The sequence below is a fragment of the Vulpes lagopus genome, chromosome 6, assembly GCF_018345385.1.
Source record: "Vulpes lagopus strain Blue_001 chromosome 6, ASM1834538v1, whole genome shotgun sequence".
NCBI classification, from domain to species: Eukaryota; Metazoa; Chordata; class Mammalia; order Carnivora; family Canidae; genus Vulpes; species Vulpes lagopus.
The window spans coordinates 119,973,833-120,045,921 of NC_054829.1; positions in this window are offsets into that span (position 1 = coordinate 119,973,833).

Sequence of the window (72,089 nt, forward strand, 5' to 3'; positions counted from 1 at the left end):
TGGACGTATGTATTTGACTATACTTCATCTTACTCAATCTTCTCATGTCATTTAAAATATGTAATTATAGACCTGTGTCTTTGAACAGTCATGTATCCAACTTCTATAATTTTTAGTGCAACAAATGGTTTATGTTTAACCTATTTAAAGTTCAGTGAGAAAGTAAATATAGTAAATACACATTTTCTTTATTGAATATTTTTAAGAATGTTTGTAAAAATTATGACTCTTTAAATTGCTCTAGGAACACATATTTCAAAAGCCTTTGTAAATAATTTTTATGTTTTTATTTTAAATTCTAATTTCTATTATGCTGTATTACCTTGGAGGGTTTTTAGAGTTCTGAAGATGATTTAATAGTAAAAATTATTTGGGGAGTGGTTTTTTTTTCAAATTAAATTATATTTTGGGGGATCTAATATTTCCTATAATAGACATACTTGCATAGCATTCAGTAGCTTTTGTATTAAGACATTATTGTTTAACTTTTTGATATTAATGTTACATGAAAATGTTTTACCATTTAAATGCATAGAATATTTATGTAACAAACTTTGCTTAAAATCTATTCTGCAAGTAACTCAATAATTCCATAATCTTAGAAAAAAATGAAGCTTAGAAATTTTAAAAATATTGTTCAACTGGGCTACATTTTTGTTTTTACCATAAGAAACATATTTAACCATATTCTTGCCTAAGAAAGCTAACAATTAATTTTACAATCACTTTATTATTATATTTTTATGAATTAGAAGTCATAGTCAATATAAAGTAAGATTTTCTTTGCTAGGTGTGTCAAGGAGACATAAATCTCCTCGAGGAGAGAGACATAAATCTCTCTTTATGAACTTCAAAACTCTACAATTAGGGCAACTGGGTGGCTCAGTGATTGAGTGTCTGCCTTTGGCTCAGGTTGTGATACCAGGTCCTAGGATTGAGTGCAGCATCAGGCTCCCCACAGGGAGCCTACTTCTTCCACTGCCTTATGTCTCTGCCTCTCTATGTCTCTCATGAATAAATAAATAAAATATTTAAAAAAAAAACCCTCTACAATTACACTCATCAAATTTTAAAATAATTTGAAAATTAAAAGATAAGTTAGAGTCAGTGGTATATATAGATCAGAAAAGCAGTTTCTTCATTTAATATTTATTTTGTAATGAATTAAGTCAAACTGGTTTATGTAGAGGTCCACTTCAAAAGTATCAAACAGATAGTGTTGCCTTTTAATCAATACCAAATCCTTTTATTATAATCCTTTTTTTTCTTTTTTTTGCTTCACATAACATTCTTAAATAGGGAGCACATAGGTGGTTCAGTCAGTTAAGCATCTGCCTTTGGTTCAGGTCATGATCCTGGAGTTCTGGGATTGAACCCCAGGTCGGTCTCCCTGCTCAGTGGGGAACCTGGGTCTCCCACTCCCTCTGCTCCTCCCCCTGCTCCTTCTCTATAACTCTCTCACTCTCTCTCTCTCACAAATAAATAAATAAAACCTTAAAAAAAAGTTGTTAAATTTTAACCTGCATAGTAATGTAATATATGCCTCCATATACCCTTGCCTCACTAATTTATAATTTGAAATATACAATTGGTTATCATCTTAGCACTATCCAGGATGTACTTAATATTTATTCAATTAACTGATATAATCTTGATATATGGAAAAGTTAGATGCTCATTAAAACAAAAACTAATATTCACAAATTGTTGGCAATTGCCCGTTGTTTTAAAAGTTCCCACGACAGAGGCACCTGGGTGGTTCAGTTGGTTAAGTGTCTGCCTTCAGCTCAGATCATGACCCCAGGGTCCTGGGATCAAACCCCTCATTGGGCTCCCTGCTCAGAAGGAAGCCTGCTTCTCCCTCTTCTTCCCACTTGTGCTAGCTCTGTTGCTATCTCCGTCTCTCTTTAAAATAGAGAAATAAGATGTTTTTTAAAAAAAGTACCCACAACAAACTTAAGATAGACAAACAGATAGCTACATCATAGATAGATCTCTCTTCATTTTACAAATGAGGAACATACATTACCACAAAACTGTTAATAAAGGTTACCCTCTGTCCCTCTGTTTGCTAAGTTTTATTAAAGCCTAAGAATTCTCTCAAAGGCTAGCACTTTATTGAATATTGTCAACTTATGATATAAATTTTCCATTTGAGACTCCAATATTTTGAGACGTTAAACCTGTAATCATCTGAAGTATAGATTAGTTAAATATACTTATCAGTTTATCAAGTAATCACTTTGATAAGATGTAGAAGACAAGAATATATATTAGCAATTATCCATTCAGACCCTCCCTAAACTTTGAGTAAAAATGGATGTTTATAAATGAATTATTAAAGATTTTTAAATCAAATAACAAACTATCAGTTAATTCAATATTTTACCATAAAAATACGCCTTCACAAGAACCTGAAAGACCAGGATGAATTTAAAGTTCCTATACTCCTCAGATGTCTTTGAATGTGTTGGCCAAGGAGGAGCCAGACCCAAGCCCCATTATCTTCAGCCCACAGCCTTCTCCCATTGTCTGCTAATCCCTGATCTCTTCTCATTCCTGGAGTAAGTTCATGCTCACAAGTGTGAACACCTCAGCTCTTTCTTTTAGGATACATCCAAACAGCTTCTCTAAAGAGCTTCCTCTTGGCCATTTCTTAGGCCTAGCAGCAAGTGCACAACGGTATCCTCCCCTAAGCAGGACAGTCTCAAAGTAGAGACTTATGTAGAAACTGGAACTATGGCTCTGGGTCATTTAGGCAAGGCCTCCTAAATTCCTGAAAACCTAGAACATAGGCCAGAATAAGAACCTGTGGGCTCAGGCCTTAAAGGCTCCTCCTAGTGATAGGTAATACGGAGGGCATTTGTTGTGATGAGCACTGGGTGTTATATGTAAGTGATGAATCACTAAATTCTACTCCTGAAACTAATACTACACCGTATGTTAACTAACTGGAATTTAAATAAAAACTTGAAGAAAAAAAATAAATAAAGACTCCTCCCAGATCATGGCCCCTTGGTATATAGATGGTAATGTCTACACTATATATTAAATATAATGATATTTCCTTATTCTATTTGCTGGCATAGCTCTAAATCTCAGCTAACATAAACAAGCGATTAGATAAATGGATCATCATCATCATCATCATCATCATCACCATCTTTCTAGTAACTAATTTGGTCTCAGGAACACAAACTCATGCATTTTACAGGACTGACTATCCTCCGTTTAGCCATCACAATATAAAGGAGCTGTTTTGTTTTCGTTTTTTGCTACAGATATAAGAATGGACACATAATCCATCATGATACAGGATTATTTGTGCTAAACCCAAGTAAAGAGAACAGGCTTCCTTGTAGGAGAGAAACTTTGAAGTATGTGATAGGAAGGAGCTACCTGGGAAGCTATTATTTTCAACCATCTGGACAAAAATCTAAAAAAATGATGAGAGTATCCAGAAGTAGGCAGAGAAGGGAGCTAGTAAGTCCCAAACAATGTCCCCGGTCCTGTTAGGACTGAGCCAAGCTTCAACACAGCACTTTTCTCCAGGGTATGTGGACCTTATAATGTATTCTCTTTGAGCTTTCAAGACCTAAATTACTTGGATATTATCAGAAAGGTATGAAAACTGCAGAAATAGGCATCAGCTTTTTGAAGATAACTGTTTCTCTTCACTTTATCTGAGAATATCATTTATTTTGCACTAGTTTGAGAGCAGCTTGCTTCTTAATACTGTGACAGATTTTTAATCTCTAACCCGTGAGTGCAGGGGATCCCTGTGAGTGCTAGAGACCATATGGTGCTTCTCTGCAGTCATATGGAAAACCAGCTGGGCTGCCTAAAGATTTATGATCAATTATCTATGCTCAAAGGCCATAAACCCATTGAACAATGGCCCTTTCTGAGGTTCTATGAGAGGGAAATAACCAGCTATTGCAGAATTGCTTTGTCAAAAGAAGAAGTTATTAACTCAAATTACAAAACTTTATTCTTCAAATGGGCTCTGTAGTTGATAATAAAATTAATAAGTGTTTTGACAGAAGTTTTAGTCTTCTGATAATAAACCTATCCACAAACAAAACATACACAGAAAATACACTCACATCCACATAAACAAACACTATCAAACTTTCCAGTATGATTTAAGTAAACAGTGCTCTGGGACTTCTATATGAAAATCACTATTTTTTAATTGTTTTCCTCCTATATTTTCATGATCATTTTATTCTAAGAGGGGCAAACTTTGAAAATATTTCATGAATCTAATTCTCATTTGTGAGTCTTGTATTAACCAACCATCTATTGCCCTCTCTAACTTGATGGCTAACTGCTTTGGGGAAAGCACTGCATTCTTTTCAGGTTCTCCTTCATGTAAAAATTATTCCATTTATTGGGATTTTTTTTTTGCATGTTTACTATGTCTATTGGCATGTGCACATGTATTATATTCATCTTGTTAAGGAAGAATTTGAGAAAGAATCTCTATAAACTACTTTTACTAGTTTGAGTAGAGTCTTATTTATTAGTACTTAATTTCCAATATTGGTATTCTGAAGAGAGTTTTCCCTTTATAAGAAAAATGGAATATAGTTATTTCCAACTTGGTTGCACAAAAGAAAAGAACAGAGAACTATGGAAAGACTTAAAACAGACTGAATTACAAATGTGGCCATTAATTTCTCTAATTTAATTTCTTTAAGGTAAATATCTGAAATTGGGGGGGGGAATGTTACATTGTATCAAATGTTACATTTCAATTATTTACGTCCAAAAGTTTTGTATATTACAATGAACTCTGCTATAAGCTATATTTATGTATCTGATATTTTTATCATGAATTTACGACATATAGTCATTTAATATAATAATGTGAATATATTGCATAAATGCCTGGTGGTTGTTTTTATACTTTAAATAAAGTTTTGCTTTTAACTTTTTAAAATGAATTTGTACAAAGATCTTTAATTGTAATTAATTGTAAAAGCTCAGATGAATCACAATATGGATGAGATTTTTTTGAAAAAATTTCAATAAAAAATTATTTATGCTCTGCCCACTTTATCAAAAGATAATTCAGACTAATATTCCCACAATCTTTACTTGCTTTTTATGTACAGGTCTCCATACCACTATAAAGAAAATTAAAAGATATTTTCTGAGTATTTAAAAAATCTATTTACTATCAAAACAAAAATTAATAAACTTGAATCTTGACAATTTCTTTTTTTAATTAATAGAAGTTTTTGGTGATATATTCCAAAGTACATGTTTCAAGTTTATAAAATTATATCCAATCCATTATAGTAACACATAATTTATTAGAATGCCATTAATATACAAAAAATCATTCAAATACAGCCAAAGCAAATATTATTTTCACAAAATTAATTTATAAAATAATTAATTTCAGCAGAATATTAGCTGTTTGCTTTCTATAAGATGCAAAAATACTGAGAGGAGAATTTTTTTAAATATGTACACTGATGTTCAACATTATCACTAATATTAATGTTATCAAGTTTATAAATACATTAGAAAGTTCAATGAGTTTTTTAATAAACAGTTACTTAACATTCTTAATGATTCATTTTCAAGTGACTCTCAGCTTTACATAAGGAAAATATTTGTTTCTGAAAATAGACAGTGGGCATGGATTTGACTCAGGAAAAAAAACTGAGACAAAATTGCAGAGTTTCCTCCAGTGCTGTAAGATTTATTTATTCTTTTATTTTTTGTGGATTGTTATATGCAGGAGATTGTTAAGTCAGGAAGAGAGGAAAAATGTAAACAAAATTTCCAGAAAATTACTGATAGAATTATTCATCTGTAAGGACATGTATGCCCTTTATCAAGTCCCTGAGCTTCCCTAACTGCATCTTCTATGACAAAAAGAACCCCTTAGCTGTAGAAAGTCTACACTATGTGGAATCCTAATGGTATAATTCTTCTCTCAAAAAACATATGGTCAGTGTGACAAAATAAATTTAGTGAGTAAATAGTGAACTTGTTCTCTAGACAAAATTTATCATAATATACCAATGTGTACACCATAATACCATATGCAAGTGGGAATTATGAACACAGATTAAGATCTATAAAATATTTTTAGATTAATCATTATCTTATTTAATTAGAACATATAATTCTGTTTGCTTTAAAATTTTTAGAGTACTAAAAATATTTTATGTATGCTTGTAAGACTTAGAAAAGCTTTAGTGTTCATTCTCACTGCTATTCAGTCTACCTTATTGCCACTGTTAAATCAATGAAACATTGAAAAATTAATTCAGACTTTGAGACATAGCAGTGTTATAAAAATAATGCCTGAAACTATGATTAAGGATATCCATTTGTAAAACTCCAAAATATAATTAGGAAAGATGAAAATGATATCTGAAGCTCATATCTGTTTGCACTGCCTCAGTAAAATCAGACATAATGAGCTCCCTGTAGTCATTAAAAATTATGAGAGGTGATTTAATTGTTTTGGGGGCTCCCAACCTGATGCTTATCCCAGAACTAGAGCTCAGACAAAGCATATTTATCATGTACCATAACAAGTGAACCTATAAAATCTATAGAGCAAAGTGTTATAAATCACCAGGCAGTAAATAGTCACTGGACCTCTGGACTTTTGGAATTCCCACTTCTTCAATGAAGCAATATGGACTCTGTAATAATGGTAGAAGAAAATTTTAATGATCTAGAATAGAGATGAAAAACTGGTGGATTAAGGAAGTAAATATTTACTGGACTTACGGGGCTTAAAAAATTCTCATTTCTTTAATGAAGCAAATGAATTTTTTATATGGTTGAAAAAAATATAAGGATGATCTATCAAAGGGGTTTGCACACTAGTGACCTGAGGGATTTAACCTAAGAATGTGTTGCGTTTTCATTGAATTGAGTAGGTAGGCGATGTTTATTCCAAATTGAACTCAGCTGTCAACGTTTAAAAATCTTTGGTTTTCCTATAAAAATCCATTTTCTAATTTACGTTAAAATTGAGAGAGTCAGGTAGTAGGGAACTTCATTAACACAATAACAATCCATTAAATCTGTGTAGCAGCTATATTTTAGGATGCCTGTTTTAGCTTTAATTGGGATTTGAACCTCTCTGAGTCATGAAGGTTAGATTTCACATAGAACTGACTGAAAGCCTTCCCTGACCATCCACCCACTTTATCCCTATCCCACTTCTCTTCACTATTTTCATGGCAATTATCACAATTGAAAATTTCTTCTTTGTTTACTTCCTAATGATTAGTCAAATTTTTCTGGAACATAAGCAACCCAACTGTAGAGATGTTGGCTAATTCCTTAGCTATTGCCCAAAACCTAGAATACAGCCTGATATACATAAGATTCTATATAATATTTATTAAATGAATACCATATGGCTGTCATTTTTTTTAAGATTTAATTTATTTATTTGTCAGAGAGGGAGAGATAGAGAGAGTGAGTGCACAAGCAGGGGGAGCAGCAGGCAGAGGAAGAAGCAAGCTCCTCCTAGACCAGGGAGCCCAATGTGGGATTCTATTCTAGGACTCTGGGATCATGACCTGCTGAAAGCAGACGATTAACCTAATGAGCCACTCAGGTGTCCCTGTCAGTGTTATTTATTTGCATAATACTTCTGTTATTTTGCTCAGATTGAATAAAAAATATCATTTCCTCCTTTTTTAAAAAGATTTTACTTATTTATTCATGAAAGACACAGGCAAAGGGAGAAGCAGGCTCCTTCTGGGGAGCCTGATGTGGGACTCAATCCCAGGACTCCAGGACCACGCCCTGAGCCTAAGGCAGATGCTCAACCCCTGAGCCACCCAGGCATCCCTCAGAAAACTCCATCATAGGGAAACCTTGATGGCTCAGTGGTTGAGCATCTGCCTTTGGCTCTGGTCTTGATCCCAGGGTCCTGGGATCCAGTCCCTGCATCTGGCTTCCTGTGGGGAGCCTGTTTCTCCTTCAGCCTATGTCTCTGCTTCTCTCTGTGTCTCTCATGAATAAATAAATATTCATGAGAGATAGAGAGGGAGAGAGAAAGAGAGGCAGAGACACAGGCAGAGGGAGAAGCAGGCTCCATGCAGGGAGCCCGACATGGGACTTGATCCCGGGTCTCTAGGATCAGGCCCTGGGCTGAAGGCGGCGCTAAATCGCTGAGCCACCAGGGCTGCCCGATAAATAAAATCTTTAAAAAAAAATCACTCCATCATAAGTAGGAAATACAAGGTTAACAAAGAAGCCTGTATCTTATTTCTATTTTACTTGTTTCACATTTTCTTATCTTCTTTTTGGGAATTTTCTTAGGATTATTTTGGTTAAAGTGAACAATTATACCATTGCCTTTAATCATGTGATCTTTCCATTTCTTGTTGATTTGTAAGTCTGTTTATCATATATTACTCTTCAGAAAAAATACTGTATATTCAATTTTCACACTCTTTTAACAGCACTATTTATAATTTATCATAGCTTTATTATATACTATTTTATATAAAGGGGTATTTATGGCATTTTGTGTAGGATGATTAAATATAAGAAATTATGTTATTATATTATGACATCTAGTTCCAGTGTATTATTGACTTTTTTCTAAAACCAAGGTATATGTGCATAATTGAAATCAATCTACACAACAAATTACTTGATATGTTTTTCAAAAAGCTGCAAATGACTTCGAAAGTATGTTTCTTTCTTGTATCGTCTATTTTTAATTATTTAATTATGAATAATATACCAAATAAAAAATGGATAAAAATCTAATTTTAATTTTTAGTTCTGGCCAAGGTGGAATTTTTTTCAGGATCTCACTTTTACAACTAAAATATCCCGGTTATAACACAATCATAAGAAGTTTAACACAAATCCTGGATTGAAAGAAGCATAGGAAGATTCTGAAAGGTGAAAAGAAGAAAGTAAACTGCCTAGAGACTTCAGGACTTGAGGAACAACCACAGCAGTGAGTTCCTAGGGTTCCCTATGGCTTCCCATATAGCCTGAAAAAGTGCTCCAGAAACTCCCAACCTGAAACTGCCAATAGGCACAGATAAAAGCTTTAAGGGAAGCCTGGTTCCCTGGGTAAAGGTCTGGGAAAAGGGTGGTCTGGCAATACTCCGCCTCAGCCTAATATCAGCGGGAACTCTTCACTCCACTCTGCACCACCCTCGTGATTTCAATGGTTAGGGAGCAGAGAAAACTGATCTTCCATCCCCCTCCTACTGGAGGCAGGTCCTGCTCTAGTTATTCTACCAGGGCAATGTCATAAGTGTCTAATAGTAAGGTAAGTCTTGATGTACACCCTGAAGCAAAGACCATGACAATGCAGTTTGATGTGGGTCTAGTCATCATTATGCTTCATTTCCCCATCCCTACTCCAAGTATCGGTGGGTCCTAGGGAGGAGTGGACCCTCTGCCCTGCCCTGCATTAATTAGACTAACTGAGGCATTGTGAATTGAGACATAGCAATACTCTACTTTCTCCTTACCTTGCTGACAACTGGACCCAAATTGGAACCTAGGAACCTGAATTTTGACATATAACCAGCAGCTGAATAAGGTAGGTGATAGGAAGCAGAGTGAATTGGCACTTCACTGCCTCCAGTATCAGTTGGCCCCCATAGGACTTTATAAATAACTCAATACAGAATCCAAAAAAAAGAAAATGTTCAAGTACTCCAAGGAAAATAAGAAATTTTACACAAAGGGACAAGACACTAAGAAAACAAACAGAAAACAAAATAATGAAATATTAGAGTCATAAAATATCAATAATTATTTTAAATGTAAATGGTATAAATATACCAGTTGAAAGACAGCAATGGGCAGAAAGGATTTTTAAAAATAGAGCTACCTGTGTACTGTTTACCAGAAATTAACTGCAAGTCAAAGACAAGGTAAAATGTGTGAAAAATATGGAGAAAGAAATACCATGCAAACACTATTTAAAAAAAAAAAAAAGCAAGAATGGCTTTGTCATATTGGATAAAATAAACTTCAGAACAAAGATGAAGAGATGAAGAGGAACATACCTAATAATATTAGTATTAATCTATCTAAAAGGCATAATGAATCTATATGTTTATGCCCCAAGGAATAGAGCTTTAGAACATATAAAGCAAAAATAGGTACAACAGAAAGGAGAAATAATACCAGCAGCATTTTTTTCACAGAGCTAGAACAAATAATGCTAATATTTGTTTGGAACCACAAAAGACTGCCTAGCCAAAGAAATCTTGGAAAAGCAAAGCAAAGCTGGAGACCTCACAATCCTGTACTTCAAGTTATATTACAAAGGTATAGTAATCAAAACAGTAGGGCCCTGGTACAAAAATAGACATACAGATCCATAGAACAGAATAGAAAACTCAAAAGGAACCCACAACTATATGGTCAATTAATTTTTGACGAAGCGGGAAAGAATATCCAATGGGAAAAAAAGAATGTTTCTTCAACAAACAGTGTTGAAAAAGACAGAAAAGCAACATGCAAAAGAATGAAACTGGACCATTTTCCAACACCACACACAAAAATAAATTCAACATGGATGACCATAAAAATCCTAGAGAAGCAAATAGGCAGTATTCTCTTTGACATCAGCTATAGCAATTTCCTTCTAAGTATGTCTCTTGAGTCAAGGGAAACAAAGTAAAAATAAACTATTAGGACTACATCAAAACAAACAAACAAAAAAACAAACAAACAAACAAAAAAAAACGCCTGCACAACAAAGGAAACAATCAACAAAACTAAAAGGCAGCCTACAGGATAGGAGAAGATATTGCAAATGACATATCTGATAAAGGGTAAGTATCCAAAACATATAAATAACTTATACAACTCAACACACACAAAACAAAGTGTGATTCAATTTAAAAATGGGCAAAAGACATGAATAGACATTTTTCTAAAGAATACATACAGATGGCCAACAGACATGGAAAAGAGCTCAACATCACCCATCAGGGAACTATAAATCAAAACTAAACCGAGATAACACCTCACAATTACCAGAATGGCTAAAATCAACAACACAAGAAATAACAGATGTTGGCAAGGCTGGGGGAAAAGGAACTCTCTTGCACTGTTCATGGGAATTCAAACTGGTGCAGCCACTGTGGAAAATAGTATGGAGCTTCCTCAAAAAATTAAAAATAGAACTTCTCTACAATCCAGCAATTGGACTACTTAGTATTTTCCTAAATAATAGAAAAATGCAAATTCAAAGGGATACATGCCTCTCAATGTTTATATCAGTATTACCTACAATAGCCAAATTATGGAAACAGCCTAAGTGTCCATCAATTAATGAATGGATAGAGAAGAGTGGTATATACAATGCAATATTACTCACTATAAAAATAGAATGAAATCTTGCCATTTGCAAACAACGTAGATGGAGGAAGAGTATTATATAAGTGAAATAAGTCAGTCAGAGAAAGACAAATGCTATACTTCATTCATATGTGGAATTTCAGAAACAAAACAAATAAGCAGAGGGAGAAAAGAGAGAGGGGGGGTAAACCAAAAAAATAGATTCTTTACTATAGAGAACAAACTGATGGTTACCAGAGGGATGGGTGAAATAGATGATGAGATTAAGGAGTGTACTTGTGATGAGCACCGGGTATTGCATGGAAGTGTTGGATCACTAAATTGTACACTTGAAGCTAATATTATACTGTATGAATTTAAATAAAAACTTAAAAAATAAAATAAACATATGAACTGGAACAAAACAGACATATAGACCAATAGAACAGAATAGAGACTTGAGAAATAAACCCACATTTTTATGGTCTATTAATCTATAACAAAGAAGGCAAGAAGATCCCATGGGAAAAAGGCAATCTTTTCAACAATGGTGCTGGGCAAATTTGACAGCTACATGTAAAAGAATAAAACTGGACTATTTTCTACACCATACGCAAAAATAAACTCAAAATGGATTAAAAACCTAAATGTGAGATCTGAAACCATAAAAATCTTAGAAGACAACACAGGTAGTAATTTTTCTAACATTGACTATAGTAATAATTTTCTGCATCTGTCTCCTAAGGCAATAGAAATAAAAGCAAAAGTAAGCTATTGGGACTATATAAAAATAAAAAGCTTTTGCACAGCAAGAAAAATCATCAACAAAACAAAAAGCCATTGAACAGAAGACACTGCAAGTGATGTATCTGATAAAGGGTTTATATACAAAATATATTAAAAACTCAAACAATGCAGTACCAAAACAAACAATCCAACTAAAATATAGACAGAAGACCTGAATAGAAATTTTTCCAAATTAGACATACAGATGGCCAACAGACACATGAAAAGATGTCCAACATCACTGGTTATAAGAGAAACATGAATCAAAACCAAAGTGAGGGACACCTGGTTGATCCAGTTGGTTGAGCATCAAGACTCTTAGTTTTGGCACAGGTCATGGTCTTAGGGTTCTGGGTTTGAGCCCTGAATCATGCTAAGCAGGAAGTCTGCTTGGGATTCTCCCTCTCTGCCCCTTCCCCTGTTTGTTCTCTCTCTCAAATAAATAAATATATATTTAAAAAAAAAAGAACACGCAGTGAGATACCACCTCACACCTATTAGAATGACTAAAATCCAAAAGACAAGAAACAGGGATGCCTGGGTGGCTCAGTGCTTGAGCATCTGCCTTTGGCTCAGGTCATGATCCTGGGGTCATGGGAATGAGTTCCATATTGGGCTTCCCACGGGGAGCCTGATTCTCCTTCTCCCTATGTCTCTGACTGTATGTGTCTCTCATAAATACATACATATATACATACATACATAAAAGAAACAGTGTTGGAATGGATGTAGAGAAAAAGGAACCCTTGTGCATTGCTGGCAGAAATGTAAATTGGTACAGCCACTGTGAAAAACAGTATTAAAAATTAAAATAGAGGGATCCCTGGGTGGCGCAGCGGTTTGGCGCCTGCCTTTGGCCCAGGGCGCGATCCTGGAGACCTAGGATCGAATCCCACGTCGGGCTCCAGGTGCATGGAGCCTGCTTCTCCCTCTGCCTATGTCTCTGCTTCTCTCTCTCTCTCTCTGTGACTGTCATAAATAAAAAAAAATTAAAATAGAAATCTCATATGACCCAATAATACTCTATTATTATTAAATTATACTTTAAGGCATATATCCAGGGAAAACACTAACTCAAAAAGATATATGCACCTCTATTTAATGCAGCATTATTTACAATAGTCAAAACATGAAAATAAGTGTCCACCAATAGACAAATGGATGAAGAAAAGTGGTATGTATGCATGTATGTATACACACACACACACACACACACACACACACACACAATGGGATAGTAAATAGTAATTAAAAATGATGAGATGGCGCCATTTGAGAAAACATGGATGGGCCCTAGAGAGTATTATGCGCAGTGAAGTACATCAGACTTTGAATGCCAAATACCAGATGATTCCACTTATAAAAGGAGTCTAAAAAAAGAAAAAAACAAACAAAAAGAAGAATTAAAACTATAAATACAGAGAACTGATGGTTGCCAAAGGGTAGAGAGGTCAGGAGTTGGGCTAAAGCGGGGAAAGATAAGAAGATACAGACCCTCAATACGGAATGAGAAAGTCATAGGAATAAAAAACAGAGTATAAAGAATAAAGTCAATGATATTATATTGACAGTGATGCTTGTTAGGCACAGATGGCAGTTATGCTTGTGGTAGACATAGCTGAATGTATAAACTTGTCAAATCACTAAGTTGTACATCTGAAACTAATGTAACATTGTGTGTCAACTATACTCAAATAAAACAAAAATTCTAAAAAAATACCAAATGGTCATAAAATAAATTTTAAAAGACCCAGTAAATTGAAAATCATGTCATGTTTACATATTGGAAGACTCAACATAGTGAAAATGCCAATTATCCTCAAATTGATACACAGAATTAACTTAATTCCTACTAAAAAAAAAGGAAAGATTTTTTGTAGACACATATAAGCATATTCTAAAGTTATTTAGAAAGAAACAGGTCCTAGAACAACTAATACAATCTTCAAAAAGAAGAAGGAAAGAGGAATTACTCTACTATCAAATCCTAGCTATAGTATATTGTAATATAGCTATAGTAATATATATATAGTAATCAGCTATACTAATCAATGATGTTGGTGCAACAACAGACACATATCAATGGAGCAGAATAGAAAACCCCAAAATAGACCATACTACTATCACTAACTAATTTTTACAAAGGTGCAACAAACAATTTAATGGAGAAAATAGAGTATTTTTAACAAATGGTGCTAGAACTAGAGCAACTGGAAATCCATAGGCAAAAACAAAACAAAACAACAAAAAAACAAGAACATTAACTATCAATCTATGTTTCACATCCTATAGAAACACTAACTCAACTTGGGTCATAGACAATATAAAATGTAAAACTACAAAAACTTGCAGAAAAAAAAGACATTAGAGAAAACTGAGATCTAGGGCTAGACAATGTTCTTAGACGTGACACCAAAAGCATGTCCCATAAATATAAATACTGGTGAATTGCACCTCAACAAATTTAAAAACTCTTACTCTACAAAAACCCATTGAAGAAGATGAAAAGATAAACTATCATAGGGGAGAAACTATAAACCCCATAGCCAACAAAGAAATTGTATCTGGAATATATAAATAACTCTTTAAGCTCAACTTTTTAAAAACATCCAATTTGGAAATGGATAAAAATCATGAATGGATATTTCACTGAAAAGTACATACAGATGGCATATGAGGACATGAAAAGAAGTTCAGTATATTTAGCCATTTAGAAAACAAATTAAAACCACAAGGAGATATAGTGATATCTATACAGCTATCAGAATGGCTAAAATAAAAAAAAAAATAGTGAAAACTCAAATGCTAGTGAGAATGCAGAAAATGTATGGGTATCTCATGCATTTCTGGTGAGAATATAACACAATACATCTGCTGGTAGCTGCTTACAAAACTAAAGTTACACTTATACGTGGACCAACAATTACACTCTGGGACATTATTCCAGAAAAATGAAAATTTATATTCACAAAATTGTACACAAATGTTTGTAGAAATTGTCTTCATAATAATCCCAACCTTGACACAATCCAAATATCTTCCGACTGGCTAATGGTTGGAGAAACTGTGGCACATCCACAGTTGTGGTGCTCAGCAAAAGAATACTCAATAGTAAAAAGAACAAGCTACTGATAACATGCGACAAGTTAGATGGATCTCAGTAGACTTGTACCAAGGGAAAAGCCAAGCCCAAAAGTCACAAACTGTTTTATTCCATGTATGTAAAATTCTTGACATCACAAAATTATATAAGAGAAGAACAGGTTTAGTGGTTGCCAGGCTTTGGAGGGAGCGTAGAGGAAAGTTGCTGTGGCAATAAAGGAGGGCACAAGGGATCTTTGTCGTGGAAGTGTGGTGTATTTTGACTGTGGTGGTGGTCACCAATTTACAGATGTGATAATATGCATAGAACTAAATACATATGCATACATGTGCCCCCAACACACAAAAATGAGTGTAGTAAAACTGGAAGAATCCACATAATGTCCAGGAACTGTATCAATTCACTTTCATGGTTAAGATATTATAATATGGTTATTTATAATGTTACTATTGGGATTAATTGGGTGAATGGTACACAGGTTATCTCTGTATTATTTTTCTGTTGTATGTGAATCCACAATAATTTCAAAATAAGAATGTTAAAAATGGGGATCCCTGGGTGGCGCAGCGGTTTGGCGCCTGCCTTTGGCCCAGGGCACGATCCTGGAGACTCGGGATCGAATCCCACGTCGGGCTCCCGGTGCATGGAGCCTGCTTCTCCCTCTGCCTATGTCTCTGCCTCTCTCTCTCTCACTGTGTGCCTATCATAAATAAATAAAATTAAATTAAAAAAAAAAGAATGTTAAAAATGAATCTAATCCCTGGAAGAATCGTTGTCTCAGTGTAAGAATTCAAATGTCTTTGCTAAATAAATAAATAAATTGGTAACTTTTAACTTTTCTTTTTTTTCTTCTTCTTCTTTTTTTTTTTTTTTTTTTTTTGTTGTTGTTAGAATGCAAGGGCAAGGGAGAAGGAGGGAGAGAGTAGGGACAGAGGAAGAGCAATACAATCGTAAGCAGACTTTGCACTGAGTGGAAGCCCTAGGCAGGGGTCAATCTCACAACCCAAGAGCGTAACCTGAGCCAAAATCCAGTCGGACACTTAACTGACTGAGCCACCGAGGTGCCCCTCTTCTATTTCATTAAAATAAGTCAAAATAAGTCTAACTCTAACATGCTACGTTGATGGATAATCAACAATCATCTTATGTGGGATGAAGCCCACATAAGAACAATTTTGTGTGTTTTTTGGTAAAACATCATTTCCCTGGCCTCTATATGATTCCATTTGCCAGAACTCAAAAGGGACTCATAGTTCCACAAGGTCCTCATAAATTCTCCTCATGGTTTGCCAACATTCCCTGCTTTAGCATAATCTATCTAGGAGACTAATCCCTGAAAGAATGCTTACGATTAGAACATTTAAACCATCTCTCCACAGAGTAAAGCAGAAATAGTCTAATTAGGACTTAACATCCCTATTTACCTCAGCCACACTCAGCCACAGTAAGTCAAGACACAGGCTGTCCCTCATCCCTAATTCTTTCTCAATCTCACACTCCTCTCTGACCTCAAAAACTCTTACTGTGCTCTTGAGAACTCCCTATCAATAATCAGAAAACTCCCCTATAGAATAACCATCTGGAATTATAGGTCACTTCCTTATACAGTTTGAGGATTTTATCATCTAAATTCACCACCTTTTCTTAAAGAATTTGTTATCATTTCAGTATCAACACGCCAGATTCTTGTGGTATCCTAGTCTTCTATTACTTTGGCTTCTTTTCTGTATTACATCTCAGCTATTCAATTTTATGATGAAATTTTTTTATATTTTTTATGATGAAATTTGAAAAACATATTTCTAGTTAAGTGCACTCTCACCATTATCCCTATTTAAAGACCACTCTGTATCACAGCCATGTTTCTGTTCAATATCTGCCCTCAATATCCCAATTCTCATAACTTTCAAATATAATAGAACCTAAAATTTATTAAATATTTTCATTTTTCATCCTTTAACTTCAGCTCACTCTTTTCTTATGTGACTTTTAGAAGTTCTTCCCTGGGGCACCTGGATGGTTCAGTCAATTAAGCAGCAGACATTTGATTTTGGCTCAGGTCATGATCACAAGGTAGCAAGCCTATGTGGGGCTCTGTGCATGTGGGGAGCCCCATGTGGGTCTCTGTATGGGGCTCTGCGAGCATCATGGAATCTGTTTGTCCCTCTCCTTCTCATCATTCACACACTCTCTCTAAAATAAATAAGTAAATATCTTTTTAAAAATAAACTAAGCTTTAAAATTAATAAATTTTAAAAAATAATTTGGGGGACCTGGGTGGCTCAGTCATTGAGCATCTGCCTTTGGCTCAGGTCATGATCCTGGGGTCTTAGGACGGAGTCCCACATTACACTCCCCACACGGAGCCTACTTTTTCCTCTGCCTACGTCTCTGCCTCTCTCTCTCTGTGTCTCTCATGAATACATAAATAAAATCTTAAATAAATAAATGACAATTTTTTTTTTAAAAAAAGTAAGTTCTTTGCTGCCTACATCTTCAATCATTGTGTACTAGAGCCAGCCTCCCAAGAGTCATGTGTGTGCTCTTCCCAAACTGATAGTTTAAATATTTATACCACACAGTCAGTAAATATTTTTCTAGTACACGACTGTCTTCTAAGCCCTTATGCTCACACTCACTCACATTTTCCTGACAATAATGTGTCTATGATTATAGATCTGGCTTTATTTTCTCTGCACTTTAATCTCTATCTCTGTATCTCTCGTCATATATACTATGCCTCTTCTTTTCTTGATAATCCGACTCTCCACATTTCATAAATATTTATTCAGTTATGTAAATCTACTTCCTCCTATGAAAACAACCTCTATAGGAGAAGAGATTCTTTTTTCAGTTCTGCCCCTTCTGCTGTCTGAAAAATAATCTAGAATAGTTCTTGGCACATTACTATCAATAATGAATATCAACAAATTTTATTGAATTAATTTTGAATAAATGATATTAATAGTTTTGAAAGTCTCTCTAATTATTTAACATACATGCTATTCCTAACTTTAGTGCAGTATTTGTAATACATAATCATAAATCATAATAATAAAATGAACTCCCATAAAATACCTGTATTCTAAAACTACATCAGTACCAACCCAAAGTTTTTTCTCATCTATCTCATTCCCTTTGTTCCTCTCAGTGGTAACAATTAAATTAAGGTGGGATTTATTTTTTTTAATTTTTTTTAAATTTTAAATTTTAATTTTTTAAAAAAATTCCATGAATTTTAAAATTGTTTCATCATAAAAATATTCTCCTTGGTGTTTAAAATATCATACTTTGTGTAGTTTTCAAGAATTAACTTTTTTCATTCTCATATGTGTTTTTTAAATTTAAGATACTGTATGTAGTTTATGATTTTTTTAGTTTTTATTTATTTTCAGTAAGTGAATTCATGTTTTATGTAGTCACTTCAAAATACATTGTTATTTCACATTTGAAGATCTTGTGAAGAGTACCATTAAGAAAATTCTCATAAATACTGGCTGGTACACTTTTCCAAGATTTACTCTGGAATAAACTCAACCAATTTTCTATTTACCACCAAGAATGATTTTAAAAATAAAACAACACATTTAAAGTAACTTATAATGTAAAGTGCTTAAAAATTATAAGATGTGGAAAAATGTCTACATTGCTAACCTATAAAACCGCTGAGAGAAAGAAGACAAGTATGTTGCAAAATATACAATATTCATCTATTAGGCAATTAGTACCATTAAAATGTTAATTCTCTTTAAATTTATCTAAAGATGCAATACAATCTCAATGATGATGAACTTTTCACTCAAAAAACTCAGTGTTTTATAATACAAAATTTAATAAAATTATTATTTTTATTGTTGGAATATTGTGCAAATTTAAAACACTGTTAGTTGTAACAACAAACTCTATTCAAATTCAAAGCTTAATTCAAAGCTTAATCTTATAGTAAGTATTAATGACTCCAAGGATCTCGGAAGGACACAGGTATTCCATTTTTAAGAAACTTTCAGGTGGAATTTTAAAAAAAAAAGAAACTTTCAGGTGATTGTGATGCATGCCAAAGTTTGGGAAAAGAGAATCATATCTTTGTATTCAGTTTTAGCTTAAAAGACTTTAACTTCCTGGTTTACTAATTCTGAATAAAATGTGGCCATAGAGGTCTATGCAATACTGCAAAAACTTTAAATTTTTGCATTTTTTGCACTTAACAGAATGCATCAATGCTTAAAATTAAAAGGGTAAAACTTAATTACCTTGCATGTAAGTTTTATAAATAATCATGATAATTATTTGTTAAAATGATACTGGAAAGGGATATATTGTTCAATACTTCGTAAGATAGCAAACATTTCATATGCTTAATGAAAATTATGGAAATGTGAATTGCAATTAAATTATATTGTTACACTAACTGAAAATTTTCTGTTAGAACTGACAAAGCACAATACACTGAGGGTTATTTATTTGAGTATACTATATACTATACATATATACTATTCTACCATATATGTATATTAATGTATACTAATATAATATTACTAATATACTAATATAGTCTACAAATATAGAATTACTGTTCTACTATTAGTAACAGTATTACTAATTCTACCACCACTGGCACTGCTACTTGCACAGGACACCTGTTTGAATACTTTAAAAAACTATGGGTTTAATTTATCTATACCAAAATATGTGGTATTAAATGGCTCAAGGGTTTTGTAATATTTTTCTTCATAGCATTGAACTAAAATCTGTCACCCATTAACTTAACATCTATTTTTTAAATTCTTTTCTCTTTATGGAAACCCCTTCCCCTTGCAATAACTGTTATTCAGATATCTGAAAAAAAGTGTCATATCTCGTTTGTTTATTCCATTTTCTCAAACATTTCTCATCTGAAGAGGTTTCTATTATAATTATTGTCTTGTTCTCCTTTATGTATAGTTTGGCTTATCAGTGTCCTTTGTAAATATGATGAACTGAATCGAAAGAAGTGTTACACAGTCAAAGCTTATACAGTCGGTGTTATACAGTCAGGAAATATGTCTCTTTTTTTAGATTTTTTTTTTTTTACTTTTTTTTATTTTTTTTCTTTTTTTAGATTTTAATTGGGAAACTTATTGTTAACTTTACTTAGAATTCTGATGTCTTGTTTCTATTAAACTTAAACTTCCTAGTTAAAAAAAAATAAAAACTTGCTCATATTCCGATGGCTTCCTTTTCCTGGCCCCTTTAATAAAATTAATCATGTTTTCATCTCTTATTTATTTATTTATTTATTTTGAAAAGCACACATCTGTCTTAGTACCTACAATATTTTATATTATCTGTTTGTTTGGCTGTCTCTCTTATGGGACTTGGGGGTATTTGTGTTTGGGAAAACCAGATTCATCTTGAAGTCTTCATTGTTTATTAAATAAACATATCAGCAAATGATTAGATTGGAGATTCTAATTTAAAAGTCCAAGATGCAGTGTTTCACTTTTAATGAAATATCTTCTATAACCTATGTAAGAACAATATGGCTTATGGAGTAAAATTTCCAGTCATAAAACTCTTTCTAATAATTTATTTTAAATGATGATCCAAAAGATAAAAAGGATTTACATTTTACCTCTGTATTATATATGTATTTACTATGTAAAATATGAGCATTTTGTTCCTTTAATGTAAAATACAAAATCATTTTAAAGGGTCATTTAGTTAATGCTATAATGCTATGAGTAGTGGCACAATATCCAAGACATATTAAAAAACAGAAAACAGTATATCTGTATAATACTACATTAAAAAATAAGATTTTATCTAGAACCCCTTTTCCTCAGCTCAAATTATTAAGTTTAATAAATTACCTTTTTTAACAAACATATTTGTCTTAATTTCCAAGCCCAAATCACAAATTTCTAATGCAGAAAACTTCTCCTCTGGAAATATCTATAAAGAAATAATTATTTTCTTAATAACCTGGAAAACTGAGGTATAAAAAAATGCATCATAGCACTTACAGATGGTAAAAAATTTAGATTTTCAAGAGCCATCTGTTGATGAAAACTTTGCTATTTGTTGGCACTCTTCAGGATAAGTCATTTCAGTTTTGTGTCTATTTTTAGGAAAGTAATTTCATAAAATTCAACTCATTTAAGATAGTGCTATCAAGTGTTAATAGAACAAACATGAGAATGTTATTTTCAGTCATCTTAGAACTGGAAAATGTTCTAATGGCAGAGTTTCATCTTAAACTTTTAAGTTTTAATAAGGATATTATAAATTTTAAAAATTTTTCCATGCCAAGGCTATGACTATAGAATGCTAAAGTAACTAAATAATTATTTTGTTAAACTCAGAACAATTTAATTGATTTTTTTAAAAATCAATTTTTAAATTTATTTTAAAACAAACAAAAAGAAATAAAATTAAGTATTCTTTAACCAAAGTTTGAAAATTCTTTTATATCCAACATCAGTTTCTCCAAGGTTTAAGTAGATTTAGCCTAGATGCTTTAGTTTCATAAGATAACAAATCCTTTAATGGCTATTAATGATTGCTAACTCAAACTAAACAAGTGGTGTTCCACATTTAAAAAACAAAATTACAATGTTTTCTTTCATTTTCATTCTTAGAGAATTACTATCTTTTTTGATATAATGAAACAACAAATAACACTGACACACAAAAACTCACTGGAGACATTTACTAAACTCTTGTCCTAAGGGCTTCATTTTAGCACTTAAAATTTGTTGGACCCTTGAAATATCTTCTATAACCTATGTAAGAACAATATGGCTTAGAGATGTGTCTCTTTCAGTTTACACAATTTTTTTAGCCCTCCAAATTATTCTCAAAGTCACAATTTTAAGAAAATGAAGATGGAAAGAGTATCAGGATTTATTTATACCTTCTAAACCTTGAGATATGTAGCACTCAGAATGAAATCTATATATTTTTTGAGATATGACTTTAAATATTATTCATTTAAACACAAGTTTTTACTGGAATTCTATATGAGGTAGCAATTCATTCAACTTTTCCATCCAAAGAAATATTTTTTAATAAAATGTTAAATACTTGCTAATTAATTATTGAAAAGATTAGAAGTAATGAAATCTTTTTCTCACTGTTATGTTTTTATGTCTTCATAGCAGTAAGTTATTTTTTACTTAAAAAATACTTTTTGTCACCATTTTTATAAGAGAAGATGTTTCCTTTGCACTTACATATTTTCTCCTCATTTTGTACTTTCTTCATGAAACTTTATCTTTTTTACACTTCAACCACACTCAATTTTTCCCCTCAATCTTAACTTATTTAATGAGAAAATCTTCATGTCTTTTGAATCATAGATTCCCCTGAATTTATTTCAGAACTATTGTGCAAAATTGTTATGTGCTTTGTCACACTATTTTCCTTCTACTATGAAACTGGAAGCTCCTCAAGGCCATAGGCCATGTGGTAAATTTCATCATACTTTGTCACAGCACCAGCATTGAACAATGCACAGAACAGGTAATTAAAAAATACTTTCTGAATTAACTTATGGTTTTGCTGAGTGTTTATTGCAACTAATTTTACGTCAGAAGAACAAGTGCGTGGGGCAAACAGTATTTAGTCTCTAATAGGCATTGGCATAAATGATTGTAACTCTGGCAAACATCATGCTGCCAGTCTAAAAGAAAACAGCTGGCCAGGAACCAACAAATTGAAATTCTCAGTATTTTTTTTCAAGGGTAAGCCTAGGGTAAATTAAAGCTCTGAAGTCTACTAAAACAAGAATAACTAAAACATGTAATTTATACTTTTTTTTCTCCCTGTCAACTAAATAGGCATGGTTTTATAAGCAGAGTTTAATCCAAAAAGCAGATGTAGTTTTTCCTTATGATACTAAATAGAGCCAACTGGCTTGCAGAGCACTTTTTCCCCTTGTGGTTATTGGAAGTGGCAGGTTGAAAGAACCAAGAATTATAATTTCAGGACATGGCAGTAGATGCAAAGAACTGAGTTCCAATCCTTCAGAGGAAATAGAAAAAAAAAGGAGAAATAAGAGACAGACATTTAAGAGAAGCATACTGACCTTAAAAAAATATGTTGTCAACCAGAGATTGCATTATGAAATAAGCAGTGACAATACCAAAAAGCAAGTATTTTAGGTCCCTACATAGCTCTTTAACATGTATGTAAAGGGCTCTTATATGCTAAATAAATCAATTTCTATTCAACAAACTTGTTAATGTTCACTATCATTTGATTACTCTCCCTGATAATATATAAATAAATCCCTTCCATGAAGACCTCAAGAAATCACATTTCTCTGGTATGATGGCTTGAGAGCCTTCAGTTTTAGAATCTATAGACTCTTCTGGATAGGTCTACGGATCTCAGCTCCCACATGGGTCAGATGGCTTCTAACTCATTTCTGCATGTGTAACACATAGCTTAATGTCTGCTACTCCTTTGACATTTTTATATACAGGAATATAATATTCAGATGAGTTAAGTATATACTTTCATAGTCAGAAAAACTTCATTCTGAGTCCAATTCGGACACATTCTAGCCGTATGAAAGTACATAAATTTTAAGGCTCTTTTGTTTTTTAATTTTATAAATATTTAAATTAAGTTTATGTAAAATATGCCACTCTATACCTAGCATTTAGACATTCAAAACATGGAATTGTTATTAATAATAACAAATAAACCTAAGGGTATTATAGAATTTGATCTCAAAGTGAAGAAGACACATGACATCCCAATTCACTTCTGAGTCATAAAAGAAAGGTTTTAAAAGTCCTGGCAAATTGAGCCTTCCAAGCTTATTTTTGTTCTCAAAGACCAAAGTCCCTAACTAGAACCACAGTGTGGCAACCTAGTAGAGTCCTTAACAGGACCCTTTACCTTGATTGATGAAGAAGCTAAACCACTCCTTACAAAGTTTGAATTATCAGTGAGAATCTTGCACACTTTCAATTCACATCAACAGCGAGCTTTAATATAGAATGACGCAGTTCAGTTTCAGTTTAGGTATTCAGGGTACCAGTAAGGAAAATTAAAATTTGAGCATATATTAAAGACCTTGTGACTGCAGGCAATAAACTAAGAATAAGCTGAAATGGTTCATATCTACTTCTCTCCTATGTATTGTGTTATATACCAGGAATTCAACAGTGTTTAACAAGAAACACAGGGCATTTTTGTTGAAATTTAGTTCATTATATAGCTAAATCTAGTGTGGAGTGCATAATTACATTTAAGTGTGGGTGCCAGGAATCTCATGTTCTTTGTGCCTCGTAAGATCTACAAATGTGCCCGGAGAGGAGGCCAAAATATGGGACTCTTATGTATGTACTACAGGCTCTCAAAAGGCTCAGTAATAACAATGATAACAATAACGATAAAAGCAACTAAAATGTTGAGCATTTATCATATATATATGTGTATATATATGTATATATATACATATATCAGGTAGTTTTGTATTCTTTACCTATAATAACTCATCTATAATCATCAGAACTCTATAAGCTAAGTCTTATTATTTTCTTTATTACTCAGGTTCCCAGAGAAACAGATCAATAGAATCTTTATAGAGATGTATATGTTTAAGAGATTTGTTACAACAATGGACTCACGTGGTTATGGAGAATGAGAAGTCCTGTGATCTGCCTTCTATAAACTGGAGAACCAGGAAAGCCTATGGCATAATCCAGTATAGGTTCAAAAGCCTGAGAATGGGAAAGAGAAGGATAGATATTGTAAGATCTGGTCTGAGTCTGAAAGCCCAAGAACTAGGATCACCAAAGTTCAAGAGCAGTAGACAACGGATGTCTCAGCTCAAGCAGAGAGAACAAATTAACTTTTCCTCTGCTTATTTTTTCTAGGCAGGCTCTCAGCCCATTGGATGATGCTTACTTGCATCTTGCATTGGTGAAAGAGATCTTTACCCAATCTACTGACTCAAAGGCTACCCTCTGGAGATACCCTCACAGGCACATCCAAACATAATATTTTACCAATGTATTGTCATTTCTTAGTCCAGTCATGTTGATACATGAAATTAACCATCACATTATCCAAACTTTACATATGGATAAACTGGGGATTAGAGAGGCTAAATAATTTCCTCAAGGTTAACACTAGGTAAATAAATAAGTTTGAAATGATTTTATAAGTTTGAACGCATCTTGGGGGACAAGAGTAAATAGTTTGTCTAGTTTCTCCTAGAGAGAAAAGCTCTGCTCCTGCTAGATTGAATTTTATATTTATTTATATTTAACATTATTTCATAATCCACATTAAACTTTAATAACTATCTGATAATTCTAGGTTTTTTCTTTAAGTTATATTTGGATTACATGTTATCATAAAAACTGAATTTTTAAAAATCTACTTTTAATTAATTAAATTTAGGAGAGAGAAGACATGGTGGTTTCTGGTAGTCTCTCAGTTATCCAGGAAATGCAGATTACTACAGAGAAATACAGCATAGCATGCAAGCCATGGAGACTGATGGCTGGTACTTCTCCAAGAACCTGCTGACTGAGGTCTGACTTAAGAATCCTTCAGTAGCTGCATCTCAACTTGGGCCACAAGGGGGCCTTTTTCCATAAAATGGGGACACATTACTTCTCATCACCAGGATTTTTCTGGCATTCACATTTCTCAGAATCTAGACTCGATTATCCATAGAACCCAGTGAGAGAAGGGTGAGATCCTCACTCTACAATTCATGTTTTCGCCTCCATGATAAATTTCTTCCCATAATGAATGGCATTGTGAAACAGTGCAGTGCAAAATTGAAACTTTTAGAAGTTTGGCTCATGTGGTTCATTTGATTCATGTGGTGAAGTGGGGAGGAATCCCAGATGTGACAGTGTGGTCTCAGGATCCTGGGGTCACAAGAAGAATGGGTGGTGCCAGGGTGGAGCAGAGTTCCCAGGCATAGAAGCTAGCTGAGAACAGTAAGCCTAGGAGCCCGCTTTCCACTCTGTGTAGCCATGAACTGTGTGAACTGCTGCATGGTTGTATGACCGCTTTCCTGGGAGGGATCTGGCAAAAATCAGAAGCCTGGTGAACACCCCCCCCCAACACACACACACACCCCAGGAGGAACAGCAAGGGTCCATTGTAGGAGTCCCTAAAATTCATAGTTTTGAAATTTAGTTGCATGCCTGAGATAAAAAAGCTTAGTCACAGGCCAGTTGAACAAAGAGTTCTGAGGAAACTGGGGAGACAACAGTGATTGATTGCTTCTCTATGAGGGCTTACTGAAAAGTGAGGGACGTCAATTTTCATCACCAGGGCTAGAGGGTGAGGCTCAACCATATTCTTCCCTCACCAATGCTGAAAGATGGCAGGGAGCAAAGTAGCACCACCTAGTGGAATCTGGAGGCACTTACGCCAAGCCCTGCCTCTCAGCACTGTTGGTGTATTTCCACTAGGGCAAGACAAACTGAGAATCAGTGCAACAAGTCCTTCCCCCAGAAGACCAGCACAAACAACACACTCTCACCAAGTTTACTGACCATAGAGGGCTGCAAAGCTCTTGAGGAAAACAGTAGATAGCATTCTTTGTATATTTTTATTCTTTAGTTTTTAGTATAATTTTCAGTTATTTTCTTATTTTTTTCAATTCTGTGTGTGTGTATATATATATATACACATATATATGCAGACCAAATATATATACCTATATATACATATATATGCAGACCAAAACACACCCAAGAACTAGTTGTTTGTTTGTTTCTACTGTCATTATTGTTTTTTTTTTTTTTTCTCTTTCTCTCTTCTATTCCTTTCTGGACAAAATGACATAATGGAGAAATGCACCCCAAAAGAAAGAACAGTAGGTAGTATCCACTGCCAGGGATTTAATCATTAACAGATATAAGTAAGATATCTGAACAATAATTTTAAACAATGATTATAAAGATATTAGCTGGGCTTGAAGAAAGCATAGAAGATGCTAGAGAAGGGATCCCTGGGTGGCGCAGCGGTTTAGCGCCTGCCTTTGGCCCAGGGCGCGATCCTGGAGACCCGGGATCGAATCCCACGTCGGGCTCCCGGTGCATGGAGCCCGCTTCTCCCTCTGCCTGTGTCTCTGCCTCTCTCTCTCTCTCTTTGTGACTATCATAAATAAATAAAAAATTTAAAAAAAGACTGGGTAATATATTATATTAAAAAAAAGAAGAAGAAGATGCTAGAGAATTCCTTACAGTAGAGATTTAAAGAAACTAGTATCTAGTCAGGCTGAAATTTAAAATACTATTACCAAGATGCAGTACCAAGTGGAGGCCATAAAAACAAGGAAGAATGAATCATAAGAGTAAATCAGTGATACTGAAGAAAAAATGATGGGACATAGGAAGCTGAAAAGAAGAGAGAAAGAAAATTATTAGGTCATGAAAGTAGACTTAGGGAACTCAGTGAGTCTATAGGGTGAAATAATACCCATATTATAGGAGTTTCAGAAGATAAGGAGCAGGAAACTGGAGCAAAAAGTTTATTTAAACAAATCATAGCTGAGAACTTCCCTAATATAAGGAAGGAAACAGGCATTCAAGTCCAAGAGGTACACAGAACTCCCTCAAAATCAACAAAATAGGCCAACACCCTGACATATTATAGTGAAGCTTGCAAATTACAGAGACAGAGAAAATCCTGAAAGCAGCTCAGGACAAGAGGTCCTTAACCTACAAGGGTAGAAATATATGGCTGGCAGCAGACCTATCTACAGAGACCTGACAGGCAGAAAGGAATGGCATGAGATATTCAGCATGCTAAATGGGGAAAAAAAAAAAAAAAGCCAAGAATACTTCATCCAGCAAGGCTGTCATTCAGAATAAGAGAGAGTTTCTAGGACAAACAAAAACTAAAGGAATTTGTGAACACTAAACCAATCTTGCAAGAAAAATGAAATAGGATCAAAAGTAACAAAGACCAGAAAGTAACAGAAATAATCAACAGAAATAGTGACATTATAGATAATACAATGCCATTAAATTCATATCTTTCAACAATCACTTTGAATGTAAATGGACTAAATACTCCCTTCAAAATATATAGAATATCAGAAAGAATTAAAAAAACAAAACCCATAAATATGCTGCATATAAGTGACTAATTTTAGACCCAAAGACACCTCCAAGTTGAAAGTAAGGAGGTGGAGAACCATTTGTCATGTTAATGGATTCAAAAGAAAGCTGGAGTAGCCATCCTTACTTCAGATAAACTAGATTTTAAACCAAGACTGTAATCAGAGATGAAGAAGGACATTATATCATAATGAAAGGGTCTATCCAACAAGAAGATCTAACAATTGTAAATATTTATCCCCCTAATGGGAGAGCCAAATATACAGAAGCCAATTAATTACAAAATTAGAGAAACTCGTTGATAATAATAAATAATAGTAAAGGACTTTAATACCCCACTTAGCAATTGACAGATCATCTAAACAGAAGATCAACAAGGAAACAAGAGCTTTGAATGAGACACTGAATCAGAGGGACTTAACAGATATATTCAGAGCATTTAATCCTAAAGCAGCACAATACATATTCTTTTTGAGTGCACATGGAACACTTCCCAGAATTGACCACATACTGGTCACAAATCAGGTCTCAACTGGTACAAAAAGATTGATATCATACCATACTTATTTTCAGACCACAACACTATGAAACTTAAAGTCAACCATGAGAAGAAATTTGGAAGGATCACAAATACATGGAGCTTAAGGAACATCCTACTAAAGATAAATGAGTCAAGCAAGAAATTATAGAAGAATTTAAAAATACATGGAAGCAAATGAAAATGAAGTATATCTAACAATATAGGACTTCCTCAAGAAGCATGAAAAGTCTCAAATACACAACCTAAATTTACACCTAAAAGAGCTGGAAAAAGAAGAATAAATAAGCCTAAACCCAACAGGAGAAGAGAAACAATAAAGATTAGAGCAGAAATCAATGATAAAGAAATTTTAAAAAAAGACAGCAAAATAGATCAATGAAACTAGGAACTAGTTCTTTGAAAGAATTAATAAGATTGCTAAACTCCTAGACAGACTTTTCAAAAAAGATAAAGGACCCAAATAAATAAAATCATGAATCAAAGAGGAGAGACCACAGCCAACACAAAAGAAATAGAAACAGTTATAAGAGGATATTATGGGCAATTATATGCCAACAAATTAGGCAGTCTGGAAGAAATGGATAAATTCTGAGAAATATATAAACTACCAAACTGCAACAGGAAGAAACAGAAAATCTGAACAGACCAATAACCAGCAAAGAAATTGAATGAGTAATCAAAAATCTCCCAAAAACAAGATTCCAAGACTGAGTGGCTTTCCACAGGAATTTTACCAAATATTTAAAGAACTAATATCTATTCTTCTGAAGCTTTTCCAAAAAATAGAAATGGAAAAAAACTTCCAAACTCATTTTATGAGTCTGGAATTACCTTGACCCCACTAAAAAGGAGAATTCAGACCAATATTCCTGATGAACATGGATGCAAAAATTCTCACCAAGATACTAGCTAATAGGATCCAACTGTACATTAAAAGGATTATTCACCCTCAAGTGAAATTTATTCCTGGGCTGCAGGGGTGGCTCAACATCTGCAAATCAATTGATGTGATACACCACATTAATAAAAGAAAGGAAAAGAGCCATATGATCCTCTTAATAGATATAGAAAAAGCATATTTTTTGATGAAAACCCTCCACCATGTAGGGATAGAGGGAACATACCTCAATATTATAAAAAGCATATGTAAAGAACAACAGTGAATACCATCCTCAATAGGGAAAAACTGATAGCTTTTCTCCTATGGTCAGAAACATGACAGGGATGCCCACTCTCATCGTTGTTGTTCAATATAGCACCAGAAGTCCTAGCCTCCGCAATTAGACAACAAAAAAGAAATAAAAGGCATCCAAACTGGCAAAGGAGAAGTCAAACTTTCACTTTTCACAGATGATATGATACTTTATGTAGAAAACCCAAAGAGTCCTCAAAATAATGCTAGAACTGGCACAGGAATTTAGCAAAGTCATAGGATATAAAACCAATGCACAGAAGTCTGTTGCATTTCTATAAAATAATAATGAAGCAGCAGGAAAAGAAATCAAGGAATTGATCCCATTTACAATTGCATCAAAAACCATAAGATACCTAGGAATAAACCTAACTAAAGAGATAAAATTTGTACCTAGAAAAACTAGAACATTTATGAAAGAAATTGAGGAAGACACAAAGAAATGGAAAACATCCCATGCTCATGGATCAGAAAAACAAATATTGTTAAAATGTCTGTGCTACCCAAAGCATTTTACACATTCAATGCAATTCCTATTAAAATACCAACAGCATTTTTCACAGACCTGCAACAAACAATCTTAAAATTTGTATGGAACCAGAAAAGACCCCAAATAGCCAAACCAATCTTGAAAAAGAAGGCCAGAGTTGGATTCATCACAATTCTAGACTTCAAACTGTATTACAAAGCTACAACCATCAAGACAGCATGGTACTAGCACAAAAACAGACACACAGATCAATGGAACGGAATAGAGAACCCAGAAATGGACCCTCAATTCTATGGTCAACTAATCTTCAACAAAGCAGGAAAGAATATTCGGTGGAAAAAAGACAGTGTCTTCAATAAATGGTTTTGGGAGAACTGGACAGCAACATGAAAAACAATGAAACTATACTTTCTTACACCATACACAAATTTAAAATGGATAAAAAACCTAAATATGAGATACAGACCCATCAAAATCCTAAAGAAGGACACAATGGCAACCTCTTCGACCTTAGCCACTACAACTTCATGCTAGACATGTCTTCTAAGACGAGGGAAACAACAGTAAAATGAATTATTGGGGTTTCATCAGGATAAAATCTTTCTCATAGCAAAGGAAATGATCAACAAAACTAGAAGGCAACCCTACTGATGAGAGAAGATATTCACAAATGACATATCAGATAAAGGGCCGATATTCAAAATCTATAAAGAACTTATCAAATTCAACACCTAGAAAACAAAATAATCCACTCAAGAAATGGGCAGAAGACATGAACAGACATTTCTCCAAAGAAGACATAGAAATGGGCAACAGACACGTGAAAAAATGTTCAGCATCACTCAGCATCAGGGAAATACAAATCAACCCCACAGGGAGATCCCTGGGTGGCTCCGGGGTTTGGCGCCTGCCTTCAGCCAAGGGTGTGATCCCGGAGTCCTGGGATGGAGTCCCACATCCAGCTCCTTGCATGGAGCCTACTTCTCCCTCTCTCTCTCTCTCTCTCCCTGTCATAAATGAATAAATGAATAAAATTAAAAAAAAATCAACCCTACAATGAGATACCACTTTACACCAGTCAGAATGGCTAAAATTAACAACTCAGGAAACAACAGATGTTGGCAATGATGTAGCGAAAGGGAAACCCTCTTACACTGTTGGTGCATATGCAAGCTAGCATGGCCACTCTGGAAAAAAGTATGGAGGTTCCTCAAAAAGTTACCTTGCCACCCAGCAATTTCACTACTAGCATTTATCAAAGGATACAAAAATACTGATTCAAAGGGGCACCTGCACCCCAGTGTTTATAGCAGCAATGTACACATTAGCCAAACTATGGAAAGAGCCCAGATTTCCATCAACAGATGAATGGATAAATAAGATGTGGTATATACATATACAATGACATAGTACTCAGCCATCAAAAAGAATGTGATCTTGCCATTTGTAATGTTATGGATGGAACTAGAACGTATTATGCTATGTGACAAGTTAGAGAAAGAAGAACACCATATGATTTCACTCATTTGTAGAATTTAAGAAACAAAACAGATTAACATAGGGGAAAGGAAATTTAAAAATAGAGGGAAGCAAACCATGAGACTCAACTGTAGAAAACAAACTGAGGGCTAATAGAGGAGAGGTAGGTGGGGAATGAGCTAAGTGGATGGTAGGTATTAAGGAGGGCACTTGTTGTATTAAGCACTGGGTGTTATATGTAAGTGATGACTCAGTAAATTCTTTTTTAAAAGATTTTATTTATTTATTCATGAGAGACACAGAGAGGCAGAGACATAGGCAGAGGAAGAAGCAGGCCCCCCACAGAGATCCTAATGCGGAACTCGATCCCAGAACCCCAGGATCATGACCTGAGCCAAAGGCAGATGCTCAACCACTGAGCCACCCAGGTGCCCCCGAATCACTAAATTCTAATCCTGTAACCAATATTACCTATATGTTAACTAACTAGAAATTAAGTAAAAGAAAAATAGAAAAAGGAGTAGATTATATGACATTAGAAATCATCACAGGTCCTGCTATTAGTTTGGAAGTTAGAGAAAATAGAGATAAAATTGTTTTACCCATAATTGTTCTACCTACCCCTAGCATTTCACCTGCACACACTTTGAAGTTATCAACTCTAGTATAGAGAGGCAGATAAGGGAATCTAAGAGTCTACATATAAAAGAGCCTGAGAATAATTGATGATATTGAGACATATAAAGTTTTTAGGAACAAGAAAGTCTTTTAAGTAATTTAAATAAAGCAAATGAACACAGCATCTCAAAACCCTAAGGAAGCCTACTATTCATGCATAAATCTGCAGTTGATCTTTGAATGACATGGATTTGAACTGCATGGGTTCACTTATACACAGATTTTTTTCAAAATATATATTGAATCATTGTTTGGAGATTTGCAACAATTTGAAAAAGCTTGCACATGGACCACATAGCCTAAACTATCAAAGAAATTAGAAAGTTTGATATGTCATGAATGCATTAAATATACATAGATTCTAATCTATTTTATCATTTACTATCATAAACATACACAAATCTATTATAAAAGTTAAAATTTATCAAACACACACAGACTGTTCATAGTGCAATTTTCAACTGAGAAAAATGTAAAGATTCAGTATTAAATCATAACTGTGTAAAATTAACTATAGTACACAATGTACTGGAATAACTTCATAGCCCCCCCCCGCCCCCATCCCCAGTTGCTATTGCAGAAAGCTCAAATGTTGCAAGTGTCAGTTTAAAACACCACCTGATACTAATCAGCTCCTCGTGAGCAGTTCATCTCACCAGCAAATTACATATCACAGGAAAAAGTGGTATCTTGTGATTCTGGCATATTTTTCATCATGTTTAGTATAATTCTACTAATGTTGAATAACACCATGGGACCCATATAAGGTGCCACTAGTGATGTTGGAAGTACTCCCAAGAAGCAGGGAAAAGTCATAACATCACAAGAAAAATAATTTCTTGGTATGTACCGCAGATTAAAGTCTGCAGCTGTGGTTGCTTGCCATTTTAAGCTAAATAAATCCATTGTAGGGTTGATTGTAAAAGAAAAAAAAAAGGAAATTCATAAAGCCATCGTCACAGTTACTCTACTCTAGCAGGCGAGAAAATCTTGCATTTTTGTAAAATAGCCTTTTATCTTATATTGAAAATGTAATTTTATGTGAGTGCAGGATTGCTATAAGAAAGGTATACCTATAGACTTTAATAAGATTTGAGAAAAACTGACATGATCATAGGACAACTTAAATCAAAAGGAAGGTGAAGGATCTAAAACTGGAAAATTTAATGCCAGCAAGGAATAGTTTGATAATTTTATAAAGAGATTTGGCTTATAAAATGTCAAGAAAACAGAAGAAGCAGTTTCTTCCCACTAAGAGGCAGCATGCAAGTTCCCAAGTGCCATTATAAAAATCAGTAAGGAGAAAGGATATCTCCCTGAACAGGTTTTTAATGTAGATGAAAGTGTCCTTTACTGGAGAAAAATGTCACACAGGACGATTGTTAGAAAGAGAAGAAAGCACCAGGAGTTAAGGCAGGAAGGGATAGGAAGACTCTACTGTTTTGTGCAAATGCATTCTAGTTTATTATCAGGACTGCTCTTATCTATAAAGCTGCTAAACCCCAAACTTTGAAGGGAAAAGGGAAAGAACAGAAGCTGGTCTTTTGGTTGTACAACAAGAAGGCCTGGGCAATGACATTTTCTCTGGATTGGTTCTAGCAATGCTTTGTAGCTGAAGTCAGGCAGTGCTTTTCTAGTAAGGGATTGCCTTTCAAAGTTGTTTTGATGTTGGACAATGCCTTTGGCCACGCCCTGAGCTCAACACTGAAGGTGGTCAAAGTGGTCTACTTCCCCTGAAACACAACACTTCTAATTCATCTTCTACATCAGGGGTGACAGTGACCTTTAAGGTTCATTACATATGATACTCTATGGAAAGGATTGTCAATGTTACGCAAGAGAGAATATCATGAAAGCCTGGCATTGAAGATGCCATTGTTGTTATTTAAAAACAAAACAAAACAAAAACAAAAACAAAAACAAAAACCTGTGAAAGCCATCAAGCCCCAAACAACAAATTCTTGCATGACTTCACAAGACTTGTGACAGAGCCAATCAAGGTATGAAAGCGAGTGTGGAGAACCCCCTCCCCCCAAAAAGAAGTTGGAGAGTGAAAGGTTTCAATATATGAATCATGGAGAAATTCAAGAGTTAATAGACACCACACCGGAGGAATTAACAGAAGACAATTTGATGGAAATGAGTGCTTCTGAACCAGTGCCAGAGAATGAGGAAAAAAGGGGTAGAAGAAGCAGTGCCAGGAAACAAATTGAGATTAGACAATCTGGCAGAAGGGCTCCAATTATTCAAGAATGCTTTTGACTTCCTTTATGTCATGGGACTGTCCATGACTTGACACTGACACTAAAGCAAACGGTGGAAGAAGGATTGGTTCTGTATAGGCACAGTTTTGTGACAATGACAAGAAAACGTGGAAAGAAATTGATGTATTTCCACAGTTACATGCTTATGATTTTCTTGATAACATTTGATAACATTGATAACATTTTCTTTTCTCTAGCTTACTTTATTGTAAGAATAAAGTACATAATACCTATAACACACAAAATATGTGATAATTGTTTATGTTATTGATAAGGGTTCCAGGAGGAACGCCTGGGTGGCTCAGCGGTTTAGCGCCTGCATTCCACCCAGGGCGTGATCCTGGAGTCCCGAGATGGAGTCCCACATCAGGCTCCCTGCATGGAGCCTGCTTCTCCCTCTATGTCTCTCTCTCTCCCTCTCTCTCTCTCTATCTCTCATGAATAAATAAATAAAATCTGAAAAAAAAAAAAAAAAGGATTCCAGTCAACCGTAGGCTATTACCAGGCAAGTTCCAGGGGAGTCAAAAGTTTTATGTGGCTCTTCAACTGCATGACTTGGTGTCCCTAACCCCACCTTGTTGAAAGGTCAATTGTATTTTAGGAGACAGAGAAATCAAGAAAAATGAGATGTTTTATTTGGAGAGGAAAGACTTGGGACATTATAATCCCTTGAAACTAAAATTCCATTGGAGAAAGAAATTCAGATTCAGATGAAAATTTACAAAAACAAAATGGAAAACAAAAAGTTGGTTGAGGCAAACCAATTAGATTGAAATATATTGGTCCCCAAAAGAAAGAGATTGAGTTAACATTTTTTGAATCTCAAAATGCAGAGCGAATTTAACTGCCATCTGAGTAACATAAACAATGTAGTGATGAGCATCTTTGCATAAAAATCTTGTGTATATCTGTGCATGATTTCCTGGGGTAGATCCCTAAAAGTAAAATTTCTGGTTCAAAGAATATAGAGCATAGAGAAACGAGTGGCATTATGATAACAAGCCCTCTTGTTCTTAAAGACATAAAGATCCCTTTCAGGCACTTGCCTCTAGGTTGATCTCACCACCGTACCTTCCAGTGTCTCCCACTGGACCACCTTTGCTGGCTTCATTCTTAAAGCAACCATACTTATTAACATAGCCACTCCACCTCTTACTAAAAGAGTTAAAACCTACCTGGGATGGAAAAACTAAAAATCAGCTAAGACTAAAATTTTAAGAAGTAAACTCACTATTAACTACACTGGGAGAGCAGACACTTAGGCCAGCTGTAAAGTTGATATATTCTTGCTCCTAAGGTCATGTAGCAGCTATAAAATGGCAAAACAACTGTCTCTGAGTAACTAACTGCTTTATTACCAGTGACGCTCCAAGACCCACTTGGTTATACTCCTCTGTCACTGGGGATATCCAGTTGTTAAACCACCCTCACCTCATGGCAGCAGCCATCTCTACTTCATCTTCCTTCTTCAGATCCTGTCACAGAAACAACTAACCTACACTTCCTTTAGTCTCCTCCCCAGAATACCTCAGAGGGAATTCAAATAGTACGAAAGCTGTTGTCCTCCTTCCTCTTGTTCAGTGCTATTCCATGGTTCCACTGGAATGTCCTCCTTCATTTCAGAGTCAATAAATCTGAGTTTGTCAGGGTACAAGCTAGTGCCTAGTGGGTCTTTGGCATTAGTAGTTTCCTCAGATTATGAGTTGTCATCATGCACATTAATGCTTCTCACTAACTCAGACAACCACTATTCAGTCAAATAGTTCCCCCCCCCCACGATAGACTCCTCCATTCCACCACCGCTTCATCCAGTTCCCATTCTCTCATACTAAGCACTCGCTTCTACTTGTCTCTGACTCCCATAATTGCATTAGATTATTAGAGGTTGTTTGGCAAAGCCATCGCCTCTATTCTCTGATATCATGAAGCTCTTTGGTCTTTTCTGCTGTAAACCACTTTGAATTTCCTACTTGACACCTCATCTTGAATATCTCACAAGCACCTAAAACTTGATATGCCAAAATGTAACGTCTTGAGTTTCCAACTGGAACTTGATGTTTATTCAGTCTTTCCCATTTTAGTTTCTGCTCTATATACTTGGTCAAGCTAAACACCCAATGCTCTCCTGAAGCTCACTCTCTCTTCACTACCTCCAAACCAACAAGTCTGCCAACTCTAGCTGTAGAAGATAGATCTTGAAGCATCCCCTGTCCCCCAACTTCCCTGCACTGTCCAAGCCACCCTTTTTTCTCACCTGGTCTTTTAGACGTTCTCAATTATATTTCTGATTTATTTTTAGTTATCTCACATACAGATTTTTAACTTAAAAATATTTATATCATTTTTTAATTAAATAAATTATAATTCTTAAGATTTTATTTATTTATTCATGAGAGACACACAGAGAGAGGCAGAGACATAGGCAGAGGGAGGAGTAGGCTCCTCATAGGGAGCCTGATCTGGGACTTCATCCCAGGACCCTGGGATCACAATCTGAGCCAAAGACAGATGCTCAACCACTGAGCCAACCAGATGCCCCAATCTTTTTTCTTTATGTTTCAATCTCTGTGATAGATACTTTAACAGACACTATAGGTACAAGATGAAGTGGTATACTTTCCCTATCCACTGGATCATAGAGAAATCAAGGATTAGAGCATGAGAAGACAGAATAAATAACTGAATGTGTAATACAAAAATGTGTAAATGCAGGTGAAATATAGTAAGAATATTTATATAAAGGATACTTAGAGGGAAGCTAATGAAGCTCAAGCTAAAAGACTTCTCACTCACATAAGCCCATTTCAAAGCACTGTGAGGGTATTCTAGAAATGTTTGCATGGTCATATGTTTTTGTAAAATGTGCAAAAGTAAGATATTTTAACCACTAATGTAAAGACCACTGTCTCTTCCCATTCAGACTTACTTACCTCAGACACACATCTTTCATATAAGGTAGCACAGCAGTGGCCACAGACACTTTGGGGGATCTGGTAATAGGAAGTTGGGTTGGAAATACATTGTTTTAGTTAAGTAGGATATATTTTTGTGGTTCACATTTATTTCAATGTATAGTTATATTCTTGCAAGCCATTATGCAATAATAATGACTGCAAAGAATGCACTTCCCCTTCACTATGCCAATTCACCCATCATCCTGATATAAAAATCAGGACCACAGATTTTGCCATATATATATATATATATATATATATATATATATATATATGCTTAATTTAGCAAATTAAGTTTAAAATAAATTCAATAAAAGGGTTCCCAAATTTAGATCATAAAAATTACATGACATTACCAACAACAAATTTTAAAGTAGAAAACATTTCAAAATGCCAATGATAATAATTTTAAAAGAAATTTGTAATTATTTTCTACTCTTATAGGAATTTAAGATTATTACCATATGAAGAGGCAATCAAAGAGGCTGAAACTTGATTGTTTAAAAAGTATCATAGATTTACAACAGTTAATTATTGTATTATTTTTACAAACACTGTGAGATTTATAGTATTAGCCTTTAAATTTTTGTTTTCATTCCAAAGAACTGTAATTGTGCCTAATAGACAAGTAATGGAGGAGGGGGCGAGGAATCCAAACTATCATTTCAAGAAGCACTAGACAATTGTCACAGGAAAGAGAAAAGAAAGAATCACATTGTGGATGACAGAGGAGGATATTGAGGAAGTTCTTATTTTATTATCTAAGAAAATAGATAGCTATTCCTATTCACTAAAAATAGAGGGGGAACTTAAAAAGTAATATTCATAGTAATGAGAATTAAAGCAATAAATATTACTTATAATTTGGCAGAAATTAAAAATATCAGAGCTAATGAGAACAAAATATTCAAATTAGGGTTCCCTAGAATAATGTCACATCCTATTTAAATTTTATCATGCTGAAAAGTAAATAAAATATTGGTCTAAAGTCTTTGTTCATTAAAAAATTAAAATACAGTTAGGCTTGGAATAATTATATAAAACAATGTCATATGTTACTATTAGAAATATATGTTTATTAAAATTTTTAAGAGTCATATCAAATACTAATTTATTCATTTCTAGTATCCTACCTTAAGGACATAATTGAAAAAATGGTCAAAATATTTTTCATAATATTAAATATGGTTATGCAAGTTATCAGATAAAATATTTACAATATTTAATAACAGGGAAAGAAAAAATAGTTAAGTAAAATATTAAATATATAGTTTGTAGGCATTAAAATTATATTTTTAAATAATACGATAGTATAATATATTCCATACAATATTGTTGTATGAAAAAGTTACAAAGTTATCCCATACATATTTATGCCTTTTTATTTAAAAGTAATATACTTAGAAAAGCATATTATATAAATTATATATATTGTATCATATATATATGTGTGTGTGTGTGTGTATTTACATATATTGAAAACCAGAAGATATTTTACAAACATATTAATGGGGTTTGTCTCTGGATATAATTCTCATTATTATGAATATTTGTGAGGTTGGATAACTTGGCTTCTTTCATTTCTTTTCATGGGTAGTGTTAAATCATCATTTATAGATATGCATATGCATAATATGATACACATATAACTCACACAACATAGTATTTATTTTCTGGGCATTGTTCCATTTTATCAGTGTAACTTTAAATATTTGTGATGATAATACATTATTTGTCAATTGTATTTATATGTTTTAATATTTGGTGATATAAGTATCTCCCCATTATTTTCTTATAAGATTATCTTGGTCTGGGACACCTAGGTGGCTCAGCAGTTGGGTGCCTGCCTTCAGCTTAGGTCATGATCCCAGGATCCAGGATCAAGTCCCAGATCAGGCTCCCTGCGAGGAGCCTGCTTCTCTCTCTGCCTATGTCTCTGCCTCTTTCTCTCAGTCTGTGTCTTTCATGAATAAATAAATAAATCTTTAAAAAAAAAAAAAAGGATTCTCTTGGCCTGTTTTGCTCATTATATTTTTCTGGATCTCTTTAAAATTCAATTTCATTTTTTTATACATAAACTTACACTCAATCCATTATAGGATATTTAGGCTATTTCCAGTTTAGAGATATTATGAATAAAGGCGCTATAAACATTCATATATAAGTTTTGTAAGAATATGTTTTATTTCTTAGGAATGAATGTCTCAGATTTCAAATATTGGGTCATATGATGGATGCACTCTTAGGTTCCTTATGAAACCTGTCAAATAATTTTCCAGAATGATTTGGAGTATTTTATATTTTCACCAGCAATTTTCTCTGCATCCTCACTAGAATTTAGAGTTGTCATTATTTTTAAACTCAGCCATTCTGTTAGGTATACAGTAAAGTACTAGTATGTCATACTGGTTTTAATTTGCATTTCTCTGATAGCTAAGGATGTCGAACATTTTAACATGTGTTTATTTTCCCCATCTGTATATCCTCTGTAGTGGAAGTTTTCTTCGTGTTTTGTCCATTTTCTGATTGGAATGTTTGATCATTTTAATGCATTTGAACTGTTTATATATTGCAGACAATAGTTCTTTGTCAGGTAGGTGATTTGCAAATATTTTTCTCCCAGAGCTCCCAGGAAAAGCTCATTTCTTCATCATCTTAGAATCCTTCACAGATCAAAAGATTTTAATTTTGATAAAGCTCAATTTATCAATATTTCCCTTTATATATCGTATTTTTAGTATGAAGTCAAAGAATTATCCCTAGCCCAAGATTCCAAAGACTTTTTAATGTTTTTCTCTTTAAAAAAAAAACATTTTTTTGTAATGTTACTCATTAATCATAGTAAGTAGGCTTCTATTTTACAACCTTTTATAGTGCTCTCTCCTCTGCTTGGAATACCTACCCTTTTAGATAGTAACAAGCCTCAAGGGCCCTATAAGTATTTGTTCAACTATCACCTTCTCAGTGAGGTCTTTCCTGTCCATCCATTTAAAGTTTAAAATATATTTGTATGACCTCTGACCTTCCTTATTAACCTTTCCTTTTGTATTTTTCTTACAGTACTTATAATTTATGAAATAGTATGTTATTAATTTATTTTGATATTCTTATGACCTTCTGTGATGATATAAACTCTTATTTACTAAATTAAATTCCCAGGGCTTAGTACAATGTCTGTTACTTAGCACAATATCAAATATAATTAACAATCTGTTGAATAAATAATGATAATGTCTTAATGATAAAAAAAATAAGTTGATGGCAATTTTTTAAAATTTCTACATATAAATCTCACAGTCATCTCATAGATGCAGGTCCCTTGCCTAAGACTTGGCCATGACTCTTAAATAACCTTCCTTCCTATTATTGGAAAGTACATTATCTCATAAAGATGAGTGCTGGCCTTTTTATGTGCAATATTGATTGAATGAACTTAGGAATTCTTAATGGATGATTAAATTACCCTCTCTTTATGAACTGTTGTTATTGTCTGTTCTAGGTGTGGAGGGCAGAGAGAACTGTGAAATGAAGCACTGTCATGAAGGACAGCATATTATAGGGTATGCTACATCAAACACTCTTGTGCTTAAATGTAAACGTTCTCTGTTATTTCATTATTTCCAGTTGCTTATTTTGCAAATATTAGTGAACTTTCTGGGAAAATATATAATATCTTAGAATGCTAAAATATATAAAATACAAATATTTTCTTCCAAGGAAATAAACTTTTGACAGAGTCCAAATTATAGCAAGTATATTATGTTTAAATCATGATTTATCATTGTATGTGGGTGTATGTGCATGAGAGAGAGACAGAAAGAAAGAGAAAACCACTGATGTATAATCAGTAATATTCATGCAGTATGGAAATGGGAATCTAAGACTTCACCCAAAGTCATCAAAAAGAACATAATTATTTTGCATGTCTATTCTCCATTATATTAATATTCTGGGGGATAGTGCTATTTTATAAGAGGAAAGAGAGCCTCTTTTGCCTTTTATTGTGTCAAAAACTAAGTCACATATACAATAAACTAATAAGTTTAATTTTATGCCACAGTTTAAACCAAAGATTTTTTTCAAAACATTTTAATTTTCTTTAAATCCTTGTAACAACATATGAGGTAGATACTTTACTATTCCTATTGGCAGTAGCAAAGTCACCAAGCTGTTAAACTGGGAGCCTTGGGTTGAACCCATGCAATCTGATCCCCATGCAGTTGTCTACTATTCTATACTGCCTCTTTTACACCCTAAAAATATATTATCAAAATTAAATAACAAACATCATTCTACTTTTGTATTTACTGATAAAGAATAAGAATAAAATAATTCTTTAAGCTAACTTTATAGCAATAAGCCAAAGAGTCTTTTGATCAACAGTGGACATTTCAGTCTGGTTCTGCGTGTATGTGCATATGCATGTGTGCACACACATACACACGAATGCTTGTGATAAACCAGAGTTATACAATAAAGTAGAGAGGGATGAAGACTTGGAAAAATAGCATAAAAATATAATCCAATATGATAAGGGTTCTTTGTAGGTTTTCCAAGGTGTTTTATATTTACATATAATAAATAGATGTTTATGGGTAATCTTCAATGCTTGTTTTATTTTATTAACTATTATCATATATCAGATATTTTATCACATAAGTAAAGAACTCTGTCACTATGATAAAAGCAAGTATTCAGTAATATTAATAGGGAAAAATAAATTTTGTTTTCATATTCTAACCATTGTTCTATCGTGTGCCTATTATGTAAGTCATACATCATGGTGTTCTAGGGGTTTCTAAGACAATTAGCTAGCTCTGACAAAGTATAATGTTTATATATTTTCACAGTGGTCATCTTACATAAGTCTATAGGGAAACATAGTCATCTTCTCTGTGTGGATTATTGTGCCTTATGTATATCCTATCAAATCCAATCAATATCTTTCCATAATCTTGTCACATATAAAACTGCTGTTTTTTTCAATTCCTTGTTTTGAAACACATCTTAATTGCTAAATTAGCCAATAATTCTACCTACCTGATTTTCTCTACTTATGAGAAAATGGTTTTTACCAAAAATGGACAGAATAAGCCAATGAAAGTTTTCCATGCTTTATGTTTTTGTATCATGTACATTCTGCTTACCTTAGTCTTCTATCATTCTAAGGAAGTACTATTTTGAATATTTCTTTATTGTTGAGACAAATAGTCAAATGAAGTATGACACAGATGTAAAAAAATGTATGTAACAAAATACATTTTATATCAATCCCTTTTCATTAAACTCAATTATTATAAATTATATAAATTCATCAATTGTATAATCTTAAATTACAAGTATTGTTACTCAATGCTTTTTTTCCCAGATTCTAAAATCTCTGGGGAACAAGGATGCCTGGGTGGCTCAGGGGTTGAGCGTCTGCCTTCAGCTCAGGGCCTGATCCTAGGATCTGGGATCAAGTCCCATGTAGGTCTCCCTCTGCCTATGTCTGTCTGTCCATATTTCTCTCTCTCTCTTTGTGTGTCTCTCATGAATAAATAAATAAATCTTTAAAAACAAATTTCTGGGGAACACTTCAACTTTATAGGTAATTCAATACAGGTAAAACCCATGACACTAAGAACTTGATACATGTTATGTGCACCATATTTTCAATCTTGGTACTTCACTGTCTCAGTACTTCCTGCCAGAGGAATCTTGGCAGCTTACAAAACACACATACATAAAATAATGACACACCAGAAAGAAACAAAAATTTCAGACCAAATATCAAAATACTGGCCCTGGAATAAAGTCAGATTTCTGTTTAAAGTTGTAGATGAAGGGCCTCACATAAGTGTTATAGTTCAGTTTTATATTCAATTCTGAGTTTCTTGGCAACCAATACAAAATACAATTTATTATATGGGGCTCCACTTAGGAGGGCACTAATTGAATAGCAGAAATCTTACAGCAACTGGAAGAATGAATTGAACGTCACTACATTTTAGAGATCTTCAGAAGAAAACCTACAGTAACAACACCAACTCACAGCACAATAAAAAAGATTATTCAGGAAATTATGAAAAGATGAAGTTAGTTATTGCTACAGAAATCATTCTCACTGGGGCATTTTTAAATTTGTAGAGGTGAAGGAGACATATACTGGTGTTTTATAGAAAGGCTAGGGATAGCAGACATGCTCAAATGTACACAGCAGTCGTGCACTATAAAGAGTTAGGCAGAAAGCTATCTGAGTTGTAAATGCCCTGCTGGACACTCACCCCTACATGGGACATGTATTTGTTGATACATTTAGTTTAGATGTTAACTATGTGTTACATAAAAATGCAAAGTATTTTTCACAATTTACTCTGCACAGAAGGTAATTACTGTTAAATCAATAGAAAATTTTGTTTTGAAAACATATTAAGAATTGTTTTTCCACTTTGGGAAAAGCACATCACCATGTCAAAAAAGTATCTGAATCGCCAACCTCAAATTTGCATCAGTCTGGGTCTGTACCTGTTCCATTTGCCCTAGTTTCTGGCTCAGTGAGAGGTACAAATGTGTGTCTTCTTCATTATATCTCCCAATATAATCATGCCTACACATTTGCACACTTAAAAGTATTAATTTATTATGGATCACTTCTTTTTTATTTATCCTTTATGTTAGAATTACAGCTTTATATAGGGCTTATTCCTTTTTTAAGTTTTATCAGAGTAAAGTTACACTATCTAGTAACTTCAGTAAGGTGTTTGCTACAAAACATTTGATGTGAGAAGGAGGCTTTTGCTCTGTTGAGCTTGAGAATCACTGAGTTAACTTAGTAATATTTTTCATTTTTTGATACTTAGCTGAATATTAAATGCAGAATACACAATAAAAAATGTAGGAAAGTGCACATTCTTACAGTGATTTCCCCAAGGTAGGCCTGCATGTCTCAGTCAGTTGGGCATCTGACTCTTGATTTAGCTCAGATCATGATCTCACGGTCATGAGATCAAGCCCTACATCAGGCTCAACACTCAGCAGACTCAGCAGGGAGTCTGCTTGAGATTCTTTCTCTCCCTCTGCCCCTTTCCCACTCCTCCAAAAAAAAGAAATAATAAATATGTTTTAAAACTTTTTTTAGGGATCCCTGGGTGGCGCAGCGGTTTAGCGCCTGCCTTTGGCCCAGGGCGCGATCCCGGAGACCCGGGATCGAATCCCACATCGGGCTCCCGGTGCATGGAGCCTGCTTCTCCCTCTGTCTGTGTCTCTGCCTCTCTCTCTCTCTCTCTCTGTAACTATAATACATAAAAAAAAAAAAAAATTAAAAAAAAATAAAACTTTTTTAAAATAAAGTGACTTCTCCAAATTATAACATCTTTCAGTTTTTAAATAAGGTTTAGGTAACTAATAATTCAAATAAATATTTTCTATTAAGTCTAAAAAGTTATGTTCTCTCTTGCTATTGAGGAAAGATTCATCTGTTTCAATAATATTAGATTCAGTTCTATGAGCAATAATAATCAAAACTACTGAAAATAACAAACTTGAAATTGTGCAAATATGGTTAGCAGAATTAGAATTATTAATAGATATTCACCATTGAAGAAGATTCAGAAAACAAATCATATTTGATTTAAATTATTATTTCTTCTCAAATATTTCCTTTTCCAGAATTAGTACTTTTTCCATAAGATTATCCAATACACTAGAAATAAAATGACATAAAAAATAATGGATAACTGTTAAGTATATTTAGAAGGGGCAATTTTCATTTCTGAAATTTTCAGCTCTCTTATCCAGACATAAGTTTAAATCTTAAGAATTTATAATTTCCTAGGAAATGATCCTAGGACTGTCTCATTTACAAGAAAACCATTTTTAAAAATAAGATTATAAGAACTGTCACAAATGCAAAACTGTGTATCTTCAATGTTCACTCATAATAGCACAAATTTAATTGTCCCTAAAAATAAATGTGCCATGCTTCCTTTTTCAAAATTTTCTCTCAACTGTGGGCAAGTATGGAGTTTTCCACATTCAATTTTAAAGTTCATTGGAATGTTTGGTTAGAAAATGTAAAGAAAGTATAAATCTTTGACATGGACATGCACAGATGTTTTCAATAAGTGTATTGACATAATAAATGATAATTAAATTTTCTTTGGGGGAAAGGTTTCCTGTGCTGCTATTATTATTGTTATTTCTTAATAGTTAAACTTAGGTCCTAGGGTATGAGCAGGTACCCAGTAGGGAGTTCCAGCAATTGAGCCTTGCAGAAATAACTGGGTTTATTGTTTTAATTTTTATTTTTCTTTAAAACGTGAAGGTAAAAAATAAAAAATAAAATGTGAAGGCAAATACATATAGTATTCAATCATGTATCAAATGCTACTTTTTATTTTTCAAGCAATAAATGACTCCATTCTTGGATCAAATAATCAAATAAGTAAAAGAGGCTCTACACACAGAGCCACATATCCTTCACACATACTGTACTATGTGTGATATTGTGAATAATATTTTGTAATGTAAACTTAAATTATACTCGGAAAATTCCCACATTTCCCCATAATATGTATTGGTTATATTCAATTCATTGTAAAATTGGCTAAGAAACTAAAATAATAGTTTAGAGTTTCTAAAACCAATATCATTAGTTTTTCCAAAATTATGTAACTTAGAATTTCTGCCAGAAAATATAGGCAAAGCAATCTTGAAGTTCTCTTAAGGATGGGAATTGTTTTGTATCCATAAGCCAGAGTTCAATGACATCTTAAAACATGGGCCATTGGTTAGAGTCTTCAAATGAGCATTGCTTTAGTAGTTAAGCCAAATTAATCTTATATTAACAATTAATCTGAACCAGCCTAAAGAAGCCTTAAGACAAGTCTTAAAACAAATGAATTGTATCCAAGTAATTTAAGTACATATCTGAGCAACCTAAACATTTAACAGGTACAAAAAATTTCAGGAATCAACAATTTAAAATTGCAATGCCTGGCATTTGGTGAAAAACAACTAGAAGTGAAGTGAGCAAGAAAATACAACACAGAAAAATATTTAAAAAGTATAGGTGATGAAATTAGCAGACAGCGGTGTAAAATCAGCTACTATATAGACTACATATATTAATGAGGTAGATGGAAAAAATGAATATGATGAGAAAAAGTGTAAAAACTAAGACCTAAGGAGAAGGTCCAAAATGAAAAGCATAATTACTAAAATAAAAAGAATTAATGGAAATAGTGCATATGTTAAACAACAGAACATTTTTCAGCAAAATGGAAGAGAAAATTATAAAAATATTAAAAAAGAAATATAGACCAAAGACTTAAAAAATGTAAACCTAGACACCTGTGGACAATATTGAATATTCTAATACTAATTTATTTGGAATCCCTAAAAGGGGAAGGGAGAACATAGCACATATGCTTAACAAATGAATGACAAAAAAGCAAAATCTTCAAATTAAATAAAAATTACAAAAAATAATTATAATCTCATAGATCCAAATATTTCAATAAGCTCCAATCAGAAAGAATAAAAATAAAAACCTCAAGATGGATTAAAGACTTGAACATAAGATCTGAAATCATAAAAGTCCTGTAAGCTGCCTGACACAGGTCGTAGTGATTTTTTAAAATCTGAAACCAGGGATCCCTGGGTGGCGCAGCGGTTTAGCACCTGCCTTTGGGCCAAGGAGCGATCCTGGAGACCCGGGATCGAATCCCACGTCGGGCTCCCGGTGCATGGAGCCTGCTTCTCCCTCTGCCTGTGTCTCTGCCTCTCTCTCTCTCTCTGTGTGTGTGACTATCATAAATAAATAAAAATTAAAAAAAATAAAATAAATAAAATCTGAAAGCAAAAGCAACAAAAGCAAAAATAAGTAAGTGGGACTCTATCAAGTTTTTGTACAGCAAGGACAACCATTGACAAAATGAAAAGGCAACCTACTAAATGGGAGAAAATATTTGCAAATCACCTATCTGTTAAGAAGCTACTATCTAAATATATGAAGAAGTCATTATTATCATATGTGGAATATAAGAAACAGCACAGAGGATCATAGGGGAAGAGAGGGAAAAACAGAATCGGAAGAAATCAGAGAGGGAGACAAACCATGATAGACTCTTACTATGGGAATGTAACTGAGAGTTGCTGGAGGGGAGGGCATAGGGAGATAGGGTAACTGGTGAAGGAGGGCATTTGATGTAATGAGGACTGGGTGTCATATGCAAATGAAGAATTACTGAACTCTATCTGAAACTAAATATGTTCTATATGTTGGCTAATTGAATTTAAATAAAAAAAGAACTCAACAGCTCAACAGCAATAATAATAATAATAATAATAATAATAATAATAACCCAATTGAAAAGGAACAGGAAAAAAATGGGTGAGAGACCTGGATAATTTTGCAAAGAAGACATACAAATGGCCAACAGGTACATGATTTCCACTACATCTCCATTAACCTTACCTATATGGCTTTATAGAAGACAGGTGGATCTTAGAGAATCACCGTGAATTATCATAAGCTTAACCAGTGAGTGACACCAATGGTAATTATGTACCAGGTGTGATTTTATTGCTTGAGGAAGTTAACACATCCTCTGGTTGCTGGTATGTAGCTATTGATCTCCCAGCAATATACCTTCACAGTGTTCCATCAGAGACCTAAATCATAATTTAGTTTGCAGAAATCTTAATTGCCTTTCACTTCTACAAGATATCACACTGGCCCATTACACTGATGGCATGCTGACTGAACTGAGAAAGCAAGAAGTAGCAACTGCTCTAGACTTATGGGGAAGACATTTGTGTGACAGAGGGTGGGCAATAAATCTGACAAAATTTCAGGGGCCTTCTTCTACCTCACTGAAACTTCCAGAAGCACAGTAGCATGGGACATATGGAGATACAACTTTGAAGGAAATTTTTGCATCTGGCCCTTCCTACAACCCAAAAAAAAAAAAAAAAAAAGGGACAACATCTAGCAATTTTCTTTGAATTCTGGGAACAAACATACTCTTCATTTGGATGTATCAGCCAGGCTCATTTACGGAGTGACCCAAAAAACTGCTAGTTTTTTAGCTCTACAGTAAGAGAAGGTTGTACAACAGGTCCCAGCTGTTATGCAAGCAGTTCCACCACTGTTTGGAATGCTATTTAGAGCTTTTAGAAAGCCCCTGTAGGGTGATGGGAGTACAGGCCCCTAAGATCTTGGCACAAAGCTCCGTCATCCTCTGCTGATAACTATTCTCTTGAGAAACAGCTTTTGGCCTGCTACTAGGCCTTGTAGACAAAATGTTTAAACATGAGCCACCACCAAGTTATCGACATACATTAAATCTTACTGGTTCTGTTTCTGTGGAGACCCCTGACCAATACACAAGACGTGTATTCCAATACTCAAAATAACCTTTATTTAAATTAGTTAAAAACTGGAAGCAATCAACCAGTGAATGAATAAACAAATTGCAGTGAGATACTTCTCAGCAGTTAAAAGGAATGGACTGTGAAAACATGTAACATTGAGTCTTGATGAATCTCAAACACATTATGAATGAATGAATGAATGAATGAATGAAACACATTATGAATGAATGTATGAATGAATGTATGAATCTCAAACACATTATGTTCAGAGAAATAAGTCAGACACAAAAGATTACAAACTATATGATTTCATTTATATGGCATTCTGGAGAAAGCAAGACTATAATTAGAAATCAGGTAAGTGGTTGCCATGGGGGCTTACGGGAGTAGATTGACTCTAGGGGGACACGTACAACTCACGGACAGATAGGAATGTTCTATATATTGATTCTGGTAGCAGGTCCATAGCTTCATACCTCAGTCAAAACTCTTTGAATCACACATTTAAAATGGTAAATTTTATTGTATGTAGATGGTACTTCAATAAAGTTGAGTTTAAAGACAAACAAAAATAAACTTTAAAGAGTTGTTCCCAAATTTCACATAGAAAAAAAAAAAGAAAAGTTTAACTAGCCAGTTAAAATAAAAATATATTTTTTTAAATTAAATTGTTAGGGATTTTTAAAGTATTGTTCATAAATTTCACAAAGTCATTTACCAAAAAAATATTCTCCATTTATGTATAGCTGCATTTTCATCATTTTTAGGGATAGTATTTAAAAGTGAAAAAAAGATATCTTTTTACATAAATGACCAAAACTGAATTGGCAAATCTGAGTAAAATTAATTGCAGGAAGTGAAATGGATCAATATGATGCTAACTCAGGGCAAGTCATGTCATCTTATGTGCCCCAACTCCCTAACAAAAGTCAAATATTGCAGGATGGGCTGAGCCAGTTTAAGGGAGAAAAAAAAAAGATTATTTGGTATGTACTTTGGCAGGATGTGGGTAGCATTCTAGAATAACACTATCTATAAAACTAGTTGGCAGTATTTATAAGGAAAAATGTCTGCCATTTTAAATTATGTTATACATTTCTTTTAAGAATGCCTATAACAGAATGTAATACTACTTGCCTTTCAGAAATTGCCCAACAGATGCTTTATATTTATATTTTGTTCAAGTACAATATTTCATTCATTCTTAATTAAATGTTTATATGGCTCGAATTTAGGTTAACTTGAAATTATGTGTTTTATTTGATTCCTGAGAGTAGGCAATGCCCCATCCCATCATAGCATAATGTAAAAGGCAAATTACTTCAAAATATTTTCTAGTGAAATAAACCTTTGTGTTCTGCACAGAGCGTTTTATTAGCACTTACTGAGTACTATGCTCAGCAATTAAAATTCTCTATTTCTGTGAGCATCATAAAGAATTGTAATGATTATTTTAAATCTGTCAACAAAAGGTTATTTTAATATGTCATTTTTGACACTTAAAAAATAAAAGTTCTAGAACTCTAGACAACATGTGTACACCACAAGGCAGAGTCAAACCGAATTTTCAAATTCAAGCTTAATTTAACTTAGAAGGACTAAATTGGTGAAATTTATGAATACGCATTTCTTAAAAGTTTCATGGCAATGCTGTTACATGGTGTCCTTAGAAATAGCTGTCCGTGAGAATTGCAGATGATTTGGAGGGGAAATAAATGAAAACAAATAGTGAAAGTAATCATGAGGGTCCTTATAATAAATTTGGTGAGGAAATTTAGTTTCTTAAAGTGGATCCTCAAAATCTGTTCAGATAGTATACAATACTTTCATTCTAGTAACTCCTCTTGGAAGATACTTCAGTAGACCTTGCTGAGCAACAAGTATGTACTATGGTGTTTCAAGGAGGGGAAAAGGGGAAATATATAGTGAGTATGATAATCATCTTCCTTTTAGAAGTTGAAATGGGTTTTCTTTTCTGTTTCAAGTATAAGCAAATAACAGTGAGATGAGATATAACAATGACAAAGATCCGGGCCATTAAACACATGTGTGTGTAACATGCTCAATCCCACAGCTCAGAAAAGCAACAGGTTTAGTTTATCTCACCTGAATAAGAAAAGAAAAATTTTAAATTAACATTTACATGACATAATTACATCTTTCCTTTTATGTGACTAGATCTGTCATTTCAGTCTTTACTCAGCTTCAGATAGAATATTACTGTAATTATCTTAAGTAATATTTAGAAAATCTTTACATTCTGACCCTGCTGTCCTGATAGAGAGATTATAACTAATTGGAAACAAAGAAAATAATTTACACTCTCTCTGTTCTTGTCTCCCTTTATATCTTCCTTTGTATGTGTGTGTGTAAGTGTATGGGTGTGCTATAGAAACATACAAGCTAACTAACTGAATTTAATAAAAACTTGAAAAAAATGAAAAATGTATCATTCTTGAAAAACAAAAAAAAAACAAGCTAATAACTTGAATGCAAAGAGAGATTTTTAACAGAAAAAGGAAAGGTCTCATTCTAAAAGTGTTTATTAAAGGGCAAAACTCCCAAAGTTCTGTTGGGTGAGGAATAAGCTATAAACGTGGCTGAATTAGTAAAGCAAAATATAACACACAAGATCAGAAGGATTTGATGCTAGACTTAACCTGGGTGATAAGCTATTGTAAACATCACTTGTAGAACTAGGAAAACAGACAAAAGCAACGGAAAGTAAAATGTATTACTCTCTTGGCAGTCAGAAGATCTCAAAATGGATTCATCCTGGATTTGGCTACCACTCTCATACAATAAATCTTCAGTTTTTGTTGACAATTTAGAGTCTATCGTTCAAAACAAACTAAAACAAAGAACCAAAATTCTATGATATGGGGTTTTTTTGTTATCAGTATAAAATAGAAGCACATAAAGCTTCTTCCCCCCAAAATTGCTTCTTACATTGATACATTGGTTGAAAAATATCAGAGCAAAAGAACCTTGTAACCTTATGATGTTTCTACTGATTATAAAGTTGGTAGTAGTTTAGAAAGAGAGGTTAACTGGAGAAACTAGACTTGAGGAAATGAACTTTTGTTATAACTTTAGATATTTTGCCAAAAATAATATAATGACTTTTTTCCCCAAGAAAATGGCAAAAAAAATTTCTAGCTATTCTTTTTTTATTGCATTTACTATTTTTTAAAGATTTATTTATGTATTCATGAGAGAGAGGGAGAGAGGCAAGGACATAGGCAAAGAGAGAATCAGGCTCCTTACAGGCAGCCTGAAGTGGGACTTGATCCCGGAACTCCAAAATCAGGCCCTTGAGCCAAAGGCAGACGCTCAACCACTGACCCACCAATTATTTCTTTATTATTGATCATTCTGTCATTTTATGGGGGTAGTTTCTCAGCTACTTATAAATACCAAAAATTATTTACTCAACTAATTATTTTTCCTAGAATCTATTTTCTTTAAAACATATATAATTAATTACTTGCCATGTTTTTTCTCCTCTGGGCTTCTGAAAAGAAAAGAGAAATTTGAATAATCCAAATATCCTCCAACTAGAGACTGGAAAAGTCTTTCTTCAAGATGGTATGCATTGTCTTCATGGTCCTCTATTAATATCAGCATTTTCTGATTTTTTTCCTTAATGAGAAACTTAAATCCCCCCCAAAAAATTCATCACAACTTACCAACATAGGCAATAATTTATAATTATTATAAATTACCTACTTAAAATCATCTCATACATTCCAGTATCTTGTCATTGAAAGAAAAATCAAACATATAAAAAATAGCATTGCCAGAAAAAAATAGAATAATAGAACAGATCCTGGGATTACCAGAAGGCAACATTTAGGAAATAATATTTTCCAGACAGAACAGTAGCCTACTGCCATTTGGAAAAGAGGAAAGAAAGGAAAAGCACTTGTAATATATGGCAGTATGTATAAAAACATGAAGAACTGTATCATGTTGGATGTTGTTCTGGTTAGTTATTGTTATAACAACGAAAGATTCCAAAATTTAGAGACTAAAAACAATGAAAATTATTTTATTTCCACTCATGGTTTCTGTTGGGCGGATTTGGCTGCAATCTCTGGCTCGGGGTCTCTCACATAGTAGCTCTCAGATGGCAGCTGGAGCTGGGACAGTAGAGAGGGATGTAGAGGAACAGGGTCTTCCCAGGCACCTCTTTTTCCTCCAGAGTTCTCTGGACTTCTCCATTCAGTCTCTCTGTGGGGGCTGGTTGGGACTTTTTCACATTCCAATCCTCAGGACCATCAGACTCCTCACATGACAAATCAGGGCTCTAGTGCAAGTATCTTGTGAACAATGTGGTAGATGCATGCTTTTTTATGACTTGCATTCAGAATTCATCTCACATCATTCTCTCTATACTATAGTCCTGGAAATAGTTATAAAAACCCACTGAGTCCTGACGGTCAACCTCACACTGTAGAAGAGCATGTAGGATGGCAGTTATACTATAAGAAGAGCATGTGCTATGGCAAGTTATCTTTGGAAAATACAAATTTATTAAAATTTTGTTCATTTTTTTTATTAAAAACTGATGTCAATTTATAAAAGGTTTTACTTTGATCTAAAAGTAATCCAATGAGAAATTCTAAAACTCCCAGCAGAAAACAATATGTCAAAGAACCACAAATGTCATGATGAACTTTATATTTCAAAAGTCAAGAATACTGACAGACTTCCTGGGCATTAGCATGCCTTGACTAGTAGTTTAATATTTTTGTTTGGTGTTCCCCTTTCAAAAATTACAATATCTACCAATTGTTGCAGAAACTGTGCATTGTTGCTCCAAGACAAATTGTTACACACATCCTCATTCAGTCTTCATTGCTTCCTTCTGAAGTAAGTAATGTACCAATGTTCATAAAATAAGTAAAGGGAGGAGGAGCAGGTAATTGTGAGTCCCTACAGGCACAAAGTTGGAAAATGGCAGAAATTGGATTAAAATTTAGATAGTTCTGACTTTAAAGAATAACTCCTAATTCCAGGGTTACCAAAACGTGATATGGAGAAATTATTTTAGGTGGCACATAGACACATACTCTAAGACTTTGACTCAGAGAACCTGAAAATGATTTGTGTTTTACTTCTTTTTATATTCTTCTGTACTGGTCAAGGAAGGAGCCATGGCATAAAAATACCTGCCTTACATACCTCTCTAATACTTGATAACTTCCCTTTCTGGGAAAGAAATAGAAGACCTCATACTAGAATTTTGGTAGGGAACAGGATCTATAAAAATGTTTTTATTTATTTCATTTTATTATATTTATTTTTGGGTATATTAGTGGGTATTGGAATCAGTCTTCTTTTTGCCAAGAAAGCATGCATTACAATTTTCAGGTCTCAAACAAGTTAACCTAAAGGAAACTACTAAGTAAGTAGTAATGAAGTAATGAAGGTGGTATGTGCACATGTGAAATGATTGGAGAAGAAGGATTCACCCTACTGCCTTACATACAGGGTGAGGAGGGAAGTAACTATCAGAAAAGAGCCTTAAAGAATCTCCAAACATTCACATTTTCTGACAAATATCATTTTATAGAACCTCTATCCTAGATTTTGTACACTTAAGTGTTTCCCATTGTCTTCCCTCTTTAACAATGACAAATGCAGCATCTACCCTGCAGCCAGGAGACAGATGGATGGAATCTTCTTGGACTGCTATAGTCCTCATGAATAGTAGTCTCCGGAAGGAATGCCAGGAAATACGGAAATCAAGTACCATGCATACACTTTTCTCATTTGGCAAGCTCCCTGAAGTCAGAGACCATCACCAATTTAGCAGTCATGGAATTAGGAGGAAAAGGAGGGAGAGAAAAAAATGTGGTCATTCCTATGATGACTATTTTATAAAATAATAATAGTAATTATGCATTTAAAAAAAAACAAATAATTCCTATCATTCACTTGCCAAGGAAACAGTTGGCTTGTTTAAAGTCCTGGCCATCCTTTCCTGTAATTATTACTTTCACTTGTACCTTTAGAAAATAATTGCTTGATATATTAATTTTATGAATTACCAAGGATTATAGTAGTATACGTCTCAAAGCATCATATTTATTTTAAGAACATTGACGTAAGAGTTAGTTCTTAATTGAAATAATCTCTAAGTTCCAAAAATGTGAACATCAATTTTGGATGTTCACAACCATAAAATGCCCCCAAGCTTTCATAATTACCAATGCTGTATGTGTGATCTGGTCCTTTTAGAGCCCCTCATATTTAGAATACAGGACGTTGGAAATTACCTGCTTCAGATCAAGGTCAGATTGACAATTTACTGAAGTATTTTTTTGTTGTCGATACATTACAAAGTTAAGCACTGGATCTTAAGTTTGGTGGAAATTCTTCCAATTTCACCTTAACACAATAATAATGACAAAATAGATAATTATTACAAAAATATAAATCACTTATCTATAAATTTTGTGGATAGTTCTAAGCAAAAGTTCTTCACTATTTTAGTTCACATTGAGCATATTTATACTCTCTACCCTATCTCACTCCTATAGCAGAAAATATATGAGACGCCAAACATCTAATGTGAAAGGAATTTAAATATTCTAAAAATACAAATGTACAAAATACACTATACATATTTCACATGGAGCATTTATTGAACACTGTTCATCGCAAAATGTTTACAGGTTATTATTGTAAGACAGTCCTTAATATATAGAACATAGGTGGTCAATAAATTATTTTCCTAAGCCTTGTGAATGACGTAAAGAAAATCCACCGTGAAAGACCAGATGGCTCAGCAGATTGGCAATTTACGAGCTAACTTTAATCTCTCACTGGACAAAATGACTAAAGGTCATTGTCATCTGCCATCTGCCATGTGGCATGTGAATAATGAAGTGGTGGGCTTAGTCTTGTTACCATAGACAGGTGCCTACCATAGAAGAAATGAGCTTCATTCCAATTGGAAATAATTTATTTACATCTCCAAAGAAAACCTTTTTTGATAAATGGTGAAAGCTGTGTCTCTTGACCAAAGTTGAAAAAAATCTCCAGGTTCAATTTAATAGAAAGTGAGGGACCAACAAAAGTGATTCTAAACTTTATATTTCAAAGAGGATATCTATTTCCCCACATATTTTTATGACATTAAGTCCATACATCTTCAGAACAGGAAGTTATGATTTACAACTTAAACTTTTAATTTGGTACAACATTTTGCAGAGTAATTATGTATAGGCACTAGATTTATATTCAGGAAACATGAGGTATTAATCTGTGTGGCATAATATATATTACTTTAATTTTTTAAAATATTTTTTAAAGATTATATTTATTTATTCATGAGAGACACAGAGAGAGAGAGAGAGAGAGAGAGGCAGGGGGACACAGAGACACAGGCAGAGGGAGAAGCAGGCTCCATGCAGGGAGCCCAACGTGGGACTCGATCCCAGGACTCCAGGATCACGCCCTGGACCAAAGGCAGGCACTAAACTGCTGAGCCACCCAGGGATCCCTATTACTTTAAATTTTAAAATTTTATTTCAAATATACATGTATGTAAGTAATTGAGATTTTTAACTATGTATGATTAAGAAAAGGGAAAAAATGCATGCTTGAGAGAGAATGAGTGAGAAGGAGAGAGAAAAAAGGAAGAGAAGAGATTTGATGGAAAATTTTCATAAACATAATCTTGTTACCCAAACCTGAAAAACCCAAGTATTTAAATGTATTTGCCAACATATGAGTTTTTAATGTTATAGTTAAAGATAATAACCCTAAATATCAACTATTGGAAAGAATCTGGCTAATATTTGAAAGAAAAATGTTGAGTAGAAAATTTGTGGTTAGGATTTCTCTGTCTGTTATTCATTTTTCCTTGAACCTAAAGTGATTAAAGTTTGCATGCACTGAGGCATCTTTGCTCCATGGATATCCTGCCAAAGTGGGTTCTAGTGATTCTGGAGAAGATCTTAGGGGATGCAGAATCATTGTACTTAAATAACTTTGAACTACAGAGCTAAGAAATTATTTATTTTTATTCCTTCTGATTATATAATGGGGAAACTCATTAGTATTCCTCTAAACATGTGCTAATCTCTTTTAACAGAACAACAACTAGGGTAATGTGACAGAAAGGGAGTGGGAAAATGGGAGAAATTGACTTAAGTAGGGTGGTCTTAATAAAAATGATGATTTGGATAATATAGGTATACCTTGCTCAGTTGTGCTTTACTTTATTGTACCCTGCAGATATTGTGTGTCTTAATAAGTTGAAGATTTGTGACAACCCTGCATCAACCAACTCTATCATTTTCCAACAGCATTTGCTCACTTCATGTTGCTGTCACGTTTTTGGAATTCTAGCAATGTTTAAAACTAAAATATTATTATATTACATATTTTATCATTATTATAGTATATTATTACATAGCTCAATAATATTATATATTATCATATTATATTCATTATTATTGTATCTGTGATTGGTGATTATGACTTAGTATAAAAACTAAAATGATAGTTATCATTTTTCAGCAATAAGATATTTTTATTTATTTTTTTAATTTTTATTTATTTATGATAGTCACAGAGAGAGAGAGAGAGAGAGAGAGGCAGAGACATAGGCAGAGGGAGAAGCAGGCTCCATGCACCGGGAGCCCAACGTGGGATTCGATCTCGGGTCTCCAGAATTGCGCCCTGGGCCAAAGGCAGGCGCTAAACCGCTGTGCCACCCAGGGTTCCTAATAAGATATTTTTAAATGAAGGTATGTACACTAGTTTTTTTTAAACGTAATGCTATTATTGTACACTTAATAGACTACAATTTAGTGTAACTATAACTTTTATATGAACTGGGAAACCAAAAAATCCAATTGATTTGCTTTTCTGCAGTGATCTGGAACTGAACCAGAGAATCTTTTTCAGGCCTTGAAGAACTTCATGGAAAATGAGTTTCATGTATATTCAGATGGGTGCTACCAAATTTTTAATTGAAGGCAAAAAAATTTATTTAGCATTTTGCCAGATAAAAACCAAATAAAATGAGGATTCTGTATACCAAAATTTGCAATCTAATAGAGTTATCAAGATACGTAAGTAGAAAAAAATCAGCATCTTAAAATAATGTCCAACCAGTTATACACATAGACATTTACCCTTACAAATGCACAACTTAAGATTTTAAAAAAAGTTAAAAGAAAAGTGATACAAAAGGCTAATTATAGCACTGGAAGACAGAATAAGAAACTCTTCATGTACAGATCAGTTCTAAGTGGCAGAAACACAACATCAACAAGGCAAGTATAATGAGAACATGTAGGACGTAATTACTAAAGGTACAGAAAAATAAAAGCATAATTTCTGTCCAGAAGTTTTATGTAAACCATTTGGATAGAAAAAGAAGAATTCAAATGGTATAATGTGTGAATTAAGCAAAGCAAAGTAGCTCTGATAGGTTGGTGCTTAGAATAGGTATTGCATATATCCATTACATATACATTAATTTTAGATACCTATAAAAATAAACACACGTGAGGTGATCTGATGATTCAAATTGTTTAGAGACATTTTTTCAATATATAAAGTCTGTAAAATATGCATTAAATACCTAATATTTAATTTTAGAAAATATAAATTAATGTCCTTTATAAAAACATATTAAAAGAGAAAACTAGAGAAATCCTCTTTAGTAACTCAGTGTGCAAATGTAGCTCAGGGGACTAAAAGCCTCCAAGAGTCAGTAGTTACATATCTAAGATTGTCTTGAATTATTTCTATGTGATTATTTTAAGAAGATAAAAGTTGGAGAATGATATATAATGGAAACGTGCATTGTTCTTGCCCAACCCTCAAAATAAGACACTGAAAGATCATAATCAGTACCTGTTCTAAGACTATGTGCAGGGCTACTAAAAAAGAAGGAAAACAATAGCCTTAGGATCATTAATCAAATATACCCATTCTCAGTGACTTCAGGAGTTTTCAGGGAAAATACATTGTGTTTTTAAGAATAATAAGACATCATGGCTTAAACCATTAAGTATCTATAAACTATTTTTACCTATGGGTAGTAAAAGATAGAACTAAACCTATGTTTGAAATATTACAGTTTAATTGAATAGGGATAAAAATTAGGACATTGTAATTCTCAGTGGTTTATCTAAATGGGAATATTAAATCTATGGTTCAGATACCATTAAAAAAAAAAGTCAGGAAATTAGACTTACTGAATATTCCTAGGGTGATATAGCCCATTTCTTTAAAAAAAAGTAAGCTCTAGTAGCTTTTATTCCTTGAAAACTATTATTTTCAAGAATTATTTTTACAAATACTAAGATTATCTTAGTTAAAAAAAACTGGTGAGGAAAGACTTTTTTTTTTTTTTTTTAAGGATTTATGTATTTTAGAGAGAGAGTGCAGGGGGCGGACAGAGGGAGAGGGATAAAGAGTCTTAAGCAGACTCCTCACTCAGAGCCCAACACAAAGTTTCATCTCAGGACCCTGAGATCCCAATCTGAACCTAAGCCAAGAGTGGGGAGCTTAACCTCCTGTGACACCAAAAGGAAGGGCTTTTTTGAAGGATGGATGAATAAAAACAACAATCATGACCACAACCATGACAAACTTTTATAAGGCTTTCAGGCATAACCAATTGCTTTTGCAGCTGCTTTGCATTTGAAAAAAAAAACATTAAAAATATTTGCATATGCATGCATTTATTCAATAAATATCACCTACCTCCTATGTGCCTGGCAGAGTTGTAGGGACTAAGAATCAAATGGTAAGAAGACAGCATCCCCTGCTATTATAACAGTTCTAGTGCTATTGTGGGGAGACAGATAGGAAATAAGCAAACAAGCAATTTCAGACAGGGACATAGCTTCTCTGCATACAATTAAACATCTTAAAACAGAATGATTGGGATAGGGAAAGAAGGACTTCCTGACTTACAAACTGGTGCAGAAAGCATTGTTGAGGATGTTAAGGGAAGAGAGTTATCAAAGAGAAATTCTGAGAAAAGAAAGTTCTGGGTTGAAAGAAGCCCAAGGGCCAAAGTGGGAGTTAGAGATGAGCCTGGAATGGTCAAGAAACACTGAGTATTCCCACATGGTTGAAGTGCAGTAAGCAGGCGAAGAATCTTTGAGGCTGAAAAGATAGGCAAGTGCCAGATAATCCAGCTGTAAGCCTCACTGTGGAATTTAGATTTCATTCTACAAGCTCTAGGAAGTTGGGGAGAGACCCCTAATTGCCACGGATCTATGTACTTTACACTTCATAGTGAGAGAATGCACAACTACCCCAATGTTAAGGGGCTAGATTTATCAGTCTCTCTGGCAGCTAAATAGAGCCGTGAAATACGTTTGCACCAATGGGATATAAGCAGCTGCATCAACTGGTAGTTCAAGCAACCTGCCTTAAAAAAAAATAGATGTTTCATGTCTCCTCCTTTTCTTCTCAGTTTCTTTTTTTCTCCTACTGGCTGGAATATAGATGTGATGACTAGAGCTGGTCCATCTTCGACCGTGATTGATCAATCTGAGATTTTGAAGTCACCCACTTTATAATAAGAAAGAACAAAGGGGGGTTCTGAGGGCTTTGTGAGACCAGTCATGATTCAGCTTGGACCCCCCTTACCTTTCTACTACTGCCTGAGATAAAAACTAAATTCGCTCTTATTTAGCCTACGGATATCATGAGGCTTTTTTACTCACACACAAATCTAATCTTAAGTGATTTTTCTTTTAAGTGTATGATTTCTATGTCTGCCAGCATAGAAAAATGTCATAGTTTGAATGAAGCCTTAAGTCAAGAAATATATGTCTCCAAGTATCTCCTACAAGTTAGGTGCTGTTCCACTTTATTTGTGACTTGGCAAAAATGACAGAAAACTGTTTTATCAACACACATTTAGGGGAACAAATGGATTGATGTTGAAAGATAAGAGAAAGAAAGAGAGGGTGTCTTTGGATTCTGTGATACTGTTGGCAGTTGTTGTTGTTGCTGACTGATGCTTCCAAGTGGATGAAATGCTTCCTTCAAAGGACAGTGGAAGCAAAGTATTGGATTGTTTCTTGGGAGAACAAGACACTCTACTATCGTCTTAAATATTATTAAGCTGGAGGGTGATAACAACCCAACAGGATGGGACACCTGGGAGGCTCAGCGGTTGAGCATCTGTCTTTGGCTCAGGGCGTGATCCGGGAGTTCTGGGATCGAGTCCTACATCGGGCTTCTGCATGGAGCCTGCTTTTCCCTCTACTTCTCTGTGTGTGTGTGTGTGTGTGTGTGTGTGTGTGTGTGTTTCTCATGAATAAATAAATAAAATCTTTACAAAAAAAAAAAAAAAGGAACCCAACAGGAAGAATAATCTGTGTGGCCTGAATCACTGCTTGCTCAGATCTTAATGTTTTTATTATTAAGGAGCAAATGAAAGGAAAAATAGAATCACTCAAAATGTCAGAGGAATTATAATTAGACTTTTTCAGTGAGGACATTTCTGGGGAACTTTGAAAGTGCTCTACTAAAGAGTAAGATCTAAATCCTGCCAGGAGAGCACCTAGAACAGGTTACAATGCTGTCAGTGAAGTCAGGCGTCTCCTGCTTATTGCTTCTCTTCCTTTCCGTGACCTAAATCTGGAGGATCCAAAGGTAGTTGACAGTAGGAAGAGAAGAAGTAGAGCCACAGAAGGCAAGACAGCGAAGGCTCCTTCCAGGTCCCATGCTGCTGCTTGTCGCATGAAGCAAACCCCAGGATGAGAGAGAGAAGAGGCTTTTCAAAAATACAGTTTTGAGTTTTTACTGGCTATTTTGATAACTACACTTAAGAATTCTTATGATTAAAACTAACATTCTCTCATCTAAATGTGACCAAAAAATATGAAACCTAATTTAAAACTGATTCAAGGTATAGGATGGATCTAACTTGAAGAAGAATTTAAAGAACCAGGTACCTTGGTATTTGCTGTGTGTGTGCTGGGAGGGAGGATGTCTATGTATCCACATGTTTGGAAAGGGGACAGAACTGTTTTTTGGGATTTTCTTCACTTGCATCTTATTGACTTCTGCTCTTTCAACACATAAATAATCTAATTTTTAAAAGCACATGTTGAGGGATGCCTGGGTGGCTCAGTTATTGAGCATCTGCCTTTGACTCAGGCCATGATCCTGGAGTTCCAGGATCTAGTCCCTCTTCTCTCTGAGAAGAGCCTGATTTCTACCTCTGCCTGTGTCTCTGCCTCTCTCTGTGTGTCTCTCATGAATAAATTAAAAAAAAATCTTTAAAAGAAATAAAAATAAAATAAATAAAATAAAAAAATAAAATGTTGACTGCTTGGACTGTAGGGTTGCATCAGTAAGAGCTTCAAGACAATTTCTAGGAGTCCATGGGAGTGACCAAGGCAGTTTGAACTTTAGAGAAGGCAGGCCAAGACGGAGGGAAGTAAATTAATTCAGTGCATGTTTTAGAGGTGGTACCCAAAAGATTTTTGGGTACAGAGTCTTCACAGCAGCATGTCTTACCAACTCTGACACAGTTTCCCTTAGGGAGATATGCTAACCACTCACCCCCTTTTCCATATTTTTTTCAGTCATTTTAACATAGACACGAACTGCATATTTACCATTCTAATATACTTAATTCCTGTGGATCCTATACTTTGTCATACCCCTTTTCCAAAGTGATTCTTGTATGTGAATTTCTTATCATACATTCAAATAGTAATAGATAAGTTTTCTTTTGGATGGTTTTGAGAAACACTTTCTTAATATCTAAGAAAATCAGTTCATAGATGAACATGAACAGTGGAATAAAAAATTCTATATATATATATATATCATATATTATATATATATTGCCTACATGCATTATCATACAGAGAAAATTATAAATGAATAAAATGCAAAAAGAAAAAAATCTTCATAATTTACTACAGTGCAGGTTACACGGAACAAAGTTATTTTTGAAGAAAATTGTTACCCAGAATTTAAAAAGCCCTTTTGTTTTCACAATGTTATTCTTAAAAACAGTATCTGAATATAAAACTATATTCTGAAATCTATTATAAAAACAAAAACAAAAACCTGACCCATCAAAAAGCTGGGAAGTAAGATACAGGAAAACTTCCAACTCTATTCTAAAATAACAAAATACCCAAATTATTTCTTTTAAATAATAGTCAACATCTTTGAATAATCTTTTTCATAGAATATGCAAAGCTGTTCAACGTTTTATTTTTCATCTCAAGGACATGTGAGTTAACTGTTATGTATGATGTATCTTATAGGGATTTTGAGACTAGCATGACTTATGTTCATAATATTTGGATGGTTTGTATTTTTCTTGGACTTATCTACACATTTGTGTCAGTGGCAGTAAGGGAAAGGGTGAAAAAAGAATTTGATCCTCATTCTTTAATGTTTAAAGTTATAACCATTCTGGTTCTTTGCTTTCCTGTTGCAGGACAGAATGTCTATTTTTTTCATTGAGTGAACTAGGTGTATCTACAACTCTAACAATGTCAGCCTAATGTGAAGGGCATACACCTAACAGCAGCACCAGGGCACAGAGAACATGCTGCTGTTGACTGACAATGGCAAGAAGCTAACAAACCATCCTTTTGTCTAGACACTCTCTTCCTCCCAAACTTCAGAATAAACAAATTCAAGACGTGCAGCTGCACTGGCGCTACATACAGACAAGATGGTAAACACAATCAGACTTTCTCCCTGTCAGACTAGGCACAAATACCGAAAAACACGTTTCCTATGCAGTACATACCACATTTCATCTGCCAAAGGAAAGGCCCAAAGAACAATGTGCTCATGCCTCTGTGTGTTATGTGGACACATGCCACATATTTCTACAGGATTATATTCTCTCCCATTCATCATAGATGCACTCACCACAGTTACATTGTTTTAATTCACCAATATTAAACCAAGAGCCTGCTTAGAATCAAGATTACTTTTATATTTTTCTGACATCATTCCTTTTGGGATGAAAGAATAAGCAAATTGAATTGGACAGAACAAAATTCCACCTGTCTTTGTAAAATATATGTATTTTCTCTCTGTGTATAGATAGATATTGATATAGATAGATACAGATAGATTATATATTATTGTATATATACACGTACATACACACATATAACAAATCTGGGAATATGGCAAACTGAAATATTATACTCTAATTTTTCATTCCATTGTTAATGTAAACATATTTACTTATACTTTTCAGCAGTATTGCCCACAATCTTAGGAAATACATCTTGCTGGTATAAGACTAACTAGGGATAAAAGCACATGGTCATTTTGCATAAGTGATTCCAAGTTCATTTTATTTTTTTAAAGACATTATTCACTTATTAGAGAGAGAGAAAGAATGAGTGGTGTGGAGGGGCAAAGGGAAAGAGAGAGAAGTAGACTCCCCACTGAGCAGAGCAGGGAGCCCAATGTGGGGCTTGATCCCAGGGATGCAGAGATCATGATCTGAGCTGAAGGCAGGTGCTTACCTAGCTGAGCCACCCAGATGCCTCAGTGGTTCCAAATTTAAACACAAATTTTATGAATGGAGGAATTTAATTTGAAGTGCACATACACACACCATAGAGGTTTCTAATATGTAATCTCTAGTATTTTATGTTTTATCACATATTTTATTAATATATTTAATATATTTTAAATATCGGATGTATACATTTGATTATTGAGATGATGCTTTTTGTTCCCCATGTCACATACTCTTCAAGCCACCTTGTAATTCAACTCTGCAGGAGCCGTGGACAATTCTGAGTGTGTGAACAGTACCTCATCACCAGCATGCTCTGTGGCTCCCTGCTTTTCTGCATTGGGGCCTTCTGGGAAGATAAAGCACATTCATCCTTCCAGTGGCTCCAACCCAAGAAGGCAGTGTGACAGATGAATTTAACACCTCTGAGGACAATTTTCAATTTTTGAGAGATGATGGAAGTCAGTATGACGAGGCAGAAAAACATTTTGTATATTTCTCAGTAAGTTCCCACAGAGTCAAGCACTTGTGTGTTACTCATAAAGTGACTCTGACAACAAATCTTTCATTTGGCTTTTCTTCTTCCTTGTCTCACTTCCCCAATTCCCTCACCTACTTCTCTGATCAACTTTCAAGACAGTACACATTTACTCAACTCATCTAACTCTTTCCATTTGTGAATCCCAAACTAGGACAGTTATCAGTGACAGAATACGCTACACAGAGCAGGGTAAAATATACATCTCATAATAATCCACTTAATTTTGTATCAGTAAATTGTGGTACGTATCATTAATGCATATTAGCCCTTTGAGACTCTTAAATAGCACTTGATAATCTTTTTTTTTTCGCATATCATCCATTTTATAGCACTTGAGAATCTAAAAAAATATATAGACCCTCTGCAGAGAAAATTTATCAGGAAGTCCTAAGAATATTCCATAAATATCAAATTGAGAACTTCTGCACTAAAACAACTTTATAATTTTTTCAATAAAATGTTAATTGTTTATTACTGTCTGCTACATTTTGCACTGTGTAAGCAAATTCCTGAACAAAATGTCAAGAACCACATTTTTTGGCAAACACTAATATAAAGATGACACTATGTTGTCCTTTGTGGGGAAGGCCACAAAGAGTCTCTCTTCCCCTATATCTTCCATATCCCCCATCTATTGGCAAAGTGAATACTCTCCCCCAAAGGCTAACACCTGAGAATCAGCACAGGAGGCCCCTCCCCCAGCCGATCAGCTAGACCGACAGGGGAAAAACAAATTATTGACCAAACAGCACTGGAAAGTTCCAGGGGAAGTCGAGGGATTTACAGTATACAGAATCAGAGGATACTCCCCCTTGGTTTTTTTTTTTTATTTGTTTGCTTCCCCCCCCCCCACTTTTTTTTTTACTCTTCTCTTTTTTTTTTTTCCTTTTTCTTTTATTCTTTCTCTTCTCTCTTTTTCTCCTTTTCCCAATACAACTTGTTTTTGGCCACTCTGCACTGAGCAATATGACTAGAAGGAAAACCTCACCTCAAAAGAAAGAATCAGAAACAGTCCTCTCTCCCACAGAGTTACAAAATTTGGATTACAATTCAATGTCAGAAAGCCAATTCAGAAGCACTATTATAAAGCAACTGGTGGCTCTAGAAAAAAGCATAAAGGACTCAAGAGACTTCATGACTGCAGAATTTAGATCCAATCAGGCAGAAATTAAAAATCAATTAAATGAGATGCAATCCAAACTAGACATCCTGACGATGAGGGTTAACGAGGTGGAAGAACGTGAGTGACATAGAAGACAAATTGATGGCAAAGAGGGAAACTGAGGAAAAAAGAGACAAACAAAAGATCATGAGGATAGATTAAGGGAAATAAATGACAGCCTGAGGAAAAAAAAATCTACATTTAATTGGGGTTCCCATGGGCACCGAAAGGGACAGAGGTCCAGAATATGTATTTGAACAAACCATAGCTGAAAACTTTCCTAATCTGGGAAGGGAAACAGGCATTCAGATCCAGGAAATAGATCCCCCCCCCCAAAAATCAATAAAAACCGTTCAACACCGCGACATTTAATAGTGAAGCTTGCAAATTCCAAAGATAAAGAGAAGATCCTTAAAGCAGCAAGAGACAAAAGATCCCTAACTTATATGGGGAGAAATATCAGATTAACAGCAGATCTCTCCACAGAGACCTGGCAGGCCAGAAAGGGCTGGCAGGATATATTCAGGGTCCTAAATGAGAAAAACATGCAGCCAAGAGTACTTTATCCAGCAAGGCTCTCATTCAGAATAGAAGGAGAGATAAAGAGCTTCCAAGACAGGCAGGAACTGAAAGAATATATGACCTCCAAACCAGCTCTGCAAGAAATTTTAAGGGGGACTCTTAAAATTCCTCTTTAAGAGGAAGTCATATGGAACAATCCACAAAAACAGTGACTGAATAGGTTTCATGATGACACTAAACTCATATCTTTCAATAGTAACTCTGAACGTGAATGGGCTTAATGACCCCATCAAAAGGTGCAGGGTTTTAGACTGGATAAAAAAGCAGGACCCATCTATTTGCTGTCTACAAGAGACTCATTATAGACAGAAGGACATCTACAGCCTGAAAATAAAAAGTTGGAGAACCACGTACCACCTAAATGGTCCTCAAGAGAAAGCAAGGGTAGCCATCCTTATATCAGATAAACTAAAGTTTATCCCAAAGACTAGTGAGAGATGAAGAGGGACACTATCTCATACTTAAAGGATCTATCCAACAAGAGAACTTAACAATCATCAATATATATGCCCCGAATGTGGGAGCTGCCAAATATATCAATCAATTAATAACCAAAGTTAAGACATACTTACACAGTAATACACTTATACTTGGTGACTTCAATGTAGCACTTCCTATACTCAATAGGTCTCTAAGCACAACATCTCCAAAGAAACGAGAGCTTTAAATGATACACTGGACCAGATGGATTTCACAGATATCTACAGAACTTTACATCCAAACGCAACTGAATACACATTCTTCTCAAGTGCACATGGAACTTTCTCCAGAATAGACCACATACTGGGTCACAAATCAGGTCTTAACTGATACCAAAAGATTGGGATTGTCCCCTGCGTATTCTCAGACCATAATGCCTTGAAATTAGAACTAAATCACAAGAAGAAGTTTGGAAGGATTTCAAACACGTGGGGGCTGAGGACCATCCTGCTAAAAGATGAAAGGGTCAACCAGGAAATTAGGGAAGAATTAAAAAGATTCATGGAAACTAATGAGAATGAAGATACAACCATTCAAAATCTTTGGGATGCAGCAAAAGCAGTCCTGAGGGGGAAATACATCGCAATACAAGCATCCACCCAAAAACTGGAAAGAACTCAAATACTAAAGCTAACCTTACACCTAAAGGAGCTAGAGAAAAACAAAACAGTAAATAGATGCTACACCAGCAGAAGAAAAGACTTCATAAAGATTCGAGCAGAACTCAATGAAATAGAGACCAGAAGAACCGTGGAACAGATCAACAGAACCAGGAGTTGGATCTTTGAAAGAATTAATAAGATAGATAAACCATTAGCCAGCCTTATTAAAAAAAAGAGAGAGAAGACTCAAATTAATAAAATCATGAATGAGAAAGGAGAGATCACTACCAACACAAGGAAATACAAACAATATTAAAAACATATTATGAACAGTTATGCGCCAATAAATTAGGCAATCTAGAAGAAATGGACGCACTTCTGGATAACCACAAACTACCAAAACTGGAACAGGAAGAAATAGAAAACCTGAACAGGCCAATAACCAGGGAGGAAATTGAAGGAGTCATCAAAAATCTCCCAAGACACAAAAGTCCAGGGCCAGATGGCTTCCCTGGGGAATTCTATCAAATGTTTAAAAAATAATACCTATTCTACTAAAGCTGTTTGGAAAGATAGAAAGGGATGGAGTACTTCCAAACTTGTTCTATGAGGCCAGCATCACCTTAATTCCAAAACCAGACAAAGACCCCACCAAAAAGGAGAATTATACACCAATATCTCTGATGATCATGGATGCAAAAATTCTCAACAAGATACTAGCCAATAGGATACAACAATACATTAAGAAGATTATCCATCTTCATAACTATCTTTAAAAGATAGTTTGATACAGTATCTTCCAGGATTGCAATGCCCATCAGTGAGTAGAAAAGAGAGTTAATGAAAAGTGTGCCTACCTAGGCATTAAAGTTCTGAGTCAAAACTTTCTTTTTTTTCTTTTTTTCATTTTCCTTTCCTTTCCTTTTTTTTTTTTTTTTCCAAATTCCTTTGTTAAGGTTGAGGAAAATAAAATAAGAGACTTCTGAACAAGGAGAATTCTGAACTGTCAAGGTATTGTTCTACAAAGAGCTTGTATTTTAACTATTACTAAAAAAGAACATCTTCCTCCTCAACCCTGCAGTTTGCTTATAACCAAGAATCATAAACCTAACTTCCGCTACCATATTTTAGTGAAAGAACAACATTGTTCTAAAAATTTTATTTGGTTCTTGGTAAAGACAAACACTATTTTCTCACAGTCAAAATGTGGAAATTCTAAAATATAATGGCTCTGTAACAGCCACAAGCCATTTGATGTGTCATCAAACTGAAATTGCAGAAATTAAGACACATGACAATGTTTGTCTTCCAAACATTTAGATTATACTGTTCCTAATATATTCCCATAAAATTCATATTGAGAACTTCTGGTCTCAATTATTTTTATAATTTTTTAAAATAGGAATGCCTGGGTGGCTCAGTGGTTGAGTGTCAGCTCAGGGCGTGATCCCAGGATCCACATCAGGCTTCCTGCATGGAGCCTGCTTCTCCTCCCTCTGCCTATCTAGGTCTCTGCCTCTCTCTATGTCTCTCATGAATAAATAAAGTCTTTAAAACAAAACCAAAATAATAATTTTTTAAAATAAAATTTTAGTTGTGTATTCTTGTTTGCTTCATTGTATGCTGTGCAGACAAATCCTACATGGTGTAAAATAAAATGCATGCAGGAAACACTTGGTGTGAGAAGCAGAAGTATTTGGTGTGAGAGGTTTGGGATTGTACAGGCTGAAGTTGACTGTTATTCCGAACTGAACAACCTAAGATTGGTAAAATGTGCTACTGAGAAGAGTAGGGATCCTCCAGAGGTTTCCATCCATGTGAGTAGGATGAAAGATGTCCCAAAAGGGAAGGAAAATTAAAATGGCAGAAAATCATTTTGAAGTCAGGCAGATCTGAAGGTAAAAGAGGCAAGGTTAAGAACCTAGAGCTATAAGGACCTTCATAAAGCACGTTAAAAAGAAATTATCTTCCCAAATAATTATTTCCTTTAATTACATGAAATCCTTGATTAATGTCTGATGCAGCTGTAGAGCCAAATGTAAATTATTTTGATGAATAAAGAGATTAAATATTAGAAGGAAGCATGGTCTAAAATGAATCAAGGGATTAGCTTTCAGACAGAAGAATAGCCTGGGGATGCTTGGATGGCTCAGTGGTTGAGCGTCTGTCTTTGGCTCAGGGCACGATCACGGGTCTGGAGATCGCATCCCACATTGGGCTCCCAGTGAGGAGCCTGCTTTTCCCTCTGTCTATGTTTCTGCCTCTCTCTCTCTGAATAAATACGTAAATAAAATTTTTTAAAAAAGAAGAATAGCCTGTGCCACATTTTTCTTTGCCTAATTCCTCTAGGGAGAGATCACCATCCTATGCACGGACATGCCCAGGGGTTTTAGACATGATAATCATTGATATATTGCTTATGAGCAACACATTAGTTTACACCTAGAGTCTTTTAATTGATGCAAAATATATTAACTTCACTTTTCATTCTTAACCTGAAGGAAACGTGGGAGAGTAAAAAGGGGAATAAAATTGATACTGTAGCATGCTTAATTAAAATGTGGTCCCTTGGAAATCCATCAGATTTGAAATCCAAGGTTGGAGTAAAGGTTTATGCAGAAAGCATGAGAAATAGCATGGCCCCGATGGGTTGTAAGTGTGGGGAAGCACAGGGAAGGCACAGACTTGTGTTTTCCAATTTTGCTTTAGGTTCCTCTAACCTTTGATTTTTAAATTTGAGATTTTGTGCATTATTGAAGGAATTTCCGTCTTCAGATTGCCAACTTTTAATTTTGTCATATCAGGATGTTAAAATCATTCAACCAATCAGTTAAACAATTGAATTAAGTAAATACTTAATAGATACCATCATTTCATTAAAAATAAGATTTTTAACCATTGCCACATTGATATGTGTGTATACATACACTCAAAGTTAGTCTTTAAAATTTACCTTTAAGAATCATCATCCTCTTGTGTTCTGTATTTGTCACTGAGTAGATAAAAAGTATCATAGATCAACATCAGTCCTCAAACTGAAATTTAGAAATCATTGCACGAGCTGAAGTTCTTTCTCAAATTATGAATGTAAATCATCTTTGGCATTTCAGCTTCTAGACATGAGGGATTACAAAAACTTGAACTCAGGATAGGCCCTCCTCACTGAAGGAGAGTGAAGAGCGTGAACTCATGTTGCATTGAGTAGTTTGAAGATTTAAGTCAAGTTGCTTCAAAGTTTTAAGGTCAGCAGGTGAAAAACAACTTAGATAAGTTTGGAATAAGGAAAACTGCATATCACACTGTAAGTCCTTATTATGCAGGAATGAATAACAGTGAGGTGGGGAAGTACAGGTAGATATAGACTCAGAACAATTGACATTTTGAACACCAGCCAAAACTATTTTTCTTACAGAATTTTCTGTAAGAATTTTCTCTAAGCGCTCTGTAATTTTAAGAAATACTTTAATACATGTTCTTTCTATACTCATCTCTGAAGAGCTCATTTATCCATATATTTTAGCACATTTCTCTGATGCTTTTCTTTGGTTTCATGCCATGTGATTTCTGAAAAATAAAATCACCCAATAATGAGCTCATTTCATACATCTATAACTAACCTCTCTTCTATGAATAACAAATGGACCCTTCTTGTAGCAAATCTTGAACATAAGGGATATTGTTATGATAGGTTTCCTGTGGTTGTTTTATCCTCTGTACTCCATACATATCGTTTTTAAAGGATTCAAATTACTTTAAATAATAGAGGTATTGGCTGTTCATAAAGAAATCAAACACACTTAACTGCTATTTTCAAGTTTATTTTATTATTTTACAGCTCATATTTCTTTTTATCCAGAGTAACTCATGCCAAAAATTTCAAAAGCACTTTTGGCAGATATGTAAATACTTTGGGGAGCAAATATCCAATTAATAAATTTTGGCAGATAGTCTTTGGAGCAGCTTGAGAA